The following is a 72,089-nucleotide window of genomic DNA, read 5'->3' on the forward strand; positions in this document are numbered from 1 at the left end:
TGGCCCGTCCTGGCCAGCGGCGCCGCCGCCTCTTCTCTACGTACAGCCGACGCTGGACATCTTCTTTGGTGTGACCGGCGTCTTCTGGCCTCTTCCGCGGCCTCAGGAACACTTCGCCGCTCTTCTGTGTGGCCTTCTGCGCTGCTCCTCTTCCCCGGCGGCGTCCTCTCTTCTCCAGGTCTAAGCGGCGCCTGAAGTCACGGGGGCGGGGCCTGGGACGCGGTGAGCGCTGATTGGCTCGCCGCGGCAGCCCGTGATTGGCCGGCGCTTCTCATTGGCTGCTGAATCGGCGCCAAGTTTGAAGTGCCGCTTCCGTGGCGCTACCCGTCGCTGCTTCTGGTCCGGTGCAGGGAACCAATGCACGGTCCCGTCACCGGACACCCATCGCCACTGCACAGACAGCGCTGGGGACAGACAAGGTGCCCCAGCGCTGTCTATTGCCTGGAACTGCAGGGGACACAGATCCCCTGCATACTGCCGCTCGCCCGACGCTGGGAGAGGCCAGAGCGCCGCAACACAGCTCCACAACAGGGGCAGCCCGGCAGCAGTGATAGACTGCCGCAGCTGCCCCTGAACCTCCTCCCGGCTCCCGCACCACTTCAGCCGCTTCCGTAGTGACAGGGGCAGCCCGGCAGCAATGATAGACTGCCGCAGCTGCCCCTGAACCTCCTCCCGGCTCCCGCACCACTTCAGCCGCTTCCGTAGTGACAGGGGCAGCCCGGCGGCAGTGATAGACTGCCGCAGCTGCCCCTGAACCTCCTCCCTGCTCCCGCACCACTTCAGCCGCTTCCGTAGTGACAGGGGCAGCCCGGCAGCAGTGATAGACTGCCGCAGCTGCCCCTGAACCTCCTCCCGCTCTGCCGCCCTCTAATTCACAAGACCATTCCCCCTAAGCGAGAGAGGTCAGCCATCTTTGGACACCCATATGAAGCCTATCTAAGTACACCCCCTGCTGGCGGCCACTGCGCAGCCGCAACAAATTGAAAAGCCTTATCTTTAAAATGGGGCATATTTTACTAAATTAAAAAAAACTATAACTTTCTGAAAAACCTTAACCCCAAAAGGCACTACACTGGGACAAGATCTATCTGATAAAACAAACCCCAAGTCTTAATTCGTCCTCTATCCTGAGTTATGCCTTCCCAAAAAAAATCTCATTCACTGGGGTATATTTACTAAGGTCCCGATTTTGACCGAGATGCCGTTTTTTCATCAAAGTGTCATCTCGGTAATTTACTAAACTCAAATCACGGCAGTGATGAGGGCATTCGTAATTTTTGGGAAGTCCAAGAAAATAATTACGAATGAATACACCATCGGTCAAAACGCGGCTGTTTAAGTATGAATCTCGGTCATTTACTAAGAAGTGCAAAGCAAAAAAAAATAAAACACTGCCGTGAAAAATTACAACTCGTAAAAAAGTGGTAAAAAAAAACAGACCTGCTTTTTTAATCCGTGATTGTATAGGCATGCAGGGATCCATGAGATCCGTGCATGTATATCAGTGGGAAGGGGTGGGAAAGTGGTTATTTTCTTTAAAAAAATTGCGTGGGGTCCCCCCTCCTAAGCATAACCAGCCTCGGGCTCTTTGAGCCGATCCTGGTTGCAGAAATATGGGGAAAAAATTGACAGGGGTTCCCCCATATTTAAGCAACCAGCATCGGGCTCTGCACCTGGTCCTGGTTCCAAAAATACGGGGGACAAAAAGAGTAGGGGTCCCCCGTATTTTTAAAACCAGCACCGGGCTCCACTAGCTGGACAGATAATGCAACAGCCGGGGGTCACTTTTATATAGTGCCCTGCGGCCGTGGCATCAAATATCCAACTAGTCACCCCTGGCCGGGGTACCCTGGGGGAGTGGGGACCCCTTCAATCAAGGGGTCCCCCCCCCAGCCACCCAAGGGCCAGGGGTGAAGCCCGAGGCTGTCCCCCCCATCCAATTGGCTGCGGATGGGGGGCTGATAGCCTTTTGTGAAAATGAAAAGATATTGTTTTTAGTAGCAGTACTACAAGGCCCAGCAAGCCTCCCCCGCATGCTGGTACTTGGAGAACCACAAGTACCAGCATGCGGCGGAAAAACGGGCCCGCTGGTACCTGTAGTACTACTACTAAAAAAATACCCAAAAAAAGACAAGACACACACACCTTGAAAGTAAAGATTTATTACATACATCCACACAAACATACAAACATACTTACCTATGGCCCCACGCAGGTCGGTCTTCTTCTCCAGTAGAATCCAAGGGGTACCTGTTGAATAAATTATACTCACCAGCTCCAGGGTCCCAGGCTCCTCGTAGCATCCATTTGTAATCCACGTACTTGAATAAAATAAAAAAACGGACACCCGAGCCACGCACTGTGGGGGGACCCATGTTTGCACATGGGTCCCCTTTCCCCGACTGCCAGAAACCCACTCTGACTTCTGTCTAAGTGGGTTTCTTCAGCCAATCAGGGAGCGCCACGTTGTAGCACCCTACTGATCGGCTGTGTGCTCCTGTACTGACTGACAGGCGGCACACGGCAGTGTTACGATGTAGCGCCTATGCGCTCCATTGTAACCAATGGTGGGAACTTTCTGCTCAGCGGTGAGGTCACTTTCGGTCAACCGCAGGGCAGAAAGTTCCCACCATTGGTTACAATGGAGCGCACAGGCGCTACATTGTAACACTGCCGCGTGCTGCCTGTCAGTCAGTACAGGAGCACACAGCCGATCAGGAGGGTGCTACAACGTGGCGCTCCCTGATTGGCTGAAGAAACCCACTTAGACAGAAGTCAGAGTGGGTTTCTGGCAGTCGGGGAAAGGGGACCCATGTGCAAACATGGGTCCCCTTTCAGTGCGTGCCTCGGGTGTCCGTTTTTTTATTTTATTCAAGTACGTGGATTACAAATGGATGCTACGAGGAGCCTGGGACCCTGGAGCTGGTGAGTATAATTTATTCAACAGGTACCCCTTGGATTCTACTGGAGAAGAAGACCGACCTGCGTGGGGCCATAGGTAAGTATGTTTGTATGTTTGTGTGGATGTATGTAATAAATCTTTACTTTCAAGGTGTGTGTGTCTTGTCTTTTTTTGGGTATTTTTTTAGTAGTAGTACTACAGGTACCAGCGGGCCCGTTTTTCCGCCGCATGCTGGTACTTGTGGTTCTCCAAGTACCAGCATGCGGGGGAGGCTTGCTGGGCCTTGTAGTACTGCTACTAAAAACAATATATTTTCATTTTCACAAAAGGCTATCAGCCCCCCATCCGCAGCCAATTGGATGGGGGGGACAGCCTCGGGCTTCACCCCTGGCCCTTGGGTGGCTGGGGGGGGGGACCCCTTGATTGAAGGGGTCCCCACTCCCCCAGGGTACCCCGGCCAGGGGTGACTAGTTGGATTTTTGATGCCACGGCCGCAGGGCACTATATAAAAGTGACCCCCGGCTGTGGCATTATCTGTCCAGCTAGTGGAGCCCGGTGCTGGTTTTAAAAATACGGGGGACCCCTACGCTTTTTGTCCCCCATATTTTTGGAACCAGGACCAGGCGCAGAGCTCGATGCTGGTTGCTTAAATATGGGGGAACCCCTTTCATTTTTTCCCCCATATTTCTGCAACCAGGATCGGCTTAAAGAGCCCGAGGCTGGTTATGCTTAGGAGGGGGGACCCCACGCAATTTTTTTAAAAAGTTTTACAGTGTTTATTTAGGAAAAAATAAAAAAATGAACCCCAGCACGGATCACACAGATCCGGCCGAGATTCATTTTGAAAAAGTCGGCAGTGTTTTGCTAATCACTGCCGTAAAAAACAGAAAAAAAACACGAATGACATCGACATCGGAAAACCCGAAAAGGCAAAATACGGCAGCTTAGTAAATTAGTCGTAATCAATTCAAAAAGTTGCAATTTTACACTGTCGATGTCATTCGTGATTGATCTTTGACCTTTTTCGGAAAAATACGAATTTTAGTAAATATACCCCACTGAATCCGATGGCTGTTGTACGCTTCTATATGCTAGGAACAGCTATGAATATGCGGTGGCTCTATTGCTAATTCAAATACACATGCAACTCATATGTATTCATAGGTTGTACGTGTTTCGTATCCGTTGCTGTGCATATTTAATTAAAAAATTTTTTTTAAAACAATGGGTATTTGTTTTAAATACCCATTGTTTTTACAAGTTGAAAGGGGGATGACTACTTATGTTACACAGTGACTCTCTTTAATGCTAAACTACTTCAGGCTATTATGGGTACAGGTTCATTGTAGCTCTTAAAACTGTCACCACTTTCAGTGACAACTATTAATATTAGAGATGAGCGGGTTCGGTTCCTCGGAATCCGAACCCCCCCGAACTTCAGCCTTTTTACACGGGTCCGAGGCAGACGCGGATCTTCCCGCCTTGCTCGGCTAACCCGAGCGCGCCCGAACGTCATCATCCCGCTGTCGGATTCTCGCGAGGCTTGTATTCTATCGCGAGACTCGGATTCTATATAAGGAGCCGCGCGTCGCCGCCATTTTCACACGTGCATTGAGATTGATAGGGAGGGGACGTGGCTGGCGTCCTCTCCGTTAGAATAGATAGAGACACTTGAGTTGATTACTTAGTAATTTTGGGGAGCATTAGGAGTACTCAGAGTGCAGAGTTTTGCTGATAGTTAGTTACTAGTGACTGACCACCACCAGTTTTATTTATTAGTTAATATAATCCGTTCTCTGCCTGAAAAAAAACGATACACAGTCACATACCATATCTGTGCTCAGCCTCAGTGTGCTGCATGATAATATCATCTATGTATATCTGACTGTGCTGAGTGCTCACTGCTCACACAGCTGAATTGTGGGGGAGACTGGGGTGCAGTTATAGCAGGAGTACAGTGCACACTTTTGCTGCCAGTGTGACTGACCAGTGACAACCAGTATATTGTCTGCCTGAAAAAGTTAAACACTCCTGTGGTGTTTTTTTTTTTTTATTCTATAAACGCATTCTGCTGACAGTGTCCAGCAGGTCCGTCATTCATTATATTATATAAATATTTACCTGCAGTAGTGTTATATTTTTTTTGTTCATCTCTATCATCTTTATCATCTCTATATTAGCAGACGCAGTACGGTAGTCCACGGCTGTGGCTACCTCTGTGTCGTCAGTGCTCGTCCATAATTGTATACCTACCTGTGGTGGGTTTTTTTTTTCTATCTTCTTCATACTAGTAGTTTAGGAGTCTGCTGACAGTGTCCAGCAGGTCCGTCATTATATTATATATACCTGCAGTAGTGATATATATATATATTTTATATCATTATCATCTCTATACTAGCAGACGCAGTACGGTAGTCCACGGCTGTAGCTACCTCTGTGTCGTCAGTGCTCGTCCATAATTGTATACCTACCTGTGGTGGGGTTTTTTTTTCTATCTTCTTCATACTAGTAGTTTAGGAGTCTGCTGACAGTGTCCAGCAGGTCCGTCATTATATTATATATACCTGCAGTAGTGATATATATAAATTTTTTATATCATTATCATCTCTATACTAGCAGACGCAGTACGGTAGTCCACGGCTGTAGCTACCTCTGTGTCGTCAGTGGTCGTCCATAATTGTATACCTACCTGTGGTGGGGTTATTTTTTTCTATCTTCTTCATACTAGTAGTTTAGGAGTCTGCTGACAGTGTCCAGCAGGTCCGTCATTATATTATATATACCTGCAGTAGGTATATATATATATTTTTATATCATTATCATCTCTATACTAGCAGACGCAGTACGGTAGTCCACGGCTGTGGCTACCTCTGTGTCGTCAGTGCTCGTCCATAATTGTATACCTACCTGTGGTGGGTTTTTTTTTCCTATCTTCTTCATACTAGTAGTTTAGGAGTCTGCTGACAGTGTCCAGCAGGTCCGTCATTATATTGTATATACCTGCAGTAGTGATATATATATATTTTTTATATCATTATCATCTCTATACTAGCAGACGCAGTACGGTAGTCCATGGCTGTGGCTACCTCTGTGTGCTTGTCCATAATTGTATACCTACCTGTGGAGGGGTTTTTTTTTCTATCTTCTTCATACTAGTAGTTTAGGAGTCTGCTGACAGTGTCCAGCAGGTCCGTCATTATATTATATATACCTGCAGTAGTGATATATATATATTTTTTATATCATTATCATCTCTATACTAGCAGACGCAGTACGGTAGTCCACGGCTGTAGCTACCTCTGTGTCGTCAGTCACTCGTCATCCATAAGTATACTAGTATCCATCCATCTCCATTTTTTACCTGAGGTGCCTTTTAGTTGTGCCTATTAAAATATGGAGAACAAAAATGTTGAGGTTCCAAAAATAGGGAAAGATCAAGATCCACTTCCACCTCGTGCTGAAACTGCTGCCACTAGTCATGGCCGAGACGATGAAATTCCATCAATGTCGTCTGCCAAGGCCGATGCCCAATGTCATAGTACAGAGCATGTAAAATCCAAAACACAAAATATCAGTAAAAAAAGGACTCAAAAATCTAAAATAAAATCGTCGTCGGAGAAGCGTAAACTTGCCAATATGCCATTTACCACACGGAGTGGCAAGGAACGGCTGAGGCCCTGGCCTATGTTCATGGCTAGTGGTTCAGCTTCACATGAGGATGGAAGCACTCAGCCTCTCGCTAGAAAAATGAAAAGACTTAAGCTGGCAAAAGCACAGCAAAGAACTGTGCGCTCTTCGAAATCACAAATCCACAAGGAGAGTCCAATTGTGTCGGTTGCGATGCCTGACCTTCCCAACACTGGACGTGAAGAGCATGCGCCTTCCACCATTTGCACGCCCCCTGCAAGTGCTGGAAGGAGCACCCGCAGTCCAGTTCCTGATAGTCAGATTGAAGATGTCAGTGTTGAAGTACACCAGGATGAGGAGGATATGGGTGTTGCTGGCGCTGGGGAGGAAATTGACCAGGAGGATTCTGATGGTGAGGTGGTTTGTTTAAGTCAGGCACCCGGGGAGACACCTGTTGTCCGTGGGAGGAATATGGCCATTGACATGCCTGGTGAAAATACCAAAAAAATCAGCTCTTCGGTGTGGAAGTATTTCAACAGAAATGCGGACAACAGGTGTCAAGCCGTGTGTTGCCTTTGTCAAGCTGTAATAAGTAGGGGTAAGGACGTTAACCACCTCAGAACATCCTCCCTTATACATCACCTGCAGCGCATTCATCATAAGTCAGTGACAAGTTCAAAAACTTTGGGCGACAGCGGAAGCAGTCCACTGACCAGTAAATCCCTTCCTCTTGTAACCAAGCTCACGCAAACCACCCCACCAACTCCCTCAGTGTCAATTTCCTCCTTCCCCAGGAATGCCAATAGTCCTGCAGGCCATGTCACTGGCAATTCAGACGAGTCCTCTCCTGCCTGGGATTCCTCCGATGCATCCTTGAGTGTAACGCCTACTGCTGCTGGCGCTGCTGTTGTTGCTGCTGGGAGTCGATGGTCATCCCAGAGGGGAAGTCGTAAGACCACTTTTACTACTTCCACCAAGCAATTGACTGTCCAACAGTCCTTTGCGAGGAAGATGAAATATCACAGCAGTCATCCTGCTGCAAAGCGGATAACTGAGGCCTTGGCATCCTGGGCGGTGAGAAACGTGGTTCCGGTATCCATCATTACTGCAGAGCCAACTATAGACTTGATTGAGGTACTGTGTCCCCGGTACCAAACACCATCTAGGTTCCATTTCTCTAGGCAGGCGATACCGAAAATGTACACAGACCTCAGAAAAAGACTCACCAGTGTCCTAAAAAATGCAGTTGTACCCAATGTCCACTTAACCACGGACATGTGGACAAGTGGAGCAGGGCAGACTCAGGACTATATGACTGTGACAGCCCACTGGGTAGATGTATTGACTCCAGCCGCAAGAACAGCAGCGGCGGCACCAGTAGCAGCATCTCGCAAACGCCAACTCTTTCCTAGGCAGGCTACACTTTGTATCACCGCTTTCCAGAATACGCACACAGCTAAAAACCTCTTACGGCAACTGAGGAAGATCATCGCAGAATGGCTTACCCCAATTGGACTCTCCTGTGGATTTGTGGCATCGGACAACGCCAGCAATATTGTGTGTGCATTAAATATGGGCAAATTCCAGCACGTCCCATGTTTTGCACATACCTTGAATTTGGTGGTGCAGAATTATTTAAAAAACGAGAGGGGCGTGCAAGAGATGCTGTCGGTGGCCAGAAGAATTGCGGGACACTTTCGGCGTACAGGCACCACGTACAGAAGACTGGAGCAACACCAAAAACGCCTGAACCTGCCCTGCCATCATCTGAAGCAAGAAGTGGTAACGAGGTGGAATTCAACCCTCTATATGCTTCAGAGGTTGGAGGAGCAGCAAAAGGCCATTCAAGCCTATACAACTGACCACGATATAGGAGGTGGAATGCACCTGTCTCAAGCGCAGTGGAGAATGATTTCAACGTTGTGCAAGGTTCTGCAACCTTTTGAACTTGCCACACGTGAAGTCAGTTCAGACACTGCCAGCCTGAGTCAGGTCATTCCCCTCATCAGGCTTTTGCAGAAGAAGCTGGAGACATTGAAGGAGGAGCTAACACTGAGCGATTCCGCTAGGCATGTGGGACTTGTGGATGGAGCCCTTAATTCGCTTAACAAGGATTCACGGATGGTCAATCTGTTGAAATCAGAGCACTTTATTTTGGCCACCGTGCTCGATCCTAGATTTAAAACCTACGTTGTATCTCTCTTTCCGGCAGACACAAGTCTGCAGGGGTTCAGAGAACTGCTGGTGAGAAAATTGTCAAGTCAAGCGGAACGCGACTTGTCAACATCTCCTCCTTCACATTCTCCCGCAACTGGGGGTGCGAGGAAAAGGCTCAGAATTCCGAGCCCACCCGCTGGCGGTGATGCAGGGCAGTCTGGAGCGACTGCTGATGCTGACATCTGGTCCGGACTGAAGGACCTGACAACGATTACTGACATGTCGTCTACTGTCACTGCATATGATTCTCTCACCATTGAAAGAATGGTGGAGGATTATATGAGTGACCGCATTCAAGTAGGCACGTCAGACAGTCCGTACGTATACTGGCAGGAAAAAGAGGCAATTTGGAGGCCCTTGCACAAACTGGCTTTATTCTACCTAAGTTGCCCTCCCACAAGTGTGTACTCCGAAAGAGTGTTTAGTGCCGCCGCTCACCTTGTCAGCAATCGGCGTACGAGGTTACTTCCAGAAAATGTGGAGAAGATGATGTTCATTAAAATGAATTATAATCAATTCCTCCATGGAGACATTCACCAGCAGCAATTGCCTCCACAAAGTACACAGGGAGCTGTGATGGTGGATTCCAGTGGGGACGAATAGATAATCTGTGAGGAGGGGGATGTACACGGTGATGAATCGGAGGATGATGATGAGGTGGACATCTTGCCTCTGTAGAGCCAGTTTGTGCAAGGAGAGATTAATTGCTTCTTTTTTGGTGGGGGTCCAAACCAACCCGTCATTTCAGTCACAGTCGTGTGGCAGACCCTGTCACTGAAATGATGGGTTGGTTAAAGTGTGCATGTCCTGTTTATACAGCATAAGGGTGGGTGGGAGGGCCCAAGGACAATTCCATCTTGCACCTCTTTTTTCTTTCATTTTTCTTTGCGTCATGTGCTGTTTGGGGAGTGTTTTTTGGAAGGGCCATCCTGCGTGACACTGCAGTGCCACTCCAAGATGGGCCAGGTGTTTGTGTCGGCCACTAGGGTCGCTTAGCTTACTCACACAGCTACCTCATTGCGCCTCTTTTTTTCTTTGCGTCATGTGCTGTTTGGGGAGTGTTTTTTGGAAGGGCCATCCTGCGTGACACTGCAGTGCCACTCCTAGATGGGCCAGGTGTTTGTGTCGGCCACTAGGGTCGCTGAGCTTAGTAACACAGCTACCTCATTGCGCCTCTTTTTTTCTTTGCATCATGTGCTGTTTGGGGAGTGTTTTTTGGAAGGGCCATCCTGCGTGACACTGCAGTGCCACTCCTAGATGGGCCAGGTGTTTGTGTCGGCCACTTGGGTCGCTGAGCTTAGTCATCCAGCGACCTCTGTGCAAATTTTAGGACTAAAAATAATATTGTGAGGTGTGAGGTGTTCATAATAGACTGAAAATTAGTGGAAATTATGGTTATTGAGGTTAATAATACTTTGGGATCAAAATGACCCCCAAATTCTATGATTTAAGCTGTTTTTTAGGGTTTTTTGAAAAAAACACCCGAATCCAAAACACACCCGAATCCGACAAAAAAAATTCGGTGAGGTTTTGCCAAAACGCGTTCGAACCCAAAACACGGCCACGGAACCGAACCCAAAACCAAAACACAAAACCCGAAAAATTTCCGGTGCACATCTCTAATTAATATTAAGGAGTGTTACACTTATTGTGTTTAAAAACCTACAATGAGGTCTAAAAATAAATACAGTTAGGTTTTTTTGACTGATGTACAAACACTGATGGAAGATTTTTTGGTGTCCGTGTATGCTGAGATGGTAAACCTTAAATACAATTTTCAGTCTTAGTGGGGGATAACCCTTTACAATTATCTCAATCCTGGGTATAGCCACACTTATGAAACTCACAACAATTTTATATGGGAGTTGAATATCTACTAGAGATGAGCGGGTTCGGTTTCTCTGAATCGAACCCGCCAGAACTTCATGTTTTTTTTCACGGGTCCGAGCGACTCGGATCTTCCCGCCTTGCTCGGTTAACCCGAGCGCGCCCGAACGTCATCATGACGCTGTCGGATTCTCGCGAGGCTCGGATTCTATCGCGAGACTCGGATTCTATATAAGGAGCCGCGCGTCGCCGCCATTTTCACACGTGCATTGAGATTGATAGGGAGAGGACGTGGCTGGCGTCCTCTCCATTTGGATTATAAGAGACTGAGAGAGATTTACTGGAGCTGACTAGGAGGAGTACTGTTACTGTAGAAGTGTAGAGACTGAGTGGAGAGAGTTTACTAGTGAGGACAGTGCAGTTTACTTTATAATCCGTTCTCTGCCTGAAAAAAGCGATACACAGCACACAGTGACTCAGTCACATACCATATCTGTGTGCACTGCTCAGGCTCAGGCCAGTGTGCTGCATCATCTATTATCTATATATAATATTATATATATCTGTCTGACTGCTCAGCTCACACAGCTTATAATTGTGGGGGAGACTGGGGAGCACTACTGCAGTGCCAGTTATAGGTTATAGCAGGAGCCAGGAGTACATAATATATTATATAGTGAGTGACCACCAGACACACAGTGCAGTTTATTTAATATATCCGTTCTCTGCCTGAAAAAAGCGATACACACAGTGACTCAGTCAGTCACATACCATATCTGTGTGCACTGCTCAGGCTCAGGCCAGTGTGCTGCATCATCTATATATATTATATATCTGTCTGACTGCTCAGCTCACACAGCTTATAATTGTGGGGGAGACTGGGGAGCACTACTGCAGTGCCAGTTATAGGTTATAGCAGGAGCCAGGAGTACATATTATATTAAAATTAAACAGTGCACACTTTTGCTGCAGGAGTGCCACTGCCAGTGTGACTGACCAGTGACCTGACCACACTGACCACCAGTATAGTTAGTAGTATACTTATATTGTGATTGCCTGAAAAAGTTAAACACTCGTCGTGTGACTTCACTTGTGTGTTTTTTTTTTTTTTTATTCTATAAAAATAAAACTCATTCTGCTGACAGACAGTGTCCAGCAGGTCCGTCATTATATAATATATAATATATACCTGTCCGGCTGCAGTAGTGATATATATATATTTTTTATATCATTTATCATCCAGTCGCAGCAGACACAGTACGGTAGTTCACGGCTGTGGCTACCTCTGTGTCTCTGCACTCGGCAGGCAGTCCGTCCATAATTGTAATACCACCTAACCGTGGATTTTTTTCATTCTTCTTTATACATACATAGTTACATAGACATCTTCTCTTTATCAACCAGTCTATATTAGCTGCAGACACAGTACAGTACGGTAGTTCACGGCTGTGGCTACCTCTGTGTCTGCACTCGGCAGGCAGTCCGTCCATAATTGTATACCACCTAACCGTGGTTTTTTTTCATTCTTCTTTATACATACATAGTTACATAGACATCTTCTCTTTATCAACCAGTCTATATTAGCTGCAGACACAGTACAGTACGGTAGTTCACGGCTGTGGCTACCTCTGTGTCTGCACTCGGCAGGCAGTCCGTCCATAATTGTATACCACCTAACCGTGGATTTTTTTCAGTCTTCTTTATACATACATAGTTACATAGACATCTTCTCTTTATCAACCAGTCTATATTAGCTGCAGACACAGTACAGTACGGTAGTTCACGGCTGTGGCTACCTCTGTGTCTGCAGTCGGCAGGCAGTCCATAATTGTATACTAGTATCCATCTCCATTGTTTACCTGAGGTGCCTTTTAGTTGTGCCTATTAAAATATGGAGAACAAAAATGTTGAGGTTCCAAAATTAGGGAAAGATCAAGATCCACTTCCACCTCGTGCTGAAGCTGCTGCCACTAGTCATGGCCGAGACGATGAAATGCCAGCAACGTCGTCTGCCAAGGCCGATGCCCAATGTCATAGTACAGAGCATGTCAAATCCAAAACACCAAATATCAGAAAAAAAAGGACTCCAAAACCTAAAATAAAATTGTCGGAGGAGAAGCGTAAACTTGCCAATATGCCATTTACCACACGGAGTGGCAAGGAACGGCTGAGGCCCTGGCCTATGTTCATGGCTAGTGGTTCAGCTTCACATGAGGATGGAAGCACTCAGCCTCTCGCTAGAAAAATGAAAAGACTCAAGCTGGCAAAAGCAGCACAGCAAAGAACTGTGCATTCTTCGAAATCCCAAATCCACAAGGAGAGTCCAATTGTGTCGGTTGCGATGCCTGACCTTCCCAACACTGGACGTGAAGAGCATGCGCCTTCCACCATTTGCACGCCCCCTGCAAGTGCTGGAAGGAGCACCCGCAGTCCAGTTCCTGATAGTCAGATTGAAGATGTCAGTGTTGAAGTACACCAGGATGAGGAGGATATGGGTGTTGCTGGCGCTGGGGAGGAAATTGACCAGGAGGATTCTGATGGTGAGGTGGTTTGTTTAAGTCAGGCACCCGGGGAGACACCTGTTGTCCGTGGGAGGAATATGGCCGTTGACATGCCAGGTGAAAATACCAAAAAAATCAGCTCTTCGGTGTGGAGGTATTTCACCAGAAATGCGGACAACAGGTGTCAAGCCGTGTGTTCCCTTTGTCAAGCTGTAATAAGTAGGGGTAAGGACGTTAACCACCTCGGAACATCCTCCCTTATACGTCACCTGCAGCGCATTCATAATAAGTCAGTGACAAGTTCAAAAACTTTGGGTGACAGCGGAAGCAGTCCACTGACCAGTAAATCCCTTCCTCTTGTAACCAAGCTCACGCAAACCACCCCACCAACTCCCTCAGTGTCAATTTCCTCCTTCCCCAGGAATGCCAATAGTCCTGCAGGCCATGTCACTGGCAATTCTGACGAGTCCTCTCCTGCCTGGGATTCCTCCGATGCATCCTTGCGTGTAACGCCTACTGCTGCTGGCGCTGCTGTTGTTGCCGCTGGGAGTAGATGGTCATCCCAGAGGGGAAGTCGTAAGCCCACTTGTACTACTTCCAGTAAGCAATTGACTGTTCAACAGTCCTTTGCGAGGAAGATGAAATATCACAGCAGTCATCCTACTGCAAAGCGGATAACTGAGGCCTTGGCATCCTGGGTGGTGAGAAACGTGGTTCCGGTATCCATCATTACTGCAGAGCCAACTAGAGACTTGTTGGAGGTACTGTGTCCCCGGTACCAAATACCATCTAGGTTCCATTTCTCTAGGCAGGCGATACCGAAAATGTACACAGACCTCAGAAAAAGAGTCACCAGTGTCCTAAAAAATGCAGCTGTACCCAATGTCCACTTAACCACGGACATGTGGACAAGTGGAGCAGGGCAGGGTCAGGACTATATGACTGTGACAGCCCACTGGGTAGATGTATGTACTCCCGCCGCAAGAACAGCAGCGGCGGCACCAGTAGCAGCATCTCGCAAACGCCAACTCTTTCCTAGGCAGGCTACGCTTTGTATCACCGGTTTCCAGAATACGCACACAGCTGAAAACCTCTTACGGCAACTGAGGAAGATCATCGCGGAATGGCTTACCCCAATTGGACTCTCCTGTGGATTTGTGGCATCGGACAACGCCAGCAATATTGTGTGTGCATTAAATATGGGCAAATTCCAGCACGTCCCATGTTTTGCACATACCTTGAATTTGGTGGTGCAGAATTTTTTAAAAAACGACAGGGGCGTGCAAGAGATGCTGTCGGTGGCCAGAAAAATTGCGGGACACTTTCGGCGTACAGGCACCACGTACAGAAGACTGGAGCACCACCAAAAACTACTGAACCTGCCCTGCCATCATCTGAAGCAAGAAGTGGTAACGAGGTGGAATTCAAACCTCTATATGCTTCAGAGGTTGGAGGAGCAGCAAAAGGCCATTCAAGCCTATACAATTGAGCACGATATAGGAGGTGGAATGCACCTGTCTCAAGTGCAGTGGAGAATGATTTCAACGTTGTGCAAGGTTCTGATGCCCTTTGAACTTGCCACACGTGAAGTCAGTTCAGACACTACCAGCCTGAGTCAGGTCATTCCCCTCATCAGGCTTTTGCAGAAGAAGCTGGAGACATTGAAGGAGGAGCTAACACGGAGCGATTCCGCTAGGCATGTGGGACTTGTGGATGCAGCCCTTAATTCGCTTAACAAGGATTCACGGGTGGTCAATCTGTTGAAATCAGAGCACTACATTTTGGCCACCGTGCTCGATCCTAGATTTAAAGCCTACCTTGGATCTCTCTTTCCGGCAGACACAAGTCTGCTGGGGTTGAAAGACCTGCTGGTGACAAAATTGTCAAGTCAAGCGGAACGCGACCTGTCAACATCTCCTCCTTCACATTCTCCCGCAACTGGGGGTGCGAGGAAAAGGCTCAGAATTCCGAGCCCACCCGCTGGCGGTGATGCAGGGCAGTCTGGAGCGACTGCTGATGCTGACATCTGGTCCGGACTGAAGGACCTGACAACGATTACGGACATGTCGTCTACTGTCACTGCATATGATTCTCTCAACATTGATAGAATGGTGGAGGATTATATGAGTGACCGCATCCAAGTAGGCACGTCACACAGTCCGTACTTATACTGGCAGGAAAAAGAGGCAATTTGGAGGCCCTTGCACAAACTGGCTTTATTCTACCTAAGTTGCCCTCCCACAAGTGTGTACTCCGAAAGAGTGTTTAGTGCCGCCGCTCACCTTGTCAGCAATCGGCGTACGAGGTTACATCCAGAAAATGTGGAGAAGATGATGTTCATTAAAATGAATTATAATCAATTCCTCCGCGGAGACATTGACCAGCAGCAATTGCCTCCACAAAGTACACAGGGAGCTGAGATGGTGGATTCCAGTGGGGACGAATTGATAATCTGTGAGGAGGGGGATGTACACGGTGATATATCGGAGGGTGAAGATGAGGTGGACATCTTGCCTCTGTAGAGCCAGTTTGTGCAAGGAGAGATTAATTGCTTCTTTTTTGGGGGGGGTCCAAACCAACCCGTCATATCAGTCACAGTCGTGTGGCAGACCCTGTCACTGAAATGATGGGTTGGTTAAAGTGTGCATGTCCTGTTTTGTTTATACAACATAAGGGTGGGTGGGAGGGCCCAAGGACAATTCCATCTTGCACCTCTTTTTTCTTTTCTTTTTCTTTGCATCATGTGCTGATTGGGGAGGGTTTTTTGGAAGGGACATCCTGCGTGACACTGCAGTGCCACTCCTAGATGGGCCCGGTGTTTGTGTCGGCCACTAGGGTCGCTAATCTTACTCACACAGTCAGCTACCTCATTGCGCCTCTTTTTTTCTTTGCGTCATGTGCTGTTTGGGGAGGGTTTTTTGGAAGGGACATCCTGCGTGACACTGCAGTGCCACTCCTAGATGGGCCCGGTGTTTGTGTCGGCCACTAGGGTCGCTAATCTTACTCACACAGTCAGCTACCTCATTGCGCCTCTTTTTTTCTTTGCGTCATGTGCTGTTTGGGGAGGGTTTTTTGGAAGGGCCATCCTGCGTGACACTGCAGTGCCACTCCTAGATGGGCCCGGTGTTTGTGTCGGCCACTAGGGTCGCTAATCTTACTCACACAGCTACCTCATTGCGCCTCTTTTTTTCTTTGCATCATGTGCTGTTTGGGGAGGGTTTTTTGGAAGGGACATCCTGCGTGACACTGCAGTGCCACTCCTAGATGGGCCCGGTGTTTGTGTCGGCCACTAGGGTCGCTTATCTTACTCACACAGCGACCTCGGTGCAAATTTTAGGACTAAAAATAATATTGTGAGGTGTGAGGTATTCAGAATAGACTGAAAATGAGTGTAAATTATGGTTTTTGAGGTTAATAATACTTTGGGATCAAAATGACCCCCAAATTCTATGATTTAAGCTGTTTTTTAGTGTTTTTTGAAAAAAACACCCGAATCCAAAACACACCCGAATCCGACAAAAAAAATTCGGTGAGGTTTTGCCAAAACGCGTTCGAACCCAAAACACGGCCGCGGAACCGAACCCAAAACCAAAACACAAAACCCGAAAAATTTCAGGCGCTCATCTCTAATATCTACAGAGGGTATTGATTGATTTATTAACAGTGAGGAACCATTTTGGTTATTCAATCAACACATATGAATAGTTGTGTTGCAGTAATTTTATGAAGATCAATGTGAAGTTCTAATATGTTTATGTTTGTTACAATGATATATTTTAATGGATTAATAAAGGTTATATTTTAAGACAACTAGGATAATATTGGCCCTGTTTTGTATTTCAAAGAGTGCCCCCAAAATAGAGTCTTCTTTTTCTCTCTACTTCTATTTGACTTTCTGACTCTGGGGAGCAACACCAACCTTTGCCTGTGACGGATTTCCACAGCAAGTATAGGTATCTGGTTTATAGACCCTTTGTGTATATTTACTTATCCTTCAACAATATTTATGTTAAGGATTTTCTTGTTTCGGATCATCTCAACTGTCTTTTTCTAACATTAGTTAAAACCAATATCTTACATATATTTGGCTCTGTGAATATTTCATTATAAGGACCAACTAGTATACACGCATGGCTGCTTGATATATTGGCAGTGGGCTATGCCTGCCTTTAATTAAATATGCACAGCAACGGATACGAAACACGTACAACCTATGAATACATATGAGTTGCATGTGTATTTGAATTAGCAATAGAGCCACCGCATATTCATAGCTGTTCCTAGCATATAGAAGCGTACAACAGCCATCGGATTCAGTGGCTCGTGTAATCGTTTACAATAGTTTGTCAATTCATGTAGTAATTACCAATAGCGGAGAAGTGTATATGTGAAGATAATCCACCAGTGTCATCAGGTTGAAATTGAGGGATATTACATGGCATATATTTCCAAGATCGAAGTATGATGGTTACTGTCTAAAATATAGAATAGAAGCGGCTAATAAATGGTAATGCGCACACCACTAATAGGAAGCTGTTTAAAATTAACTGAAGTACAGTAACAGTTTTTGGATTACATTTGGACTAATGGCAAGTTTAACAATTCACAACACATCATCTCCTTAAAAGTGTCATATAGTGACAACACACTGTGTCAGCAATCAGGAATTTATCCTAATAAGGAATAATAAATCAAGCATATATACTCAGTGGTTTAGCCTTTTAACATCACTTTATTATTTTTTCACTTCACATATTTTGCTAGCTATTAACGATATCCAATAAAAGTTATATTTTAACATTAGTGGTCATTATCCTAAGGGTTAATGACTTATAGTAAATTCTAATTGTATTAGTCTCTGTTTGCCCTATCAAAGGAATACTTTTCTTCTGTTTGCCCAAATGTTGGCAGTACCTTGTCTGGCATGGAGGGAGCAGAGGGAGCACTAATATGGTCCTCCATGTCTGCCTTTCACTCCTCTTGATCCTCAGAAACTCTTTCGGGGGTAGAAGGAGCTGAATTGATCAGGTCCCTGGTGTCCGGTGGCATCTCGGAATCTCCTCTGCAGCTCTAATGAATACCTTAGCGGGACATGGAGGATATAAGAAACATCTACCATGAGAAGGATGTGCAGAGCGACGGTAGCGGAGCTGCTCCAGACTGTGGCTCACATGCTAGAAGGGAAAGTCCCCCAAGGCATACAATTTGGAATCACCCTTACCCATCTGTTGACTCTGCCAGTATTCCTGCTGTGCATATAGAGATTAGAGATATGCGGTGGGCACTTTTCGTGTTTTGTGTTTTGGTTTTGGTCCCATCCTCGTGTTTTGGATCTGGATTGGTTTTACAAAAACCACTCTTTCGCGTTTTGGTTGTGGTTTTGGATCTGGATGATTTTTGAAAAAAACATAAAACCAGCTAAGATCACAGAATTTGGGGGTAGAAAAAGAGGTGCAATGAGGTAGCTGTATGACTAAGCTAAGCGACACAAGTGTTCGGCACAAACAACATGGGACATGCTGGAATTTGCCCAGATGTAATACATGCACAATATTGGTGGCACAGGAGAGCGTACCCTTAAACTACACACACACATGGCAAATGTAAAATTTATTTGGATAATAATAACCCTTTTATTTGGAGCTATTAATAATATGCAGCACAGGTGAGCGTATCCCTACACCGCACAGGGCAAACCCTGTAAAACTGATTTGGATAATAACACAGTATAACTACTGTACATTAGCCTTTTATTTGGAGTAAATAATATACAGCACAGGACACCACCACTGGACTTATGGCAGCATAATACACCACCACTGGACTGATGCAGCACAAAACAGCACTACTGGACTGGACTTATACGGCAGTACCCCTGGACTTATACGGCAGTACCCCTGGAGTTGTACGGCAGTGTCAGACAGGATGGCACTTTGTCCTTGGGCCCTCCCACCCACCCTTATGTTGTATAAACAGGACATGCACACTTTAACAAACCAATCATTTTGGTTACAGGGTGTGCCACATGACTGTGGCTGAAATGACTGGTTTGTTTGTGGCCCCACCAAAAAAGAAGCAATCAATCTCTACTTGCACAAACTGGCCCTACAGAGGTACGTTGTTGACCTCATCCTCAGTCTCCAATTCCTCACCCCTTTCAGTGTGTACATCCTCCTCCTCCTCACAGAGTATTAATTCATCCCCACTGGAATTCACCATCACAGGTCCATGTGTACTTTCTGTAGGCAATTGGTGGAAAAAGTCTTCCCGGAGGAATTTATAATTAATTTTGATGAACATTTTGTGGAAGTAACCTCCTACGCCGATCGCTGACAAGGTTACCGGCTGCACTAAACACTCTTTCACAGTACACACTGGTGGGGGAGGGGGGGGGGCAACTTAGGTAAAATAAAGCCAGATTGTGCAAGGGCATCCAAATTGCCTCTTTTTCCTGCCAGTATACGTACGGACTGACTGACATGCCTACTTGGAGGCTGTCACTCATATAATCCTCCACCATTCTATCAATGGTGACAGAATCATATGCAGTGACAGTAGACATGCCAGTAATCATTGGCAAGTCCTTCAGTCTGGACCAGATGTCAGCACTCACTCCTGACTGCCCTGCATCACCGCCAGCGGGTGGGCTTAGTAATCTTATTATTTTCCCCGCAGCCCCAGTTGCGGGAGAAAGTGAAGGAGGAGCTGTTGACGGGTCACGTTCCGCTTGAGTTGACAATTTTCTCACCAGCAGGTCTTTGAACCTCTGCAGACTTGTGTCTGCTGGAAAGACAGATACAACGTAGGCTTTAAACCTAGGATCGAGCATGGTGGCCACAATGTAGTGCTCTGATTTCAACAGATTGACCACCCTTAAACTCTGGCAAAGCGAATGAAGGGCTCCATCCACAAGTACCTCATACTTTGAGGAATCGCTTCGGCTTAGCTCCTCCTTCAATTTCTCCAGCTGCTTCTGCAAAAGCCTGATGAGGGGAATGACCTGACTCAAGCTGGCAGTGTCTGAACTGACTTCACATGTGGCAAGTTCAAAGGGTTGGAGAACCTTGCACAAGATGGAAATAATTCTCCACTGCGCTTGAGTCAGGTGCATTCCCCCTCCTTTGCCTATATCATAGGTGCATTTGTAGGCTTGAATGGCCTTTTGCTGCTCCTCCATCCTCTGAAGCATATAGAGTGTTGAATTCCACCTCGTTACCACCTCTTGCTTCTGGTGATGGCAGGGCACGTTCAGGAGTGCTTGCTGGCGCTCCAGTCTTTGGCACGCGGTGGCTGAATGTCGAAAGTGGCCCACAATTTTTTGGGCCACCAACAGCATCTCCTGCATGCCCCTGTCATTTTTCAAAAAATTCTGCACCACCAAATTAATTGTATGTGCAAAACATGGCCCACAGTCGGCGGCACTCACGGCTCCCTCAGCGGGGAATAAAACGAGACCAAGTCACGTAGGAAGTCAACGTTTCAATGTTATAAATAAAACATTTTCATCAGGACATTACCACAATGCTTACAACACATACCTATATACCATCGAGGCCGTCCATGGCGCCCGCCGTCCACCCGCTTCACGTCCATCACCAATGACGTCACAGTGCCGCGCCAGACGCGGCGTCACGGAGAGCCCCGTTACACCTGTAAGTGAGAACAGCATAATGCGCTGTTAAAGTGAAATAAACAAACAAAACATACAATTGGCATTGAAAATCATGTGTCAATGAAGCAACTACTGAAACATAATGTCAATCAATGCGGCAAAGCAATAATATAGATATGTCCAAGGCAGTCATTTTAGATATGTACCCATATTTGTTATCCATCTCCATCCTGCATATCAGAATAAGTAACATCTACAGATAAACCTGATATTGTTCTAAATAAATCAAGGTAAATGTATAATGGTGATCATTAATGGCTATAAATTATAAATAAATGAATACGTAGCTGCAATAATGTAACACCTGTATTATGAGATACGTTAGATGGAAACATTAAGGCTCATTATAGATCTTAAAGAAAACAATGTAACCCAGAGTGTTCATTTAGACCTCTGGGTGAAAGGGTATCCAGCAAAAAAATCCAACGCCCTCTGCCTTCAAAAGTATTAACCCCCTATCACCTCCCCGTTTAAGGGGGGGAATGTGATCAATAATTTGATGTCTTAAAACCGCTAATGAATGATTGACAGTTAAAAAGTGTCGAGCGACCGGCTGGTCGCTTTTGCCAGTGGACTGGGCAGCTCTTATGGAAACCCGGTGGCCTGCCATCCTTTCCTTAAATGTACATTCGGTTTTGCCAATATAATGTAAGCCGCATGGGCAGCTTAACATATATATGACAAATTTCTTGGAACATGTTAGTCTATGGCGAATTTTGTACCGTTTTCAAGTGTATGGGTGGCAAAAACTATTACCTACAATCATATGATTGCAGGTGGTGCAGCCAAGGCATTTAAAGCATCCAACTTTCAGAGGGTTCAAAAAAGAAGACGAGGGATTAGATGTGAATGAGGAATGTGGAGGAAACTGGATATTAGTTTTCACTAAATGATCACACAGGTTACGCCCGCGTTTGTAAGCTGGCATTAAGCGGGTATTCGACAAGGAGCTAAGTTGTTGATCGGATTGAATTATGGGCCAAAAATTCTAACTAGTCCGATTAATTTTATTACTAAGGGTGTTATATTTATTGACCCAGATGAATTTATCCTGATTAGTGTTTTTCTTTCCTGGCTCCAATAATTGTGAACGTGGTATATTCAAAACCCGGGTTTTTAAAGTGTTTAACTCGGAGAGATGATACCCTCGCTCAACGAACTTGGCAATCATAGTGTCAAGGGATGCCTCAACTTTAGAGTCATCACTCACAATTCTCCTCACTCTAAGCATCTGCGAGTATGGGAGACCCCTGAGTAATGCTTTAGGATGGTGGCTGGAGGAGAGTAAGATGTTGTTGCGATCTGTGGGTTTCACAAACATATTGGTAGTAATTTTACCATCACAGATCCTAATCTGTACATCTAAGTAATTAACACTCTCAGAATCAATATTGTAAGTTAGCTTAATAGGAGTAGCAGAATGATTATGTGCATCAATTAAGGCAGAGAGGGACTCTCGAGTGCCCGTCCAGAGGACCAGCAGGTCATCTATAAACCTTAAATATAACAAAACATTTAAGCGAACTGTGTCTTCTGAAAAAAAAAATTGATCCTCCACCTGAAACATAAAACTGTTAGCGACAGAAGGGGAAACATTACTGCCCATGGAACACCCTTGCAATTGAAGGAAATACTGATTATTAAATAAAAAGTAATTGCGCTGTAAGGTGAGTTTTAATAATTCCATGAAGAGATCGATATCCGGACCAGTGTAGGCAGGATTGTTCGTAATCAGAGTTCTAACCGCCATTAACCCTTGTTCATGGGGTATACAAGTATATAGGTTGCTGACATCTATAGTGGCCAGTATGCAGTTCGAAGGAACATCTGTAATCCTACCCAATTGGGTTAATAGATCTGTAGTGTCCTTGAGGCAAGAGGCTCTGGCTTGGATGCACGGTTGTAAATGAAAGTCCAGAAAAATGGAAATGCTTTGATAGAGAGAACCCCGTGCAGAAATGATGGGTCGCGCTTGTGGGTGGCGACATTCTGTGTGGATTTTCGGTAAAGAATAAAGTACTGGTGTTACAGGGAATGGGGTAGTTAATGCTTCACATTCTTCCTTTGTTCGTAAGCCGTCATTCAGTGCTCTTACTAAAATAAGGTCTAATTCTCGCTTGTAGCGGGCAGTTGGATCATGGGTTAGTTTCTGATAGGTTAGAGTGTCCTTTAATTGGCGATCTAATTCGGCCACATAGTCCACGGTGTTCTGGACCACAAGAGCTCCCCCCTTGTCAGCCGGGCGAAATACGACATCATCGTATTTGCTCATTTGTAGTAGCGCCTCCCATTCCTTTTTAGAGAGGTTTGAATGACCTTGTGTTTCATGTTTAATATCCTGCTGTACTTGATGGTCCACAGTTCTACAATAAGTGCGTATAGCTTGATTTTGTGAAGATGGATCAAAACATGGGACGTGCTGGATTTTTGGAGAGGTTTGAATGACCTTGTGTTTTATGTTTAATATCCTGCTGTACTTGATGGTCCACAGTTCTACAATAAGTGCGTATAGCTTGATTTTGTGAAGATGGATCAAAACATGGGACGTGCTGGATTTTTGCCAGATGTAATGCACGCACAATATTGGTGGCGTTGTCTGATATCACAAATCCCCAGGAGAGTCTAATTGGGGTAAGCCATTATGCGATGATGTCCCTCAGTTTCCGTAAGAGGTTGTCAGCGGTGTGCCTCTTTCGGAAAGCGGTGATACATAGCGTAGCCTGCCTAGAAATGAGTTGGCATTTGCGAGATGCTGATACTGGTGCCGCTGCTGTTGTTGCTGGCAAGAGGCAATACATCTACCCAGTGGGCTGTCACAGTCATATAGTCCTTAGTCTGCCCTGTTCCACTTGTCCACATATCTGTGGTTAAGTGGACAGTGGGTACAACTGCATTTAGTAGGACACTGAGGACACTTTTTCTGATGTCTTTGTACATTCTCGGTATCGCCTGTGTAGTGAAGTGGAACCTAGATGGGTTTTGGTACCGGGGACACACTACCTCAAACAGTTCTCTAAGTCCCACTGAACTAATGGTGGATACCGGACGCACATCTAACACCAACATAGCTGTCAAGGCATCTGTTACCCGCTTTGCAACAGGATGACTGCTGTCATATTTCATCTTCCTCACAAAGGACTGTTGGACAGTCAATTGTTTAGTTTAAGTAGTACAAGTGGTCTTACGACTTCCCCTCTGGGATGACGATCGACTCCCAGCAGCAACAACAGCAGTGGCAGCAACAGCAGAAGTAGGCGTACCACTCAAGGATCCTCCGGAGGAATCCCGGTTAGGAGAGGACTCCTCAGTCTTGCCAGTGACATGACCTGCAGGACTACTGACGTTCCTGACTGAGGAGGAAGTTGACATTGAGGGAGTTGGTGGTGTGGCTTGCAGGAGCTTGGGTACAAGAGAGATTTTGGTGTCAGTGGACTAACACTCTTACCCAAAATTTCACAACTTGACACTGACTTCTGATGAATGCGCTGCAGGTGACGTATAAGGAAGGATGTTCCTAGGTGGTTAACATCCTTACCCCTACTTATTACAGATTGACAGAGGCAACACACATCTTGACACCTGTTGTCCGCATTTGTGGAGAAATAATTCCACACCGAAGAGGTGGCTTTTTTGGTATTTTGCCCAGGCATCACAATGGGCTTATTCATCCCGCAGACAACAGGTGTCTCCCGGGTGCCTGATTTAAACAAACCACATCACCATCAGAATCCTCCTCGTCAACTTCCTCCACTGGACATATACGGCAGTATCACTGGATATATATGGCAGTATCATTGGACTGGATTTATATTCCAGTACCGCTGGAATTATACGCCAGTACCACTGGAATTATATACGGCAGTATCACTGGATTTATACGGCAGTACCGCTGGACATATACGGCAGTATCACTGGACTGGATTTATATTCCAGTACCGCTGGAATTATACGCCAGTACCACTGGAATTATACGGCAGTATCACTGGATTTATATGGCAGTACCGCTGGACATATACGGCAGTATCACTGGACATATATGGCAGTATCACTGGACTGGATTTATACACCAGTACCATTGGAATTATACGCCAGTATCATTGGAATAATACGGCAGTATCACTGGATTTATACGGGAGTACTGGTGGACATATATGTCAGTATCACTGGACATATACGGCAGTATCACTGGACATATACACCATTATCACTGGACATATATGGCCGTACCACTGGACATATCCAGCAGCACAGGGACACCACCACTGGACTGATGCAGAATAACACAGCAGCACTGCAATGGACTTAACTTATACAGTAGCACTGCACATATGGCAGCAAAGGACACCACCACTGTGACTGGACTGATGCAGCACAAGACACCACCATTGTACTGATGCAGGACAACACAGGACCACTGCAATGGACTGGACTTATACAGCAGCACTGGACATATGGCAGCAGAGGACACCACCACTGTGACTGGACTGATACAGCACAATACACCACCACTGACCTGATGCAGCACAGCACAGCACCACTGGACTTGACTTATAGAGCAGCAATGGAGATATGGCAGCAGAGGACACCACCACTGTTCCTGGACTGATGCAGCACAAGACACTACCACTGTACTGATGCAGGACAACACAGAACCACTGGACTGGACTTATACAGCAGCACTGGACATGTGGCAGCAGAGGACACAACTACTGTGACTGGACTGATGCAGCACAATGCACCACCAGTGAACTGATGCAGCACAAAACAGCACCACTGGACTGGACTTATACAGCAGCACTGGACATATGGCAGCAGAGGACACAACTACTGTGACTGGACTGATGCAACACAATGCACCACCAGTGAACTGATGCAGCACAACACAGCACCACTGGACTAGACTTATACAGCAGCACTGGACATATGCCAGCAGAGGACACCACCACTGTGACTGGACTGATGCAGCACAAGACACTACCACTGTACTGATGCAGGACAACACAGCACCACTGGACTGGACTTATACAGCTGCACTGGACATATAGCAGAAGAGAACACAACCACTGTGACTGGACTGATGCAGCACAAGACACTACCACTGAACTGATGCAGGACACTGAGGATGGGGACACGTCCTCTCTCTACACTCTCCAATGCCAGAGTGAAAATGGCAGTGACGCGCGGCTCCTTATATGGAATTCAAACCCCGCGAGAATCCGACAGCGGGATGATGACATTTTGCCTCGTTCTGGTTTCCGAGTCAGGCGGGAAAACACGAGCTGGCCTCGGGTAGTGAAGTTCGTTAGGGTTCAGTTCTCTGAGAACCGAACCTGCTCATCTCTAATAGATATTATCTGCTGATCACAGGTTGTCACCATACAATAACTACTAAGGGGCCAAGTCAATTAAAAGAAGAGGTAAGAATGTGATAGGAGATTGGACATCAAAGGAAAGTTTGCACTTTTGCACACAGATCCTCCAAAGATTTTCTCTCTGCACATCAGAGCACACTTTGTAAAAGCAGTTCCCAAGAGAAAGAGGCTCTTCCTGAAACGCACTGGACAGACCATCATCAGGGCACACAGATATAAGACTTAGGCATCTTGCGGTGCCTATCACATGTGCTTTTGAAATTACTTTCTTCAGCAACCCAGCCTATGGTATAAAAAAATGGGAAAATCTAATGACCTGGCCTGCCATTCTGCAATGGGGCTTCTTAAGGAGCAGTTCTGTGATGTAAATGTTTTGGGTCTGTTTTGTTTTTAATTCCCTTTTGATGAAAAGCTGGAATAATAAGAGGGCCCCTTTGGAATCAGGAGCCGAATAAAGAGGTAAATGAGGGAATATATATTAAACTAATTTTGCCTCAGACTGCAAGGGTCCTTGTTGATAAACATCATCACCATGCAAATACAACAGCTACAGTATTCCTTCTGACAGGTCTGCGGCTGTGTCTACCTCTGATTTAATCATGTGGGCATTCCTTCACTATACTCAACCTATGTTTTCCTGCTCCTTCCCACCTTCATTCCAGCTAAAGGGTTAAGCCAATTAGGTGCGAGATGGGAGATGTTTCATGAAACTCGCAGACATTTGCACAAATGTGCGCTCCTAAAAATTAAATCCAATAAAAAATGCCTATTTGTGATACTCGTAGTGGCGGTTTGCGAATTGTCAGCCATATGCAATGTGAAAGAAGTGCATGAAAAAGTGGTGTGTCCTTCCTGATCCCCCCAAAAAATTACAATTGTGTTTGCAGAATCATACGGAAGGCTGTTAGTGGTCATAAGTAGAGATGTGCGCCGGCACAAATCGGGGGTTTGGATCTGTATCTAATTCGTGTTTTGAATCTGTATTAGTTTTGCCAAAACCGTCCTTGCGGGTTTTGGTTTTGAATCTGTATTTTATTTTATTTTAAAATCATAAAAACAGCTAAAATCACAGAATATGGGTGTTTTTTTTTCCTACGGTATTATTAACCTCAATAACATTAATTTCCACTCATTTCCAGTCAATTTTGACCACTTCACAGCTCACAATATTGTCACACTTGTGCAATTGGATGCAAAACTACTGCTGACCGTAGCTGAGGATGTTGATGATGAAAGAGTTGGTGGTGGAGATTGCAGGCCCTTGGATCTAACAGAGAGAAAGGAGCAGCTAGGTGACACTGTACTGGCTGGTATGGGTTTTTTGTAGCCAAAGTTTCTGAATGACAATAACTTTTGATGAATGCGCTGCAAGTGACATAACAGGGAGGATGTTCATAGGTGGTTAAGGTTACAGTTGGCCTGACACTTGTCCGCATTTGGGTAGAAATAATTCCACACGGAAGAGATAGAATTTTTTGGCTTTTGCCCTGGCATGACAATGGACTTTTTTTTATATCATGGGCAACAACTGTTTCCACTGGTGCCTGATTTACACAAACAACAACCTCATCATAGACTTCCTTATTAGCTTCAGCTACATAAATTCCTCACCCTGGTGCACTTCTACAGAATCATCCTCACTTTCTATGTCAGCATGTTGACTTGTGCTGCTCATCCCCACATTTGCACAAATGGTGGAAGAAGCCTCCTATTCAAGTACAGTGTTGGAAAGGTCAAGCTCACACATGGCACCTGCAGTCACACTTAGACACTTCTGAGGGATTTGTGATTTTTCTGAGCACACAGTTGGTTCCTGTGCCTTAACAAGTTTAATTTTTTTTACACTTATACAGATAGAAGGCCTTACAACATCATAGGAGGCAGAACCACCACTCATAAATAAAGGCCAACGCCTTAGCCTTTCCTTGTCACTTTGTGTGGTGAATGGCATATTGCCAATTATATCTTTCTCTGTAGCTAACTATTTTTTATGTTTTTTTATTTGCCACTGTAAAATGATATTACTTCTTTGATATCACATGTCCTGATTTAAGCCGTCTATGCCCTTGGGCATCAGCCTTAGTAGATGACGTTGACGGACTTGTATCGTCGTGACTGGTGACAGCACCTGCAGCACTAGTATGTGCTTTCTGCTCTCTTCTCAATTGTTCGTCCTCCAAATCTATCCACAAACACAAATAAAGTGGGGTACAGCACACACCCCAATTTGTACACATAAATGTACCACCTACAGTGTCACAATACGTGTATGAGCCACCAATAGTGTCGCACAATAAATACTTGTCTGAGGATGAAAATATATTCCTGTGGAACCACCTTCACCCACAGTGTCGCACAATGTGTGTATGAGTCATAAATAGTAATTAAACACTGTAGTTTAATTTCACCAAAAGTGTCGCCAATAAATATGTGTATGAGTACGAAAATATATTACTGTGGTACCATCTTCACCCACAGTGTCGCATAGTACGTGTATGAATCAGAAATAGTAATCAAACACTGGAGATTAAGACAGAGCACTCCTGGACTGATACACCAGTACTATAGCAGCCACCAGCCCCACGCCACACAACCCAGCACTGAGACAGACATGTCCGTTCAGTGCACTCTCCACTGCCAGAGTAAAAATGGCGCCGATCACTGGGACTTTATATAATCCAAAACTCTGCGGACACGCTCATCTCTATTCATAAGGAAAGTACTTGAGATATGTAAATGGTGTTAAATGGCTAATTTTTTAAAAAGTTTTTTTTTTTTAAAAAGTAAAACATTTTATAAAAAGCCATCCTTTTTTGTTTACTTTCAAACAAAAACATAAAAAATTAAAAAAGTAGGTAAAAAGATGCTTTTGGCGTACTTTGAGGTGACTTTAATTAAAGAAAAAAAAAGATAAAAAGCAACTATTTCAAAAAATACTCCAATTTAATTTGGGGTTCATAAAGGAATAAAAAAATTGATTTTGAAGTAATTTTTGGAAATTTTTGTTTAAACACCATAAAATTACATGTAATTATGTAATTATAGGACTAATTAAACTAATTAGAGACGTCCAATTGTCTAATTAGTCATGAAGGGGTGGGGGGTGTCCAAGGGGTTCTGCACGGTCTCCTGACACTTTAACCTTAAAATAAGCAATTTCCTTACCATCTTTCACCCTCAGTGAGGTGTGAACAGACAAATGTGAGTTTACGCTATTTGGATTACAAAATGCGAATTTGCAGAGAAAACAGCAACTCGCACCTCGCATCTTGCACCTAACTGGATTGACCCCCTAAGTGTAAGGAGTTGCCAACTGTAAGATTGGGACAAATCTGCATATACATATTTGGTGCGCACATGCAGTACAAAAAAATTGTATTTGATGCTTATTAAAGAAACATATTTCCAACTCTGCATGAGTCTTGCAGCATTTAAGCAGCTAGTAAGAGAAAAACGACCTGCCTTAGAATATTATGTTGTCCCTGACTATCCTAGTGTGTATATTAAATATTTATGATGGTGGAAACAGATAATTCAGTGAATTGTTTCACAAACTTATTTTCAATGTTTGTGGTTTCCTACTATACTTATCAGCTCATCATTTTCACACTTGGAAATGATCATACTTAATATGGGCCCCTTTCACATCATTTATTGGAAAACAAAAAATATCTTCAACCTGGGAGACTTTTAAAAACCCATAAGCTTATTTATGTACTTAACCCAATGAAATGTAATTTTGATATATTTTTAACTCTCTGGTTCATTTAGTTTGGCTTTTGTTACTTTACTGTGGCACTCTGCTTCTTTCACTCAAGCTACAGTATTTCTAATGAACTCTTTTAGTTCATTTAGTTTATAATGTGCACGTTTTGCATTAGTGTTTTGTACCAATCACTCAGCACACATCACGATGCACTCTTACCCCCCAATCTCAGGAGATACACTGATTTAAAAATCTTTAAAGGTGCACTGTACGCTTTCAAACTACCAATGTAGTACCAGCAAACCAGGTTGCACTGTGCGCTTTCAAACTACCAAACTACCAGCAAACCAGGTTGGGTTGAAGTACTGTAGGACTCAAACTGTGCAAGTTCCCCATGCCACCTCTGCTGAGGTGAGTGAGGTTACAGAAGATGGTGATGTTTACTTAGGATAAAATGAAGTGTTGGGTGAAATAGCTTTCTCCTTGCAAAGTAATTAAATGAGGTAACGGTACATTTGTGGGAGATTTCCCTGCTTTGTGTAGTAGCTCACAGCCATATGACCTCTGTGAAAGGACTTGAGTGTTGCACCATCAAAGAGCTGGTGGTCTTTCGGTCTTGTCCTATACTATAAATGAAATCTATGAATGGAACCTGATTTGTACCTCTATGTTGCCTTTCAAAAGCAAAGCATTGTTTTCAGGCACCATACTAGCAATATAAAAATATAGAAATATTCTTGCCAAAAAAACACCTTTTAATTCATTAGTTCTACAAAAGCAATGAAATTTCCACATCACACAAATGTAGGTAGGGGTTCAGGCCAAGGCAACATGACCAATGATACACACAGCAGAATGCAACATAAATAAAGCAAGACTATTTAAATCTACCATAAGACATAGAGATGCTAGTAACTACCAGCCACTAAGAAAGAGAGCAACAACAAAGTGGAGATCAAGAGCAAAATACAGACTATGTACAAAGATAGTAAAAGGTGAGGGGTGGGACAAAGTACCCTGCCCTGCTGGGGAAGTTCAACCACACCCCAACATGGCATCGTTATGCCTTATGTGCACAGTACAGCATGTTAATGGTATTCACAAAGATGCATTGTCATCCCCACACATGATTGGCCACATCCCCACAGTGGCCCAATTTTTGGTGGCCCTATGTAGATCGACACTGAAACATAATACTTTCACCCATGGAAAAATTAGTACAATAATAATTTCTAGACTCTTTTCTAGAGAATACTCGCTCTCATCTTTTATCCCATTATTACTAAAAGCTAATTTTCACTTAAATGTCATCACTTATAGAATGGTCCTCCAAACCCAAAAACCCAATGCTACAACCTTACTGCAATGTAAACCAACAAACAAATGTAAAATGTGAGTCAGGATAAATGGGGCAGATCACTACGTACAACTTACCATAATTCCAATGTCTGTACCAGGTGCTGCATCCTCAGTAATACTCAGAGAGTATATTATTGTAGGTACAACAATGCTAGAAGATGCTGCTACACTTTAACTCTTAATTCCCCTCTTTGCTAGATAGAATTATATAATAATAATAATAATAATAATAATAATAATAATTTTATTTATATAGCGCTCTTTCTCCAACAGGACTCAAGGCGCTTTACAGACATCAAAAACAATACACATGATACAGAGGATTTAAGTAATACAACAATAGATAAGCCACACAGACATAAAAGAAAACCTTAAGCACACAGAAAGCATAATGCAGGATTGGTGTAGGCATTTTGGGTAATAACTTCCAAGGGTTGTGTATTCCACCCTCACAGGTACCAAGTGCGGCAGCCATCTTGGGCGTTCAGCGTAGGATTACCCAGGGTGGAATAGTCCACCCCTAGAAGAGATGACACAAAATGGGGGTGATTTCAGAGTCCTACAGTTTAGAGTAGGGTTCCAACAAAACCACAAGGTCCATGTATTTTTCATCCCATCCACAAGTGTACCATATGGGGCAGCCATGTTGGGCGCACTTTCAAGGTTACACTGTGGGAGGTGAGCCATACAAGGGCCAAGTTCATATATGGGAAAACTGACGCTTATGTAGTAGTATGATGTACCCTGCATGTAGGGCACAATGGAAAGGTGTGCAATCAGTGGAGGTACACATTACAGGAAAAACACATGGTGGGGTGGAAGCGAGCTATTGAAGGAAAAAAAAAAACCACACACAATAGCAGGTAACTAGTGGCAGAAGTAAAATTGGGATAACATTATTTTGGTAAGATCATAGTATGGGGGGGCATACTCAGAAGCAATGGGGATGTCTCTGCTGATCCTGGTCCTGGTGCTCTTCCCCCACAGTTCCCTGTTCATCTTCATGGTTAGGGCCAGGGGCAGACTTGATGTTCTCAGCCAGAGAGGTGGTAAGCCTGGTCTTGGTGTTCTCATGTTTGAGGCGAGGAGAGGCCACATAAAGTTCCAGAGTTTTTAGGTTGTAATGCAGTCCGTTTGTTATCTTATTAGTTTGTTTACCTTCTGTTTTCCTTCGGTTTAACACAGGTATAACACTACTATTGATATTAGCTGCCACTTAATAACTAGCCACTTCATACACTAGAATTGTTCTTAGTATACAACCACTGTAATGGTAAGTGTATGCACTGTACATAGCAATGCATCTACATCACTAAAACTTCGGCATAAACCTGGTGCTGGCGTTGCTCAGCCATGCACTGGAAATAGTTTTCCTACACTTTAAGATTAGCCTCTATGGGCAGCTTGTAGGAACAGTTATGGTAGATTTAGTGTTCAGTAAATTGCATACTTAAGTGCAACAATTCTCGTACAGTATGTTGATAATGGATGTGCACTACTGACACAGTGAGGTTGGTATAATATTAATGATGCAAATATCAGTGTATAGATTAGTAATAGCCCCCCAATTAATGGGACTTGTGTCAGGGCACCATGGATTTATATGCACCAAATCCGGTTCTCTGTATTGTGAATGCTCTGATGGTCAGCGTTACCAGTGGCAGGCAGTATCTCTGACATTTGTGTACCCTTGCACAGTTTCATTAGTTTGATCTGATAAGGAGATTTATGGTAAGAACTTCCCATTGTTAAATCTCTTTCTGCAAGGTACACTGGATTCCACAGGGAATAACATCGGGGTGTAGAGTAGGATCTTGAGCCGAGGCACCAACAGGCTAAAAACTTTGACTGTTCCCAAGATGCACAGCGCCACCTCCTCTATAACCCCACCTCCATGCACAGGAGCTCAATTTAGTAGTTGGTGCTGCAGTAAGCAGGCACTTAACAGAGGGGCTGCTCCAGGCAGCCCTAAGTTTTGTTACCCAGTCCAATGCAATAGCAGGTAAAAGAGACATCAACAGTTAGTAGCCACAGCCACCACATTCTCACGACAGAAGAAGGTATGAGCGGCTAATGCCATAGCAACCCAAAGAAGCTAAGTGCATCAGGGTGGGCGCCCTGTGGAATCCAGTATACCTCGCAGAAAGAGATTTAACAAGGGTAAGTTCTTACCATAAATCTCCTTTTCTGCAGCGGTGTACACTGGTATTCCACAGGGAATAACATCGGGGATGTCCTAAATCAGTTCCTTATGGGAGGGGACGCACTGTAGCGGGCACAAGAACCCGGCATCCAAAGGAAGCATCCTGGGAGGCGGGAGTATCGAAGGCATAGAACCTTATGAACGTGCCAATCATATGCCCTGGAACAAAAGCATCCAAAAAAGCCAATTCATATGGATTAGAAGAAACTGTTCTGATCTCAGCTCCTTCGAAATTCAAGCAAAAAAGATGTTTGATTCTTTCAGTACGAGGGGTTATCCCGAATCGCTTATTAATAATGCATTGGAAGAAGTTAGAAAGTTAGAAAGAAGCCAATTATTGAGTTCTAACAAAAGAGAAGAGAACATCAATTCTAATCGAGAAGATGAAGTGGCCTTCATCTCGACCTTCAATAATTGTCATTTTGAGATTCAAAACATTATTTCTAAGAATTACACTATTCTTAGGCAAGATATCCACCTTTCTCCCTTGTTACCACAAGACCCACGGTTTATTTTTAAAAAGAATAGATCTTTGAAAAATCTTCTAGCACCTAGTTTTCTTAGACCAGCTGGGGACTCTGATACTATGGGTTCGGAGAACTGCAGCTGGTTGAGAAAACCTAAGGGTTGCTATAAGTGTGGGAAAAATAGATGTATAACGTGTGATTTAATTCAAAACAAGACTCATAAAATTCTGTTAGATGATTTCGGTAGGACATACAAAATTAAGAACTTTATAAACTGTGAAACTTCCTATGTGATCTACAGTATCTACTGACATGTGGATGTAATAAGAAATATATAGGACGTACCACTCGTACTCTAAAAATACGTTTCTTAGAACACCATAGAAACAAAGTTCAAACCCATAGTGTATAAAAACATTTCAGTGAATACCATCAAGGAAATCCTGCTTGTTTAAAATTGACAGGTGTAGAGTTTGTCCCTAAGACTTTGTGGGGAGGGGATAGATTTAAAAAGTTATGTAAACAAGAGGTTCTATGGATGTTTAGGATGAATAGCATATTTCCTGAAGGACTCAATGAGTCGGTAAAACTAAATACGGTAATCTAGACACCCAGAACCTTTCTTTAGACCTAGGTTACTAGGTTCTGTGAATTGGGTCTGAAGATCTACATATTCCTTATATTCTCTATGTTAAAGCTCATTCTTCTGCCTCTATTTAGTAGTGTTTATATACACAATTTATTATATAGGACATATTTACATTTATATTAAAAAAAAGGGGTCTCTATTGTCTATGATGGATTCTAAAAGATATTATTGGTAGTATCACTATTGTAAAGAACAACAATGAAACCTACACTTAAGTATCTTTGGGGTTTTCTATGATATTAATATACAGCTTAACACTTTTAAATATGTGTGGAATCCTTCACTATACTTACCTTGATGATTGTACATTGAGAGATTACACTAATTCATATGTCTAATTATGCTTTAGAATATTGTTTTTGTCTTCAGTTCATGCATAATGAGAGGGTTAAAAGTATTATTAATTGCCAAAATAAGGGGAAACACAAGACAATCGATCATGTGACTTTTCAAACCCATTTATATTCCGAGTGTTAATAACGCTACTATGCGCTTCAAATACCCAGAAATGGAACAGTGTTGCAGGTCACAGTGAGAAAGTCACGTGACCACACCATGTGACCTAGTGATACGTATCCTCCGTCGCTTGGGTATACACCAGAGATCCCCAGGTGCGGAAGTGATGCGAGTCACGTGGTCGTAACCTTGTTGCTTAGCAACTTCCACTCCAGACAGCTTCAGTGCTATTAAGTTCACGATTACCCGCTAATCAGTTAAGAGATATATGTGATTACACCTGAAGGAACTGGTGTATTGCATCCTTTATTGGGGTTTATATCAGGGTTGCCCCTAATGTTACAAGTGATGCAGGCTAAGTGTTGGCATCATGTTGCCAGGCAACGATAAACTTTCAGCTCTGCTTAACCCAGAAGTGGGTATCTAACTTCCTGTAGGTGAAGTCACATGACCGCTGAGTCACACAATAATCCAGAAGTAATTCAGATTAGTTTGAGTTTATAATGCGGTTTTTTAATAAAAATAACATTCAAAACACACATTATGGGTAATGAGTCTCTGCTGTATTCCATTTAGGGTATTACGTATTTATGATTATCTGTTTTGATGAACTAATTGGCTAGTTGAGATGGTTGGATTGAACAGGTGTGGGCTAATCAGTAGCCATTAAGGGTATAAATACCCAGCATGTACACTTGTTAGATCACCTTTGAAAAAGCTGCAGGGCCTGCAGCGAAATGTGTTAGGTGTTATCTCAGATCACCTAATTTCCATTGGAAGCTGCCCATTGTGTGCCCTGACCTTTACTGGACTCCAACACGACCGTGCAGAATTAATTGGTGAACGGATTTGCCATTGGCGCCCATTTGCATTCATCTCCACTGAGGACACCGCAATCTAGTGAGGATTGAGGACCCCAGCATCATCACCAAATTTAAGGGACTTCACTCAGGGGACTTTCACCTCCAGCGGCGGCACTGTGGTAATGTTACATCAGGACTGTGCCATCAGCCCTTATCATTTAATCCCCACATCTATCTGCAGTCCATGTTAAATAAGGAACTAACACCATTGTTTAAGCAGCGCTATTGGTGATTCTGAAATGTTATTACTCTACATTTATGTGTAGTTCAATGCACATATTTTATTGGTTTTATTAAACTTGGTGGTTATATTTGACCTTTCAATCCTTCCATCTCCATGTGCCATTTTTATTTAAATTAGATATTCATTTTCATTGGATTTTATGCTAAGCGTTGCTTTATTGTAGTCTTTTTGTGTTGTTTCCATACAGGTTTGACTAATCCTGTTTTTATAGCAGCAGATAAATTAGAACAACAGCCCACTTTGCGCCTAAACCTTAACCTTGTTTAATTTTTTTTCAACCTTATGAATGTGTTCACTGAGAACCACGTAGCTGCCTTGCACAATTGTTCAAGGGTCGCACCATGGCGGGCCGCCCAAGAAGGTCCAACAGACCGAGTAGAATGGGCTTTGATGGTAGCAGGAGCTGGAAGGCCAGCCTGTGCATGTGCAATCACCATTCTAATCCATCTGGCCAAGGTCTGCTTGTTAGCAGGCCAGTCATGTTGTGAAAACCAAACAGTACAAAGAAAGAATCAGACTTCTTGTCGGAGGCTGTCCTCTTCACATAGATATGGTGAGCCCGTACCACATCCAAAAACCTCTCTTTGGAGGATAAATTCAGAGAGACAAAGGCTGGAACCACAATCTCCTGGTTAAGGTGGAAAGAAGACACCACCTTAGGTAGATAACCAGGGCGCGTCTGAAGAACCGCCTGGTCACGGTGAAAAATCAGATATGAACCTTGAGGGAGGTCAGCCGAAGGCCCAAGTCCAGGCCCTGTTGTAGGATGGCCAAAAGTTTGGCCGTACTAAACTTGTAAACGTCATGAGTGTTAGATACGCACCAAGCAAAGTAAGCATACCAGACCCTATGGTAAATCTGAGCAGAAGCCGGCATACGAGCCTTCAACATAGTGCGAATGACCGCTTCAGAAAATCCTTTGGCCCTCAGTACGGAAGCTTCAAGAGCCAGCTGGGCCAAATCCTGGTAAACACAAGGGCCCTGAACGAGGAGGTCTGGTCGTTGCGGAAGCAGAAGAGGACGCTCTAGCGAGAGACCCTGTAGGTCTTAGAACAAATGCCATCTGGGCCACGCTGGAGCTATTAGAAGAAGGATTCCTCCTTCCTGTTTGAACTTCCTCACTACTCTGGGCAGGAGTGATACCGGAGGGAACACGTATGGCAGCCGAAAGTTCCATGGAAATTGGCAGTGCGCCCACGAACGCCGCTTGGGGATCCCTTGTTCTTGCTCCAAAGACCGGAACCTTGTTATTGTATCGAGACACCATCAGGTCTACATCTGGTAGGCCCCACTTGACCACTAGGGGTTGAAATACTTCTGGATGAAGGCTCCACTCTCCAGTGTGTCCTGACGACTGAGGAAGTCCGCTTCCCAGTTGAGGACCCCCGGAATGAACACTGCCGATATAGCTGGCAGATGGCGTTCTGCTCATTGAAGAATCTTTGACACTTCCATCATTGCCATGCAGCTTTGAGTGCTGCCTTGATGATTTATGTACAACCACCATGGTGGCGTTGTCTGACTGTACCTGAACATGCCTGTTCAGTACCAGATGCTGGGCCATTTTTAGAGCATTGAACACAGCCTGTAATTCCAGAATGTTTATCGGGAGGAGAGACTCCTCCCTGGTCCACCGACCCTGAAGAGAGTGTTGCTCCAACATCGCGCCCCAACCTCTCAGACTGGCATCCGTCATCAGAAGAACACAGTTGTAGATCCAGAAGGGATGACCCCTGCTCAATCGTTGGTCCTGCAGCCACCAGGTCAGTGACAGACGGACCTCCGGAGACAAGGAGATCACTTGAGACCTGATACGGTGAGGCAGGCCGCCTCACTTGGTAAGAATACATTTCTGCAGAGGGTGGGAATGAAATTGAGCATACTCCACCATGTCGAAAGCCAACACCATGAGGCCTAGTACTTGCATCGCTGAGTGTATCGACACACAAGGACGAGAGAGGAAGCAACGTATCTTGTCCTGAAGCTTCAGGACTTTCTCCTGTGACAAAAACAACCTCTGCTTGTGTGTGTCCAACAACGCTCCCAGATGCACCATGCTCTGGGCAGGGACCAGGGATAATTTCTTCCAGTTGATGAGCCACCCATGGGCTTGCAGAAACTGGACCGTCAGATCCAAATGACGGAGGAGAACTTCTGGGGAATTGGCCAGGATCAGCAGGTCATCCAGATACGGCAGGATCCTGATGCCCCGACAGCGGAGTGAAGCTGTCATAACTGCCATGACCTTGGTAAAAATTGGTGGAGCCGTGGTCAGAACAAACGGTAAGGCCCGGAATTGGTAATGGAGATTGCCAATAGCAAACCGCAGGTATTGCTAATGTGACATGGCAATAGGGATATGCAGGTAAGCATCCTGTATATCCAGGGATACCATATAGTCCCCTGGTTCCAAAGCCAGGACAATAGAGCGAAGGGTCTCCATACGAAACCTGGAGACCCTCACAAACTTGTTCAAAGATTTGAGGTTGAGAATGGGCCGAGAGGAACCATTTGGTTTGAGGACTAGGAACAGCATTGAATAGTACCCCCTGACCACCACTACGGTGTCCAAGAGGGATTGTACCACTAAACGGAGAGTTGTTGCCTTCACCTGATCCGAAGGTATGTCCGTCAGGCAACAGCGAGGAGGGGGACGTGTCTTGGAGGATTTAGCAAATCCATGAGTGATGACTTCCCATACCCAAGCGTCTGAAGTGGTCTTCAACCATACTTGGGTGAACTGTAGAAGTCGGCCTCCCACTCTGGGATACCCCAGGGGAGGCCTGCCCAGTCATGCCGCAGGATTGTCAGATTTGGAAGCCGGCTGGCCGGCAGCTCATGCATGCTTAGGCTTGGGCTTGGTGGTTTTGGAAGTGTGAGACTGTTTCGGGTACGCCTGACTCTTTGCTTTACCTGGAGGGCGAAAGGAACGAAAGGAAGTACTCTTAGCCTTCGGGACCGAAGGAGTAGAACTAGGTAGATATGCAATCTTAGCAGATGCCAAGTCAGCGACAATCTTGTTGAGATCCTCACCAAAGAGGATGTTTCCTTTAAACAGAAGCACCTCCAGGGTTTTCTTAGAGTCCAAGTCCACCGACCAGGACTGCAACGAGAGAATACGGCGAGCCAAAATGGATGTTATAGCAGCCTTGGCCGCTAGAACATCTGCATCTGAAGCTGCTTCTTTAATGTAATGAGATGCCGTGACAATATAAGAGAGACATTGTCTGGCATTTTCAGAATAATTGGACAGAAATTCAGCCTCTATTTCCTGAGCCCACGCCTCAATAGCTTCTGCGGCTCAAGTAGCCGCAAAGGTGGGCCTATGCGCAGCCTCTGCAAGGGTATAGATAGCTTTTAAGCAGCCCTCCATGCGCTTATCCATCGGCTCCTTGAGAGAAGTGACGGTAGTGACAGGCAAAGCAGATGACACCACCAGCCGAGCGATTTGCGAATCCACCGGCGGTGGGGTTTCCCAATTTTTACTCAATTCTGCCGCAAGGGGATAGCGGCTAGCATCTTTTTGTGTGGGGTGAAATTCTTTCCTGGGTACTCCCAGGATTCCTGATGTATGTCAACCAAGTGGTCAGAATGAGGTAAAACCAATTTAGTAACCTTCTGACGTATAAACCTGTCCGGTTTCCTAGATGTAGTAGCAGGCTCAGGATCATCATCAATCTGAAGAATGAGCCTGATAGCCTCTAATAGATCAGGAACATACACCTGTGAAACAGATTCCCCATCAGAAACATCATGATCAGAGTCTGTGGGGTCAGTATACATGCCATCATCATCGGAAGAGGTATCCGGAACATGCGTGGATTGAGAGGAAATAACAGCCCGCTTAGAGAACTTCTTAGGTTTAGTCTCAGGCGGGCGAGGGTCATGAATACGTTTATCCAAAGTGTCACAGCTGAGGGCTGATGACGGTGACTGGAAGCCTCAGTTGTAGGGGTTGACTGGTACCGGAATTTAGGAGGAGAGAGTGGACTCCTAGACATGCGCAAAGTAGTAGTATGAGAAGCCCGAAGGCGTGACCACGACAACTGAAATAACTTTGAAGGGTTTTATTAAATAAAAAGTCAAATAAGGTGCACTGAAATAATACTGTCACAGGGGATAAAGAAACATACTGCTGGTTGAGACCAGTAACCTGGAATAAATAAAAGTTCTGTATAAAGCTTGGGGACCCAGGTGAGGAATAACGTGATGATGAGGATGATACATGAAACTGTAAATAATATGAGTGTTCGTGGGTAAACAAAAGATGAAGCTGGGGTTCGCTGGTAAATAAGAAATGAAGCTGGGGTTCGCTGATAAATAAGAAATGAAGCTGGGGTTCGCTGGTAAATAAGAAATGTAAATGGAGAGTGGCTGCTGGGTAGCCAGAGTATACACACCACTTAGCACTAGATGCGGGAACACAGAGAAGCAGGCTGCACCACAGGCTGGATACTGGAGAGCTGGAATGCACCGCAGGAGGAAACCACTGGAGAGTCAGGCTGAGCTGCAGAGAGAGTCCACAAGAGAACTGCACACTGGAGTAGCTGAATGAAACAGAAGCACTGACAATCTTCTGGGTGTGGATACAGGATATTTATACCCACAGATTAGCAGGGATTGGTGGGCAATTAGGCTCCAGCACTGTCAGTACTGCGGATAGGAGGAACAATGTCATGTGATTGAAGTCCAACATGGCTGCGCCCATGAACACACACAGAAGGGGAATAAAGTACTTTAGACATGTAGCAATGGCGGCGGAGGCCATAACAGCAGAGACACATGGAGGACGTGCATCCAGGAGAGGACCTCGGGTGCGGCGGTGACGGCCGCGGCGAGGCTGAGGGCGCCGCACTTCCGTGAGTACACATACCAAGGTGGACGCTAAAACCAGCGCTGCAGGCCACAACCAAGGTTAAAGCCTGGCCCTGGCCTGCAGAGCCAACCTCAGGAGGCACCTAACCGGTAGAAAATGGCGTCTCAGTACCCGGATCGTGACACAAAGAATTATTCAAGTGCTGTAACTGAGTGGACAGAGCATCTGTCCATGGCGGATTAACCGCAGGGACCATATAATGCTGATAAGGCACAGTAGGTCCCATGGGGGCCAAGTCTAGTTACCAGCGTAGTCAGTAAATTAGAAAAGGCAGACCAAGGCGGGCCCTGATGTGCCCCCGTTGTTACAAACTGACTGGGGGGTACAGAACCTAAACCCTCCACAGCCATGTTATCTTCAAATGCATCTGGGACATCATAACTGCGCATGGCGGAATCAGCCCCAGACCAATCGCCCGCTGTAGCTGACATGATATGAAAGCGTAAACCACGGGTGAAACAGTACAATATCAGCAGATATAATACCTAACACAAGCCCCCTGTGCAGTGTGCAGGGCCGTCTTTTCATATGGGCTCAATGGGCTCTTGCCCAAGGGCCCCAGGAGTATAAGGGCCTTAGGTTGATAGCTGAGGGTCCCCTCTTTCCATGGATACCAGATTTTTGAAAATCGGCCCTGGGGAACCGGAGATATCCGACTTGAAAGCAGTGATCCCCATCCAAGCCTGTTAATTGCTCTTCCCAGCCAGATATCTCGGGTTCTGTCTGACTCTGAATTTTTCTGAGGGTATAATCCAAAAGATGTGACTCTCCCCTTTTGGTGGACACTGGCAGCTTGTCTCTACTATGCCCAGAACCAGAGATATCAGCCTTCAAGCAGCTGGTTTGTTCTCCAGCTCCACACACCTAATATGCAGTTTTAGACTTTCGTTGGTGAATTGCTCTGGCTCCTGAACTCTGATCCCCAAGTCTCCAGAACCTTCTGAAAGGTGGGACTCTATAGTTTTTTGATCCCATTCAAAGCTAAGAAATATATTTCAGGAACGTGAGATATCTGCAGTCAAGCAAGCTGCCTTCCCACCGGAAAATGATAAATATTAAGCCCACTCCACTATCCACCCCTCCCCTACGTATTCAACACCCCCTACCACCCTGGAAGTCTTGTACCAGGGCTTCTTGATTCAGCCTTATGCCTCCTTCTACAGTTTAGCCCCATCTGTGCAGTAAAAGAGTAATTAGTAGAAATTAGTGCTCCAGGTCCCACATGCTGAGCGGAAGATAGAACACCCCCTACCACCCGCGGGACATCAAAGCTGAGAGCACCCCCCACCCCTACCGCTGGAGGATTGGTAGGGGGCCCAGTGCATTGCTGTGCCCAGGGGCCTACACTGCTGTTAAGACAGCCCTGGCAGTGTGACAGCACAAACAGAGGATTTCTGATATAAACAAAAAATGGAGTAGAACACAAGCGCTACAACATAAACGAATCCAGGCCTTCGAAGGATTATCTTAACATTCAGGTATCTATCCCTTCCACCAGGCTCGCACCTGCAGACTGACCTCCTCTCATTGGGGGAAAAACACAAAAAGGTTTCTTTTAACTCCACCACGGTCTTATTCGGTTCCAGGTATTCTCCTTTCCCTATGTATAGGTGCTCACCTTACTATAGGTCCCTATGTGCTTTGAAAGGTATCTTTTCTTTCCTCCTCACCAACTTCATATACTCTCTCGTATTCACCACATTTGGGGGTCACCCTCCAGTAAAACGCTCACCTTGAGAATGGGCCCTATATTCCTTGAAAGGTTTCTTTCACTGTATCCTTCCACCAATTCTCGTACGGTGCCGTATGGACTCTTTCTCCGAATGTTTTGTTTTCCCTCAAATATGAGATCCAGTCATGAAGATATATTAAAAAATGTTTTATTCCACATAAAATTCCAACCGATAGGAATACGACAACAATAAAATAATCAGACAAAGCTGATCAAAAATTCCCCTAAAAAAAGACGGACTGGGTTTTTCCTTAAGATACCCCCCTTAGAAGCCAATCGGAGAAATTTCTCCCAAAAAGATATTAATTAATCTCCCCGGTTTTAAGTCCTCCATATAGGGTAAGTAAGGCCTGGATTCGTTTATGTTGTAGCGCTTGTGTTCTACTCCATTTTTTGTTTATATTGGTTATGTATTGAAGAGTGGTGATCTTTGGGGGTCTAGGACAAAGCAGCTACAAGGCGCAAGTTGCATCTCTCTTTTCTACTTTTGTAAGAGGATTTCTGAGGTAAAATGTGACATTACCTGTGAAATACCTATATTATCTAATAACCCTGACGTACGGAGCCCCCTCAGGTTACAGAATATAGTGATAGCAGTAGGAGTGAGATACACAGAGTAGAAATCACCCAGCAACTATACACACACACACACACACACACACACACACACACACACACAGAATCACATGTACAATGCAGGAATTATGACAAACCATACTACTGCAGTGGACTAGCAATACTATTACTGAGTAAAGCTATGTACAGTATATAAATAGATATATCAATGCACAGTAAAAACTGGATGAATATCACATGGTACTTGTACTAAATAACCCTGAAGTATGCACTTGTTATTAACTAACACTGTCTAAACAACATGTATAATACTTAAGTGTCCTGTAAATGAACAGCGCTGATGATGCAGGTGACTTTACAGAGGAGGCATAACGCAGCAGTCCCAGAATCAGCGCAGCTGTGTGTAATGGCGCCCAAACGCTGAAAGGGAGTGAGGGAGACAGAGATATGCAGCTCCAGGGTGGGAACATTTACTCTAAATGGTGCCCAGGGGCTGGGGGAGGGGCTACAGGCCAGAGCCTTATCCCCTTGCTGGACTTCACCACCGGGCACTGCGGGCCTTAATAAAATGGATTATAGCCTAATCTGACCTGAGCCCTTGCCCTGGTTGTCTAGTGGGGTCCCTGTACTGCCACAGTGTCCACGCCAGCGCACGCGGCCCGCCTCCTAATGGCCGCGGCGGATCACGATTTCCAGCGGGTCCCGCCTGGAGGACCCTCTTACCTCCTCCCTGAGTGCAGCCACGTGATTCGGAGAACTTCGGTTAGTGTGTGTGTTCCCTGGTTGAAGAACCGGAGCTTCCGCTGTAAGTTCCCGGCAACCAGGGACGTGGAAGTATACAGAGCCGCTGTTGCTCATTGTGAGAGCTTGCATTCTAAAGTGATAAGCTTGGCTTTTTAAGTGAATTGTGAGTTGGAAACAGCAGCAGGTGAGTTAGAATACAGAAAAAGGTGAGTTTCATAATACGCAAGCAGGAACACAAATATTTGCAATACCATTAAGTCTCTGGTGAGGCTGCAAGGGGCTGACCTTGTGAGTGAGGGAGAGGGTCTCTAACTTGGAGTAGCAGAGGGGCTGAGATTTCATGTGTGTGTGAGGGGCAGATATATTGAGGGTATAGGGCTGCCTTTGTTTCTGTCTTTGTTTTTGTTCTATTTTGTGTGTGAGCATACTAGGTACTGCCCAGGGACGCTGCCGTGGGGAAAGAGCCTACTGCTGCTGCCAGCAGGTACTACCAGAGACCCACAATTGGCCTGTGGGGTCTGAATCCACTGCTGATCTGCACAAGGGGGCAAGGAAGACTGCTGCTGCAGACATCAGAGGAGAGGATGGAAGGGGATGGAGACTGCTGAATACAAGCGAAGGAACCGGTGACTACTGCTGCATAAAAGCACAGGATTAGGGGACGCAAAGGATAGATAAGTATAAGCCCAACTTCATTATTGCATAGTGAGTGTTTTGCCTAGATTGTTTTGCTTCTCTATTTCTTCTTGGGTAACAGGGAGTTAGACCTTACAAAAATAGGGGTGGGGCTGGGATTGGAGATTTCACTTAGTGCATGTCGTGCAAGATGTATGCGCACCTGGAGCAACTGTCCCAGTGTGATTACATCTGCACAAGGTGTGTGCGAATGGTTGCCCTGGAAGCACAGGTAACTGATCTAGAGCAAACTGTTACGCGACTGAGGGATATTCACAATCTCGAGCAAAGTTTAGATAGAACGGTGGAGGAGTTGAGGGAGGGGTCACTGGTAGATGAGGATGACCAGGCAGTTAGCTGGGTCACAGTTAGAAGGAAGAAAAAGAGGGGGAGGCTCGACATCTCTGAACTATCAAACCCGAATAAATTTGCACGACTGGACGAGGAATTGGAGGATGATAGTGAGGAAATGACGGTGCCGGAAGAGACTGTTCCATCTAGCAACCAGAGTAGCGGTCCCTCTGGCGCAGATGGGATAAAAGTTAGTAAGGTACCTTCCATTATTAGGAAGACAGATAGGGCAATCTGCTACCGGGACCGTGATCGCCGTACGGTCTGTTGTCTCCCGGGGGCTCGGGTGCAGCACATCGCAGACCGGGTAGATAGATTGTTGGGAGGGGCTGGGAATGATCCAGCAGGCTTGGTGCACGTTGGCACCAACGACAAAGTTAGTGGAAGGTGGGATGTCCTTAAGAAAGACTATAGGGAATTAGGCAAAAAACTTTAGGCAAGGACATCTAAGTTAATATTCTCCGAATTATTACCCGTGCCACGCGCTAGCCCAGGGAGATAGAGGGAGATTAGGGAGGTAAATGTGTGGCTTAGGGATTGGTGCAGGAAAGAAGGGTTTGTGTTCCTAGAACACTGGGTGGACTTCTCAGTCAGGCGCCATCTTTATTGTCATGATGGATTGCACCTGAATGAGGAGGGGGCAGCGGTGCTTGGGGGAAGGATGGTTAGAAGGTTGGAGGAGATTTTAAACTAGGTGCCTGGGGGGGAGGGTTTAGCAAGAAATTATGGGTCATTTAGTAAGAATAGCAGGGGTTGCGTTAGTGAACAAAATGGGGGGGAGGAGAAGGGGGGAGGAATAGAACGGCAAGGGTAGTAATATGGGAACTAAAAAGGGTTTTAGAATAACAGTAACCAATGATGATTACGGGTCATCTTTGCTGCATACGAATTATGATGTCCCTATTATAAGGGGAAATACATATCTTAAATGTATTTATGTAAATTCTATAAGCCTTATAGGTAAAAAGGAGGAACTAGAAATACTCATAGCAAGCAATGAATATGATATTATAGGCATTACTGAAACGTGGTGAGACAAATCTCACGATTGGACAGACAGTCTAGAGGGTTACACGCTGTACAGGAGAGACAGACTAAATAAACGGGGTGGAGGGGTATGTCTTTACGTTAAGCCATTTCTAAAACCTGTTAAACGGGATATACAAGAAGGGACTGTAAATACTATTGAGAAGTTATGGGTAGAAATTGCATGCGGGGGTTAAGGAATAAAGAAGTTATTATTGGGATTATGCTACAGGCCGCCTGGTATTAATGTGTCTGACAAGAAATTGTTACTGAATCAAATTGAAAGAGCAGCAGGAGTAGGAGACATGGTAGTGATGGGAGACTTTAACTATCCCGAGATAAACTGGAAAATCAATTCATGTGATACTGCTAGGGGCAATATGTTTTTAAACATGCTAAATGATAATTACTTAGTTCAATTAATTGAGGAACCAACCAGGTACAATGCAATCTTAGACCTGGTATTAACTAACAACGGGGAATTGGTATCAAATATTGAAGTAGGAGAGCCCATAGGTAACAGCGACCACAATATGGTCACATTCAATATCAGTTTTCATAAGCAGTCTTACACTGGCTCAACTAGGACTCTAAACTTTAGCAAAGCCAACTTTGACATGATGAAGGAAGCGTTAAGGGACATTGAATGGGAAATTCTGTTTCAAGGAAAAAATACTACAGAGAAATGGGATATACTGTATTAAAATCACTGCTAATTAATAATACTCGTAAATTTATTCCCACCAGTAGCAAAAAAAGGAATAAAAATCCAAAACCAATGTAGTTTAACAAAAATATAATGGAATTAATGGACAAAAAAAGATGAGCATTTAAAAAATACAAATCTGAGGGGTATACGGAGTAATTTCAGCACTATAAGGACTGTAACAAGATATGCAAAAAAGGAATAAGAGCAGCTAAAGTAGAAACTAAAAAACTAGTAGCAAAGGAAAGGAATCCCAAATTCTTTTTTAAGTACATCAACAGCAAGATACTAAAGAAGGAGAGTATAGGCCCTTTAAAGGACAAGAGGGGAGTCTTAATCAAAAATGATAATGACACAGCAAACAAACTAAACAAGTTTTTTTCAACGGCATTTACCAGAGAGGACCAAATGCTGGATCTAACACAAAATCTCAACAAAGATAATGTCCCACTGCTAAATGATAATTTATGTGAGGAGGTAGTCTGTAACCGATTAAAAAAGTTAAAGATTAATAAGTCACCTTGTCCCGATGGAATTCACCCGAGGGTTCTTATGGAGCTGCACGCTGAACTAGCAAGACCTCTATTTTTGATCTTCATGGATTCGGTTAAATCGGGTATGGTTCCCAAAGACTGGCGTACAGCGGAGGTAGTGCCGATATTCAAAAAGGGGAGCAAAGCTGAACCAGGTGATTATAGACCAGTTAGTCTTACATCTATGGCCCTCATTCGGAGTTGATCGCTCGCTGCCGATTTTCGCAGCAGAGCAATCAGGTAAAAAAACTGCAAAACTGCGCATGCGTACGGGCAGGGCACAAGCGCGACATACTCTCACACAAAACTATGCAGTTTTACACAAGGTCTAGCGACTCTTTTTCGTCGCTCTGTCGATCGGTGAGTGATTGACAGGAAGTGGGTGTTTCTGGGTGGTAACTGACCGTTTTCAGGGAGTGTGCTAAAAAACGCAGGCGTGTCAGGGGAAAACGCAGGCGTGCCTGGGGAATTGGGGAAGTGGCTGGCCGAAGCACGGTGTGTTTGTGACGTCAAAGCAGGTACTAAACAGACTGAAGTGATCGCAAGGAAGGAGTAAGTTTCGAGCTGCTCAAAAAATGCACAATCTTTTTTTGTAGTAGTTCTGCTATCCTTTAGTTCGCACTTCTGCTAAGCTAAGATATACTCCCAGAGGGTGGCGGCCTAGCATTTGCACTGCTGCTAAAAGCAGCTAGCGAGCGATCAACTCGGAATGAGGGCCTATAGTGGGGAAAGTATTGGAAGGTATTCTAAGGGACAGTATTCAAAAGTTCCTTGAAGCAAATAAGGTCATTAAAAGGAACCAACATGGATTTGTGAAGGACATTTGTAAAGTCAGACCAACTTACTTGGCTTTTATGAAGTGCAAACCTTGATCAGGGTCAGGGGGTGGATGTAATCTTTTTAGACTTTGCCAAAGCTTTCGACACTGTACCACACATGCGTCTTATCTATAAGCTACAAGAAATAGGGCTAGGGAGCACAATATGCACTTGGGTCAGGAATTGGCTAGATAATAGGGAGCAGCGCGTTGTGGTCAATGGATCATTTTTAAATTGGACTAAAGTACTAAGTGATGTGCCACAAGGGTCTGTACTTGGACCACTTTTGTTCAACATATACATCAACGATCTAACAGTAGGTCTAGAGAGCATGGTGTCAATTTTCGCAGACGATACCAAATTGTGTAAAGTTATAAATACGGAGGGGGATGCTGAGTCTCTTCAGAATGACTTAACTAAACTGGAAGCATGGGCAGCAAAATGGAGAATAAGATTCAACACAGACAAGTGTTAGGTAATGCATTGTGGGGGCAAGACCAAAAATAACACCTACATACTAAATGGGGTAATATTAGGGGATTCTGTACTGGAAAAAGACTTAGGGGTTCACATAGATAACAAATTAAGCAGCAGTACCCAAAGTAGGAGTGCAGCAAAGAAGGCTAATAAGATTTAGCATGCATAAAATGGGGAATTGATGCAAGGGACGAGAGTATTATACTCCCATTATATAAATCACTAGTGAGGCCACATCTTGAATACTGTGTGTAATTTTGGGCCCCATATTACAAAAAGGATATCCTGGAGCTAGAAAAGGTTCAGAGGCGGGCGACCAAACTAATCAAGGGCATGGAGACGCTGGAATACGAGGAAAGGCTTGCAAGGCTAGGTATGTTTACATTGGAAAAGAGGAGATTAAGAGGGGACATGATCAACATCTACAAATATATAAGGGGTCAATACACAGAGCTTGGGAGGGACCTGTTTTCTATAAGATCTGCACAGAGGACACGTGGTCACTCGCTTAGGTTAGAGGAGAGGAGTTTCCGCACATTGAGGCGAAAAGTTTTTTTTCACAGTAAGGACAATACGTGTTTGGAATTCCCTGCCTAAGAGAGAAGTAATGGCGGACTCAGTTAACACCTTTAAGAATGGGTTAGATAAATTCCTATTGGACAAAGATATTAAGGGTTATGGAGTGTAGGCACGCATTATAGTTAATATAACTAGTCCTAACATAAAAATAACTAGTCCCATAATAAGACTGCATAGGAGACCACAAATAGGTTGAACTCGATGGCCAATTGTCTTTTTTCAACCTTAGTTACTATGTTACTATGTAGCTAAGGCAGGACTGGTTCTAGACCTTGTGGCGCCCAGGGCGAAAGTTTCCTGTGGCGACCAACACCCCTCCCCCCCCCCCCCGCCGCCTCAGGTAAAATAGAGTTGGAGCAACCAAAAATAGAGGCATGGCTTCGTCATAGGGAAGAAGCATGGCTACAGTTATCTCCTTGTACTTGTGCCCCCTGTAGCTGTGCCCCTGTAGCAGTGCCCCAATTGTTGTGAGCACAGTAGCTGTGCCCCCAGTAGTTGTGACCCCTGTAGCTGTGACCCCAGTAGCTGTGCCCCCTGTAGCTGTGCCCCCAGTAGCTTTGCCCCCTGTAGCAGTGCCCCTAGTAGATATGCCCCCAGTAGCTGTGCCCCCAGTAGATTTGCCCCCAGGAGATGTGCCCCTTGTAGCTGTACCCCCAGTAGCTGTGCCCCCAGTAGTTGTGCCCCCAGTAGTTGTGCCCCCTGTAGCTGTGCCCCCTGTAGCTGTGCCCTTTATAGCTGTGCCCCCTGTAGTTGTGCCCCCAGCAGTTGTGCCCCCTGTAGCTGAGCCAGTGCCCCCAGTAGTTGTGACCCCCCTTAGCTGTGCCCCCTAGCGGTTCCCCTTGTAACTGTGCCAGTGCCCACAGTAGTTGTGCCCCCTGTAGCTGTGCCAGTGCCCCCAGTAGTTGTGCCCCAGTAGCGCCGCACACACGCACATGAAAAAAAACACACACACAATACAGCACATTGTAGCGTGATCATCTATAAGTCTAAGGGGAGAATCCCACATCCGCAGGGTTTTGGTATTTAGTTGCAGGACAGAGAATGAGAAGCAGTGATGCGTCTTTTTTCTTGCACTTTTAAAGCAAGGCTAATTTTTTCTAAAATCGTTAATTTTAGGAAAAATCACACGGACTAGTTCTGGGAACCCGTAAGCACCCCTGCCTGGGGACTAGTTAAGCAATTGGAAGTGTCCAGTTAGCTTAATTAGTCAGTTATTACTCATCTTTCCAAAGCGGGGTCTTCTGTATCCAGCGTGGGGAGTCCGCCTCGTGTCGCAGGGTGAGTATGTTAAGTGTGTGGAGTTGAGTGTGTGTGTGGGTATGTGGGTGCATGTGTGTGTGTGTGACCCCGGCAGGGTCGGACTGGGACATGTAGGGCCCACCAGGAGAATGCAGTAGTAGGGGCCCATGTTTAGGGGTGTGGCCATTCTGCAGAGGGGGTGTGACCTGCCACATCATTAGTTTGACTAACTATTAGCGAGTGCAATGTCTGGGACCCTTCATAAATACACACAGTAAATTCAGCTGCTGCATGCATGATAATGTACCAGATTAATAACAGCAATGCACTGTAGAAAATACACCATAGTCCAGTATAAGGTAACATATGTATAATGTATAATTCAAGTGCAAAGTCTGGAACCTGATCCTTATAGCAGGACCCCAGTCCAAGCCTGGACCCTGGTGTATGTGACCCCCCCTTTGTGTGTGCGACCCCTCCAGAACCAGCAGCCGGGAGATCTACATCTCCCAGCAGCACTGGTACCTCCCTGCAGGCCCAGAGCCTCCCAGCAGCCCCCAGGACTCCCAAAAGCCCCCTTTCCTGTTGGAAGATGGTGGGGAGACCAGCGGGAGCTGCAAAGACTTCTGAACAGGTGAATATCTTTTTTTTACACGCCGTGGGGTTTTCAGTGCTGAAAACCCTGCAACCACTTTTTAAAAAATGTTATACTGTGGGTATCCAGAGTGCACATACCCACGGTCATCCCAAATTGGGTGCAAGGTAAGCAAGGTTTTTTACCTCACTAAGCCTCGCTCCCAACTGAAGTCTTCTGACTTCTAGAATCTATTATGTTTAATAATTCTAATGTTAATGTCACTCTACTGTACACAACAAACAGGATGCGGTTAATTTACGGGCTGTCTGGATCCCGGTGTTTAGGTTACCGGTAGCTGGGAAATACTGGTGGTTGGAATCCCAACAGAAGCCCGGTAATCCTACTTGGGTGGTGGTCTACGCCACCACCTGAGGGGGAATATAATAGTTTAGAGACTGTGGTGAGTACAGCGACCCCGCAAGGGGACTCACTGTGCTCGCTGACGGTATTCCGGCTGTCGGGATTCTGGTGTAGGTCTGCTGACCGCCGGGATCCCGACCACCGGAAAATCATACCAAACCCCAATAAACATGTGAGGCTTCCCAGAAGCATCTATATGCAGGGACAGTTACTGATTATTAGGGTCTACTTTATATAATCTATTTATATAAAAGGCAAAAAAGGAGATTGACTCACTGATTGACTCATGACAAAATCTCTTAAACCACAAGGCCTACAATCTTGAAACTTGGCAGGTAGCTACTCCTTAGGTCCCAGGTGCTTGCTAAGAAATGGTTTTACAAATGTCACTGCCCATCCATGAAAAAAAAACAAAAAATGTATGTGTGTATGTATGTATGTATGTATGTATGTATGTATGTATGTATGTATGTATATATGTATGTTCCAGCATAACTCCGGAATGCCTGCAGCAATTTACATCAAACTTAGTACACATATGACTTACAATCTGGAACAAACACTATGGGGGTAAGACACCCCTGGGGGTGTGACAGCAGCACAGAGTATATCAGGAGACAGCATAACTCCGGAATGCCTGGATCAATTGACACCACACTTGGTACACATATGACTTACAATCTGGGAACAAACACTGTGGGAGTAAGACACCCCTAGGGATGTGGCAGCAGCACAGAGTATTTCTGTAGACAGCATAACTCTGGAATGGCTGGAGCAATTTACACCAAACTTGGTACACATGACTTACAATCTGGGACCAAACACCGTGGGGGTAAGACACTCCTAGCACCCCTAGGGGTTGGACAACAGTACAGAGTATTTCAGGAAACAGTATAACTCCGGAATGCCGGGATCAATTTACAATAAACTTGCAACACATATGACTTAGAATTGGGGAACAAACACTGTGGGGGTAAGACAACCCTAGCATCCCTAGGGGTGATGCACCAGCATAGAGTATTTCAGCAGACAGCATAACTCTGGAATACCTGGAGCAATTTACACCAAACTTGGTACACATATGACTTACACTCTGGGAACAAACACTGTGGGGGTAACACACCCCTAGCACCCCTAGGGGTGGGCCAATAGCACAGACTATATCAGGACATGCATGATATGTCAGTGATGACAGGGCCTCATGTGACAGTGGCAGTGACATGATGTGAGGAGGGGAATGGAGGTAGCAGGAAGCCACACACTGAGAGTCATATAGTGGGAGGACCAGGGTCCTCAGCAGCACAGAGTATATTAGGAGATGCATGATATGTCAGGCAGGACAGGGCTGCATGTGATAGGGCAGTGATATGTCAGGAGGGGAATGCAGGTAGCACGAACCCACACACTGAGAGTTATAGAGTGGAATTAGCAGGGTCCCCCAGCAGCATAGAGTATATCAGGAGATGTATAATGTGCTGCGTTATATAAGAAACTGTAAATAAATCGATCATTTCACAGGGGCACTGACATGATGTGAGGAGGGGAATGGAGGCAGCAAGAAGCCACAGACTGAGAGTTGTATAGTGGGAAGAGCAGGGTCCCTTGGGGGACCAAAAAGGGGTCTTGCCACCAGAGCCGTACCTAGGTGTGTGCCAGCGGTGCGTTGCCCACAGCGCATCTGCACTGAGGGCGCATACGCTGGCACACACACAGAGCCGCACCAGTACCATATTTACCAAAAAGTTATGTCAGCACACGCTCAGGACCCTGTTTACTGAGCTCGTGCTGCACGCCGCTCTCTCTTTTCTCCACTTTTCACAGTGTGCTGCGTGTGATGTGTCAGGGAGAGGAGCCGCTGCCCACATGAAGAGATCCGGTTGTGCTCCGAGTAGATTGTGCCCACCCCCTCCCCGGGCCATCGGCTTCTGTAAACACCTACTACCCTGGACCGTTAGCCTCGCCCTCAACTACCACACTCCCACCGGAGCAACAAGCATAGTACTTTCCCTTCAGGGAGAGGCGCTGACAAGAAGGTGGTGTGCCAGCGGCCAGCCAGATTTATGAATGGAAGGTGAGATGTGCACAGGATGGAAACGGATGAGGTGCTCACTGCATTAGACGGTCGCCGGGGATACAGGTGTGAGTTTGGGGCAGCAGCGGCTGATGGTTCCAGGAAAGTAGGGGGGAATGAGGTGTGAGGGAAGGGGGGGATGTTTACTAGCGGTAGCCAATGATTGTGGGTAGGGATGGGTTGGGGCAGGCAGTAATGTGTGTGGTAGTTGTGGCCAATGGTCAGTCCTGGGTAGGGGGTGCTTGCGGTGCGGGGGCGGTGGAGGGGGGTGTAGTATATTTCTCTATATTATAAAATCATTCCGCATGTCAGTGTCAGTCACATCCTGTAGCACTACATTTCTAGGCAAGTGTCAGTAGTTTTTTATTTTCACTTTACATGTAAAATTACATAATAAATGGCCACTACACAAAATGGGTCAGGAAAGCAAAATATGCTGATATACTAGATCTCCAACCAATGTCAATTAACAAACAACTATAATTCTAATTTACCATCCTCATCCCGTAGCAAAACTCGGGTATTCAGCTAGTGTAAGATAAATGTTGAAACCTGGGCCACATGCTTATTGATAAACATTTAATCCAGGCATTTCATTGCCTAGATTTCTTACAATCCCAGGAATCCTAGTGTGTTTTTGTATGTAACATAGTAACATAGTTAGTGAGGTTGAAAAAAGACAAGTTGTCCATCGAGTTCAACCTGAGTTATTCAGTATTATATTCCCTGTTCTATTCCAGTTAAAAGCAGTATCGTCGGATATCTTTTTCCATTAAAATTGATCAAACTCATTTTTAAAAATGTATAGACTCAGTCCGCCATTACACCCTTCTCTGGCAGAGAATTCCACATCCGTATAGCCCTGACTGGAAAGAACCATTTCCTGCCCTGAGTACGAAATTTCAACTCCTCAAGCCTTTGTGGATGTCCACGAGTTTTATGTAGAGATCTCTTAATAAACAAATCGACTGATCGCTCAGTGTATTGTCCCTTTATAGATCTGTAAATATTAATCATATGTCCTCTTAGTCATCTCATTTCTAGTGTAAACATATCTAACCTAGAAAGCCTCTCCTCATAGTCCACTGTTTCCAACCCCTTAATCAATTTTGTAGCTCATCTCTGAACATTTACAAGTTCCAATATGTCTCTGTGGTGCTCAGAACTGTACACAATACTCAAGATGAGGCCGTACCAATTATTTATACAGTGGGAGGATTAGACTATTATCTCGGCATCCCCATTTTATGCATGCTAATACCTTCTTTGCCTTTGTTGCTTTGACACTGGGTTCTGCTGCTAAGTCTTTGACACTGGGTTATGCTGCTAAGTGTTCTTTCAATGAACACCCGCAAATCTTTTTCCAATAGCGTTTTCCCTACATGTCCCCCATTTAACTTGTAGGTTGCATGTTTATTCTTAGTCCCAAAGTGTATGGCACACGTATGGCAGCCGAAAGTTCCATGGAAATTGGCAGTGCGCCCACGAACGCCGCTTGGGGATCCCTTGTTCTTGCTCCAAAGACCGGAACCTTGTTATTGTATCGAGACACCATCAGGTCTACATCTGGTAGGCCCCACTTGACCACTAGGGGTTGAAATACTTCTGGATGAAGGCTCCACTCTCCAGTGTGTCCTGACGACTGAGGAAGTCCGCTTCCCAGTTGAGGACCCCCGGAATGAACACTGCCGATATAGTTGGCAGATGGCGTTCTGCTCATTGAAGAATCTTTGACACTTCCATCATTGCCATGCAGCTTTGAGTGCTGCCTTGATGATTTATGTACAACCACCATGGTGGCGTTGTCTGACTGTACCTGAACATGCCTGTTCAGTACCAGATGCTGGGCCATTTTTAGAGCATTGAACACAGCCTGTAATTCCAGAATGTTTATCGGGAGGAGAGACTCCTCCCTGGTCCACCGACCCTGAAGAGAGTGTTGCTCCAACATCGCGCCCCAACCTCTCAGACTGGCATCCGTCATCAGAAGAACACAGTTGTAGATCCAGAAGGGATGACCCCTGCTCAATCGTTGGTCCTGCAGCCACCAGGTCAGTGACAGACGGACCTCCGGAGACAAGGAGATCACTTGAGACCTGATACGGTGAGGCAGGCCGCCTCACTTGGTAAGAATACATTTCTGCAGAGGGTGGGAATGAAATTGAGCATACTCCACCATGTCGAAAGCCAACACCATGAGGCCTAGTACTTGCATCGCTGAGTGTATCGACACACACGGACGAGAGAGGAAGCAACGTATCTTGTCCTGAAGCTTCAGGACTTTCTCCTGTGACAAAAACAACCTCTGCTTGTGTGTGTCCAACAACGCTCCCAGATGCACCATGCTCTGGGCAGGGACCAGGGATAATTTCTTCCAGTTGATGAGCCACCCATGGGCTTGCAGAAACTGGACCGTCAGATCCAAATGACGGAGGAGAACTTCTGGGGAATTGGCCAGGATCAGCAGGTCATCCAGATACGGCAGGATCCTGATGCCCCGACAGCGGAGTGAAGCTGTCATAACTGCCATGACCTTGGTAAAAATTGGTGGAGCCGTGGTCAGAACAAACGGTAAGGCCCGGAATTGGTAATGGAGATTGCCAATAGCAAACCGCAGGTATTGCTAATGTGACATGGCAATAGGGATATGCAGGTAAGCATCCTGTATATCCAGGGATACCATATAGTCCCCTGGTTCCAAAGCCAGGACAATAGAGCGAAGGGTCTCCATACGAAACCTGGAGACCCTCACAAACTTGTTCAAAGATTTGAGGTTGAGAATGGGCCGAGAGGAACCATTTGGTTTGAGGACTAGGAACAGCATTGAATAGTACCCCCTGACCACCACTCCGGTGTCCAAGAGGGATTGTACCACTAAACGGAGAGTTGTTGCCTTCACCTGATCCGAAGGTATGTCCGTCAGGCAACAGCGAGGAGGGGGACGTGTCTTGGAGGATTTAGCAAATCCATGAGTGATGACTTCCCATACCCAAGCGTCTGAAGTGGTCTTCAACCATACTTGGGTGAACTGTAGAAGTCGGCCTCCCACTCTGGGATACCCCAGGGGAGGCCTGCCCAGTCATGCCGCAGGATTGTCAGATTTGGAAGCCGGCTGGCCGGCAGCTCATGCATGCTCAGGCTTGGGCTTGGTGGTTTTGGAAGTGTGAGATTGTTTCGGGTACGCCTGACTCTTTGCTTTACCTGGAGGGCGAAAGGAACGAAAGGAAGTACTCTTAGCCTTCGGGACCGAAGGAGTAGAACTAGGTAGATATGCAATCTTAGCAGATGCCAAGTCAGCGACAATCTTGTTGAGATCCTCACCAAAGAGGATGTTTCCTTTAAACAGAAGCACCTCCAGGGTTTTCTTAGAGTCCAAGTCCACCGACCAGGACTGCAACGAGAGAATACAGCGAGCCAAAATGGATGTTATAGCAGCCTTGGCCGCTAGAACATCTGCATCTGAAGCTGCTTCTTTAATGTAATGAGATGCCGTGACAATATAAGAGAGACATTGTCTGGCATTTTCAGAAAAATTGGACAGAAATTCAGCCTCTATTTCCTGAGCCCACGCCTCAATAGCTTCTGCGGCTCAAGTAGCCGCAAAGGTGGGCCTATGCGCAGCCTCTGCAAGGGTATAGATAGCTTTTAAGCAGCCCTCCATGCGCTTATCCATCGGCTCCTTGAGAGAAGTGACGGTAGTGACAGGCAAAGCAGATGACACCCCCAGCCGAGCGATTTGCGAATCCACCGGCGGTGGGGTTTCCCAATTTTTACTCAATTCTGCCGCAAGGGGATAGCGGCTAGCATCTTTTTGTGTGGGGTGAAATTCTTTCCTGGGTACTCCCAGGATTCCTGATGTATGTCAACCAAGTGGTCAGAATGAGGTAAAACCAATTTAGTAACCTTCTGACGTATAAACCTGTCCGGTTTCCTAGATGTAGTAGCAGGCTCAGGATCATCATCAATCTGAAGAATGAGCCTGATAGCCTCTAATAGATCAGGAACATACACCTGTGAAACAGATTCCCCATCAGAAACATCATGATCAGAGTCTGTGGGGTCAGTATACATGCCATCATCATCGGAAGAGGTATCCGGAACATGCGTGGATTGAGAGGAAATAACAGCCCGCTTAGAGAACTTCTTAGGTTTAGTCTCAGGCGGGCGAGGGTCATGAATACGTTTATCCAAAGTGTCACAGCTGAGGGCTGATGACGGTGACTGGAAGCCTCAGTTGTAGGGGTTGACTGGTACCGGAATTTAGGAGGAGAGAGTGGACTCCTAGACATGCGCAAAGTAGTAGTATGAGAAGCCCGAAGGCGTGACCACGACAACTGAAATAACTTTGAAGGGTTTTATTAAATAAAAAGTCAAATAAGGTGCACTGAAATAATACTGTCACAGGGGATAAAGAAACATACTGCTGGTTGAGACCAGTAATCCGGAATAAATAAAAGTTCTGTATAAAGCTTGGGGACCCAGGTGAGGAATAACGTGATGATGAGGATGATACATGAAACTGTAAATAATATGAGTGTTCGTGGGTAAACAAAAGATGAAGCTGGGGTTTGCAGGTAAATGAGAAATGAAGCTGGGGTTCGCTGGTAAATAAGAAATGAAGCTGGGGTTCGCTGATAAATAAGAAATGAAGCTGGGGTTCGCTGGTAAATAAGAAATGTAAATGGAGAGTGGCTGCTGGGTAGCCAGAGTATACACACCACTTAGCACTAGATGCGGGAACACAGAGAAGCAGGCTGCACCACAGGCTGGATACTGGAGAGCTGGAATGCACCGCAGGAGGAAACCACTGGAGAGTCAGGCTGAGCTGCAGAGAGAGTCCACAAGAGAACTGCACACTGGAGTAGCTGAATGAAACAGAAGCACTGACAATCTTCTGGGTGTGGATACAGGATATTTATACCCACAGATTAGCAGGGATTGGTGGGCAATTAGGCTCCAGCACTGTCAGTACTGCGGATAGGAGGAACAATGTCATGTGATTGAAGTCCAACATGGCTGCGCCCATGAACACACACAGAAGGGGAATAAAGTACTTTAGACATGTAGCAATGGCGGCGGAGGCCATAACAGCAGAGACACATGGAGGACGTGCATCCAGGAGAGGACCTCGGGTGCGGCGGTGACGGCCGCGGCGGGGCTGAGGGCGCCGCACTTCCGTGAGTACACATACCAAGGTGGACGCTAAAACCAGCGCTGCAGGCCACAACCAAGGTTAAAGCCTGGCCCTGGCCTGCAGAGCCAACCTCAGGAGGCACCTAACCGGTAGAAAATGGCGTCTCAGTACCCGGATCGTGACACAAAGAATTATTCAAGTGCTGTAACTGAGTGGACAGAGCATCTGTCCATGGCGGATTAACCGCAGGGACCATATAATGCTGATAAGGCACAGTAGGTCCCATGGGGGCCAAGTCTAGTTACCAGCGTAGTCAGTAAATTAGAAAAGGCAGACCAAGGCGGGCCCTGATGTGCCCCCGTTGTTACAAACTGACTGGGGGGTACAGAACCTAAACCCTCCACAGCCATGTTATCTTCAAATGCATCTGGGACATCATAACTGCGCATGGCGGAATCAGCCCCAGACCAATCGCCCGCTGTAGCTGACATGATATGAAAGCGTAAACCACGGGTGAAACAGTACAATATCAGCAGATATAATACCTAACACAAGCCCCCTGTGCAGTGTGCAGGGCCGTCTTTTCATATGGGCTCAATGGGCTCTTGCCCAAGGGCCCCAGGAGTATAAGGGCCTTAGGTTGATAGCTGAGGGTCCCCTCTTTCCATGGATACCAGATTTTTGAAAATCGGCCCTGGGGAACCGGAGATATCCGACTTGAAAGCAGTGATCCCCATCCAAGCCTGTTAATTGCTCTTCCCAGCCAGATATCTCGGGTTCTGTCTGACTCTGAATTTTTCTGAGGGTATAATCCAAAAGATGTGACTCTCCCCTTTTGGTGGACACTGGCAGCTTGTCTCTACTATGCCCAGAACCAGAGATATCAGCCTTCAAGCAGCTGGTTTGTTCTCCAGCTCCACACACCTAATATGCAGTTTTAGACTTTCGTTGGTGAATTGCTCTGGCTCCTGAACTCTGATCCCCAAGTCTCCAGAACCTTCTGAAAGGTGGGACTCTCTAGTTTTTTGATCCCATTCAAAGCTAAGAAATATATTTTCAGGAACGTGAGATATCTGCAGTCAAGCAAGCTGCCTTCCCACCGGAAAATGATAAATATTAAGCCCACTCCACTATCCACCCCTCCCCTACGTATTCAACACCCCCTACCACCCTGGAAGTCTTGTACCAGGGCTTCTTGATTCAGCCTTATGCCTCCTTCTACAGTTTAGCCCCATCTGTGCAGTAAAAGAGTAATTAGTAGAAATTAGTGCTCCAGGTCCCACATGCTGAGCGGAAGATAGAACACCCCCTACCACCCGCGGGACATCAAAGCTGAGAGCACCCCCCACCCCTACCGCTGGAGGATTGGTAGGGGGCCCAGTGCATTGCTGTGCCCAGGGGCCTACACTGCTGTTAAGACAGCCCTGGCAGTGTGACAGCACAAACAGAGGATTTCTGAGGTAAAATGTGACATTACCTGTGAAATACCTATATTATCTAATAACCCTGACGTACGGAGCCCCCTCAGGTTACAGAATATAGTGATAGCAGTAGGAGTGAGATACACAGAGTAGAAATCACCCAGCAACTATACACACACACACACACACACACACACACACACACACACACACAGAATCACATGTACAATGCAGGAATTATGACAAACCATACTACTGCAGTGGACTAGCAATACTATTACTGAGTAAAGCTATGTACAGTATATAAATAGATATATCAATGCACAGTAAAAACTGGATGAATATCACATGGTACTTGTACTAAATAACCCTGAAGTATGCACTTGTTATTAACTAACACTGTCTAAACAACATGTATAATACTTAAGTGTCCTGTAAATGAACAGCGCTGATGATGCAGGTGACTTTACAGAGGAGGCATAACGCAGCAGTCCCAGAATCAGCTCAGCTGTGTGTAATGGCGCCCAAACGCTGAAAGGGAGTGAGGGAGACAGAGATATGCAGCTCCAGGGTGGGAACATTTACTCTAAATGGTGCCCAGGGGCTGGGGGAGGGGCTACAGGCCAGAGCCTTATCCCCTTGCTGAACTTCACCACCGGGCACTGCGGGCCTTAATAAAATGGATTATAGCCTAATCTGACCTGAGCCCTTGCCCTGGTTGTCTAGTGGGGTCCCTGTACTGCCACAGTGTCCACGCCAGCGCACGCGGCCCGCCTCCTAATGGCCGCGGCGGATCACGATTTCCAGCGGGTCCCGCCTGGAGGACCCTCTTACCTCCTCCCTGAGTGCAGCCACGTGATTCGGAGAACTTCGGTTAGTGTGTGTGTTCCCTGGTTGAAGAACCGGAGCTTCCGCTGTAAGTGCCCGGCAACCAGGGACGTGGAAGTATACAGAGCCGCTGTTGCTCATTGTGAGAGCTTGCATTCTAAAGTGATAAGCTTGGCTTTTTAAGTGAATTGTGAGTTGGAAACAGCAGCAGGTGAGTTAGAATACAGAAAAAGGTGAGTTTCATAATACGCAAGCAGGAACACAAATATTTGCAATACCATTAAGTCTCTGGTGAGGCTGCAAGGGGCTGACCTTGTGAGTGAGGGAGAGGGTCTCTAACTTGGAGTAGCAGAGGGGCTGAGATTTCATGTGTGTGTGAGGGGCAGATATATTGAGGGTATAGGGCTGCCTTTGTTTCTGTCTTTGTTTTTGTTCTATTTTGTGTGTGAGCATACTAGGTACTGCCCAGGGACGCTGCCGTGGGGAAAGAGCCTACTGCTGCTGCCAGCAGGTACTACCAGAGACCCACAATTGGCCTGTGGGGTCTGAATCCACTGCTGATCTGCACAAGGGGGCAAGGAAGACTGCTGCTGCAGACATCAGAGGAGAGGATGGAAGGGGATGGAGACTGCTGAATACAAGCGAAGGAACCGGTGACTACTGCTGCATAAAAGCACAGGATTAGGGGACGCAAAGGATAGATAAGTATAAGCCCAACTTCATTATTGCATAGTGAGTGTTTTGCCTAGATTGTTTTGCTTCTCTATTTCTTCTTGGGTAACAGGGAGTTAGACCTTACAAAAATAGGGGTGGGGCTGGGATTGGAGATTTCACTTAGTGCATGTCGTGCAAGATGTATGCGCACCTGGAGCAACTGTCCCAGTGTGATTACATCTGCACAAGGTGTGTGCGAATGGTTGCCCTGGAAGCACAGGTAACTGATCTAGAGCAAACTGTTACGCGACTGAGGGATATTCACAATCTCGAGCAAAGTTTAGATAGAACGGTGGAGGAGTTGAGGGAGGGGTCACTGGTAGATGAGGATGACCAGGCAGTTAGCTGGGTCACAGTTAGAAGGAAGAAAAAGAGGGGGAGGCTCGACATCTCTGAACTATCAAACCCGAATAAATTTGCACGACTGGACGAGGAATTGGAGGATGATAGTGAGGAAATGACGGTGCCGGAAGAGACTGTTCCATCTAGCAACCAGAGTAGCGGTCCCTCTGGCGCAGATGGGATAAAAGTTAGTAAGGTACCTTCCATTATTAGGAAGACAGATAGGGCAATCTGCTACCGGGACCGTGATCGCCGTACGGTCTGTTGTCTCCCGGGGGCTCGGGTGCAGCACATCGCAGACCGGGTAGATAGATTGTTGGGAGGGGCTGGGAATGATCCAGCAGGCTTGGTGCACGTTGGCACCAACGACAAAGTTAGTGGAAGGTGGGATGTCCTTAAGAAAGACTATAGGGAATTAGGCAAAAAACTTTAGGCAAGGACATCTAAGATAATATTCTCCGAATTATTACCCGTGCCACGCGCTAGCCCAGGGAGACAGAGGGAGATTAGGGAGGTAAATGTGTGGCTTAGGGATTGGTGCAGGAAAGAAGGGTTTGTGTTCCTAGAACACTGGGTGGACTTCTCAGTCAGGCGCCATCTTTATTGTCATGATGGATTGCACCTGAATGAGGAGGGGGCAGCGGTGCTTGGGGGAAGGATGGTTAGAAGGTTGGAGGAGATTTTAAACTAGGTGCCTGGGGGGGAGGGTTTAGCAAGAAATTATGGGTCATTTAGTAAGAATAGCAGGGGTTGCGTTAGTGAACAAAATGGGGGGGAGGAGAAGGGGGGAGGAATAGAACGGCAAGGGTAGTAATATGGGAACTAAAAAGGGTTTTAGAATAACAGTAACCAATGATGATTACGGGTCATCTTTGCTGCATAAGAATTATGATGTCCCTATTATAAGGGGAAATACATATCTTAAATGTATTTATGTAAATTCTATAAGCCTTATAGGTAAAAAGGAGGAACTAGAAATACTCGTAGCAAGCAATGAATATGATATTATAGGCATTACTGAAACGTGGTGAGACAAATCTCACGATTGGACAGTCAGTCTAGAGGGTTACACGCTGTACAGGAGAGACAGACTAAATAAACGGGGTGGAGGGGTATGTCTTTACGTTAAGCCATTTCTAAAACCTGTTAAACGGGATATACAAGAAGGGACTGTAAATACCATTGAGAAGTTATGGGTAGAAATTGCATGCGGGGGTTAAGGAATAAAGAAGTTATTATTGGGATTATGCTACAGGCCGCCTGGTATTAATGTGTCTGACAAGAAATTGTTACTGAATCAAATTGAAAGAGCAGCAGGAGTAGGAGACATGGTAGTGATGGGAGACTTTAACTATCCCGAGATAAACTGGAAAATCAATTCATGTGATACTGCTAGGGGCAATATGTTTTTAAACATGCTAAATGATAATTACTTAGTTCAATTAATTGAGGAACCAACTAGGTACAATGCAATCTTAGACCTGGTATTAACTAACAACGGGGAATTGGTATCAAATATTGAAGTAGGAGAGCCCATAGGTAACAGCGACCACAATATGGTCACATTCAATATCAGTTTTCATAAGCAGTCTTACACTGGCTCAACTAGGACTCTAAACTTTAGCAAAGCCAACTTTGACATGATGAAGGAAGCGTTAAGGGACATTAAATGGGAAATTCTGTTTCAAGGAAAAAATACTACAGAGAAATGGGATATACTGTATTAAAATCACTGCTAATTAATAATACTCGTAAATTTATTCCCACCAGTAGCAAAAAAAGGAATAAAAATCCAAAACCAATGTAGTTTAACAAAAATATAATGGAATTAATGGACAAAAAAAGATGAGCATTTAAAAAATACAAATCTGAGGGGTATACGGAGTAATTTCAGCACTATAAGGACTGTAACAAGATATGCAAAAAAGGAATAAGAGCAGCTAAAGTAGAAACTAAAAAACTAGTAGCAAAGGAAAGGAATCCCAAATTCTTTTTTAAGTACATCAACAGCAAGATACTAAAGAAGGAGAGTATAGGCCCTTTAAAGGACAAGAGGGGAGTCTTAATCAAAAATGATAATGACATAGCAAACAAACTAAACAAGTTTTTTTTCAACGGCATTTACCAGAGAGGACCAAATGCTGGATCTAACACAAAATCTCAACAAAGATAATGTCCCACTGCTAAATGATAATTTATGTGAGGAGGTAGTCTGTAACCGATTAAAAAAGTTAAAGATTAATAAGTCACCTTGTCCCGATGGAATTCACCCGAGGGTTCTTATGGAGCTGCACGCTGAACTAGCAAGACCTCTATTTTTGATCTTCATGGATTCGGTTAAATCGGGTATGGTTCCCAAAGACTGGCGTACAGCGGAGGTAGTGCCGATATTCAAAAAGGGGAGCAAAGCTGAACCAGGTGATTATAGACCAGTTAGTCTTACATCTATGGCCCTCATTCGGAGTTGATCGCTCGCTGCCGATTTTCGCAGCAGAGCAATCAGGTAAAAAAACTGCAAAACTGCGCATGCGTACGGGCAGGGCACAAGCGCGACATACTCTCACACAAAACTATGCAGTTTTACACAAGGTCTAGCGACTCTTTTTCGTCGCTCTGTCGATCGGTGAGTGATTGACAGGAAGTGGGTGTTTCTGGGTGGTAACTGACCGTTTTCAGGGAGTGTGCTAAAAAACGCAGGCGTGTCAGGGGAAAACGCAGGCGTGCCTGGGGAAATGGGGAAGTGGCTGGCCGAAGCTGGGTGTGTTTGTGACGTCAAAGCAGGAACTAAACAGACTGAAGTGATCGCAAGGAAGGAGTAAGTTTCGAGCTGCTCAAAAAATGCACAATCTTTTTTTGTAGTAGTTCTGCTATCCTTTCGTTCGCACTTCTGCTAAGCTAAGATATACTCCCAGAGGGTGGCGGCCAAGCATTTGCACTGCTGCTAAAAGCAGCTAGCGAGCGATCAACTCGGAATGAGGGCCTATAGTGGGGAAAGTATTGGAAGGTATTCTAAGGGACAGTATTCAAAAGTTCCTTGAAGCAAATAAGGTCATTAAAAGGAACCAACATGGATTTGTGAAGGACATTTGTAAAGTCAGACCAACTTACTTGGCTTTTATGAAGTGCAAACCTTGATCAGGGTCAGGGGGTGGATGTAATCTTTTTAGACTTTGCCAAAGCTTTCGACACTGTACCACACATGCGTCTTATCTATAAGCTACAAGAAATAGGGCTAGGGAGCACAATATGCACTTGGGTCAGGAATTGGCTAGATAATAGGGAGCAGCGCGTTGTGGTCAATGGATCATTTTTAAATTGGACTAAAGTACTAAGTGATGTGCCACAAGGGTCTGTACTTGGACCACTTTTGTTCAACATATACATCAACGATCTAACAGTAGGTCTAGAGAGCATGGTGTCAATTTTCGCAGACGATACCAAATTGTGTAAGGTTATAAATACGGAGGGGGATGCTGAGTCTCTTCAGAATGACTTAACTAAACTGGAAGCATGGGCAGCAAAATGGAGAATAAGATTCAACACAGACAAGTGTAAGGTAATGCATTGTGGGGGCAAGACCAAAAATAACACCTACATACTAAATGGGGTAATATTAGGGGATTCTGTACTGGAAAAAGACTTAGGGGTTCACATAGATAACAAATTAAGCAGCAGTACCCAAAGTAGGAGTGCAGCAAAGAAGGCTAATAAGATTTAGCATGCATAAAAATAAGAATTTACTTACCGATAATTCTATTTCTCGGAGTCCGTAGTGGATGCTGGGGTTCCTGAAAGGACCATGGGGAATAGCGGCTCCGCAGGAGACAGGGCACAAAAAAGTAAAGCTTTTACCAGATCAGGTGGTGTGCACTGGCTCCTCCCCCTATGACCCTCCTCCAGACTCCAGTTAGGTACTGTGCCCGGACGAGCGTACACAATAAGGGAGGCAATTTGAATCCCGGGTAAGACTCATACCAGCCACACCAATCACACCGTACAACTTGTGATCTAAACCCAGTTAACAGTATGATAACAGAAAGAGCCTCTTAAAGATGGCTCCTTAACAATATAACCCGAATTTGTTAACAATAACTATGTACAGTATTGCAGATAATCCGCACTTGGGATGGGCGCCCAGCATCCACTACGGACTCCGAGAAATAGAATTATCGGTAAGTAAATTCTTATTTTCTCTATCGTCCTAAGTGGATGCTGGGGTTCCTGAAAGGACCATGGGGATTATACCAAAGCTCCCAAACGGGCGGGAGAGTGCGGATGACTCTGCAGCACCGAATGAGAGAATTCCAAGTCCTCTTTTGCCAGGGTATCAAATTTGTAGAATTTTACAAACGTGTTTTCCCCCGACCACGTAGCTGCTCGGCAGAATTGTAATGCCGAGACCCCTCGGGCAGCCGCCCAAGATGAGCCCACCTTCCTTGTGGAATGGGCCTTAACAGATTTAGGCTGTGGCAGGCCTGCCACAGAATGAGCAAGTTGAATTGTGTTACAAATCCAACGAGCAATCGTCTGCTTAGAAGCAGGGGCACCCAACTTGTTGGGTGCATATAGTATCAACAGCGAGTCAGATTTTCTGACTTCAGCCGTCCTTGAAATGTATATTTTTAAGGCTCTGACAACGTCCAACAACTTGGAGTCCTCCAAGTCGCCAGTGGCCGCAGGCACCACAATAGGTTGGTTCAGGTGAAACGCTGATACCACCTTAGGGAGAAAATGCGGACGAGTCCTCAGTTCTGCCCTATCCGAATAGAAGATTAGATAAGGGCTTTTATAAGATAAAGCCGCCAATTCAGATACTCTCCTGGCGGAAGCCAGGGCCAGTAACATAGTCACTTTCCATGTGAGATATTTAAAATCCACCTTTTTCAATGGTTCAAACCAATGGGATTTGAGGAAATCTAAAACTACATTTAGATCCCACGGTGCCACCGGAGGCACCACAGGAGGCTGTATATGCAGTACTCCTTTAACAAAAGTCTGTACCTCAGGAACTGAGGCCAATTCTTTTTGGAAGAATATTGACAGGGCCGAAATTTGAACCTTAATAGATCTCAATTTGAGACCCATAGACAATCCTGATTGTAGGAAATGTAGGAAACGACCCAGTTGAAATTCCTCCGTCGGAACACTCCGATCCTCGCACCACGCGACATATTTTCGCCAAATGCGGTGATAATGTTTCGCGGTGACTTCCTTCCTTGCCTTAATCAAGGTAGGAATGACTTCTTCTGGAATGCCTTTCCCTTTTAGGATCTGGCGTTCAACCGCCATGCCGTCAAACGCAGCCGCGGTAAGTCTTGAAAGAGACAGGGACCCTGTTGTAGCAGGTCCCTTCTCAGAAGTAGAGGGCACGGGTCGTCCGTGACCAACTCTTGAAGTTCCGGGTACCAAGTCCTTCTTGGCCAATCCGGAGCCACTAGTATTGTTCTTACTCCTCCTCACCGTATAATCTTCAATACCTTTGGTATGAGAGGCAGAGGAGGAAACACATATACTGATTTGTACACCCAAGGTGTTACCAGTGCGTCCACAGCTATTGCCTGTGGATCTCTTGACCTGGCGCAATACTTGTCCAGTTTCTTGTTGAGGCGAGACGCCATCATGTCTACCATTGGTCTTTCCCAACAGTTTATTAGCATGTGGAAGACTTCTGGATGAAGACCCCCCTCTCCCGGGTGAATATCGTGTCTGCTGAGGAAGTCTGCTTCCCAGTTGTCCACGCCCGGGAAGAACACTGCTGACAGTGCTATTACGTGATTCTCCGCCCAGCGAAGAATGTTGGCAGCTTCTGCCATTGCACTCCTGCTTCTTGTGCCGCCCTGTCTGTTTACATGGGCGACCGCCGTGATATTGTCCGACTGAATCAACACCGGTTTTCCTTGCAGGAGTGGTTCCGCCTGGCTTAGAGCATTTTAGATTGCTCTTAGTACCAGAATGTTTATGTGAAGAGACTTTTCCAGGTTCGTCCATACCCCCTGGAAGTTTCTTCCTTGTGTGACTGCTCCCCAACCTCTCAGGCTGGCGTCCGTGGTCACCAGGATCAAATCCTGTATGCCGAATCTGCGGCCCTCCAATAGATGAGCCTTTTGCAACCACCACAGAAGATATACCCTTGTCCTTGGCGACAGGGTTATTCGCAGGTGCATCTGAGGATGCGACCCTGACCATTTGTCCAACAGATCCCTTTGGAAAATTCTTGCATGGAATCTGCCGAATGGAATTGCTTCGTAAAAAGCCACCATTTTTCCCAGGACTCTTGTGCATTGATGTACAGACACCTTTCCTGGTTTTAGGAGGTTCCTGACAGGTCGGATAACTCCTTGGCTTTTTCCTCGGGAAGAAAAACCTTTTTCTGAACCGTGTCCAGAATCATCCCTAGGAACAGCAGACGTATCGTCGGAAAACAGCTGCGATTCTTGGAATATTTAGAATCCAGTCGTGCCGTCGAAGAACTACTTTAGATAGTGCTCTTCCGACCTCCAACTGTTCTCTGGAACTTGCCCTTTTTAGGTCGTGCAAGTAAGGGATAATTTAGATGCCTTTTTTCTTTGAAGAAACATCTTTTCGGCCATTACCTTGGTAAAAAGGCCCGGGGTGCCGTGGATAATTCAAACGGCATCGTCTGAAACTGATATTGACAGTTCTGTACCACGAACCAGAGGTACCCTTGATGAGAAGGACAAAATTTGGACATGGAGGTAATCCTTGATGTCCAGGGACACCATATAGTCCCCTTTTTTCCGGTTCGCTATCACTGCTCTGAGTGACTTTATCTCGATTTGAACCTTTTATGTAAGTGTTCAAAACATTTTAGATTTAGACTATGTGTCACCAAGCCGTCTGGCTTCAGTACCACAATATAGTGTGGAAAAATAATACCCTTTTCCTTGTCGTAGGAGGGGTACTTTGATTATCACCTGCTGGATATACAGCTTGTGAATTGTTTCCAATGCTGCCTCCCTGTCGGAGGGAGCCGTTGGTAAAGCAGACTTCAGGAACCTGCGAGGAGAAGATGTCTCGACTCTCCAATCTTTACCCCTGGGATAATACTCGTACGATCTAGGGGTCAACTTGCGAGTGATCCCACTGCGCCCTGAGACTCTTGAGACTACCCCCCCACCTTGAGTCCGCTTGCACGGCCCCAGCGTCATGCTGAGGACTTGGCAGACGCGGTGGAGGGCTTCTTTTCCTGGGAAAGGGCTGCCTGCTGCAGTCTACTTCCCTTACCTCTATGTCTGGGCAGATATGACTGGCCTTTTGCCTGCATGCCCTCATGGGAAAGGAAAGATTGAGGCTGAAAAGACGGTGTCTTTTTTAGCTGAGATGTAACTTGGGGTAAAAAAGGTTGGATTTCCCAGCTGTTGCTGTGGTCCCCAGGTCCGATGGACCGACCCCCAAATAACTCCTTCCCTTTATACAGCAATACTTCCATCTGCCGTATGGGATCTGTATCACCTGACCACTGTCGTGTCCCTGACATCTTCTGGGAGATATGGACAACGCACTTATCTTGATGCCAGAGAGCAAATATCCCTCTGTGCATCTCACATACATATATATAGAATGCATCCTATTAAATGCTCTACATGAATAAAATATTTTCAGTCAGGGAATCCGACCAAGCCAACCCAGCACTGCATCTCCAGGCTGATGGCGATCGCTGGTCGCAGTATAACCACCGTATGTGTGTATATACTTTTTAGGATATTTTTCCAGCTTCCTATCAGCTGGCTCCTTGAGGGCGGCCGTATCTGGAGACGGTAACGCCACTTGATAAGCGTGTGAGCGCCTTATCACCCTAAGGGGTGTTTCCCAACGTACCCTAATTTCTGGCGGGAAAGGGTATAACGCCAATATTTGCTATCGGGGTAACCCTACGCATCATCACACACTTCATTTTATTTTATCTGATTCAGGAAAAACTACAGGTAGTTTTTTCACTCCCACATAATACCCTTTCTTGTGGTACTTGTAGTATCAGAAACACGTAACACCTCCTTCATTGCCCTTAACGTGTGGCCCTAATGAGAAATACGTTTGTTTATTCACCGTCGACACTGTATTCAGTGTCCGTGTCTGTGTCTGTGTCGACCGACTGAGGTAAATGGGCGTTTTTAAAACCCCTGACGGTGTTTCTGAGACGCCTGCACCGGTCCTAATAGATTGTCGGCCGTCTCATGTCGTCAACCGACCTTGCAGCGTGTTGACATTCTCACGTAATTCTCTAAATAAGCCATCCATTCCGGTGTCGACTCCCTAGAGAGTGACATCACCATTACAGGCAATTTCTCCGCCTCCTCACCAACATCGTCCTCATACATGTCGACACACACGTACCGACACACAGCACACACACCGGGAATGCTCTGACAGAGGACAGGACCCACTAGCCCTTTGGGGAGACAGAGGGAGAGTCTGCCAGCACACACCAAAAACGCTATAATTATATAGGGACAACCTTATATAAGTGTTTCTCCCTTATAGCATCTTTTATATATATACAATATCGCCAAAATCAGTGCCCCCCCTCTCTGTTTTAACCCTGTTTCTGTAGTGCAGTGCAGGGGAGAGCCTGGGAGCCTTCTCTCCAGCTTTTCTGTGAGAGAAAATGGCGCTGTGTGCTGAGGAGATAGGCCCCGCCCCTTTTTCGGCGGGCTCGTCTCCCGCTATTTTTGAAGTTAGGCAGGGGTTAAATATCTCCATATAGCCTCTGTGGGCTATATGTGAGGTATTTTTTGCCTCTAATAAGGTTTTTATTTGCCTCTCAGAGCGCCCCCCCCAGCGCTCTGCACCCTCAGTGACTGTTGTGTGAAGTGTGCTGAGAGGAAAATGGCGCACAGCTGCAGTGCTGTGCGCTACCTTTATGAAGACTCAGGAGTCTTCAGCCGCCGATTTTGGACCTCTTCTCTCTTCAGCGTCTGCAAGGGGGCCGGCGGCGCGGCTCCGGTGACCATCCAGGCTGTACCTGTGATCGTCCCTCTGGAGCTAGTGTCCAGTAGCCAAGCAGCAAATCCACTCTGCACGCAGGTGAGTTCACTACTTCTCCCCTAAGTCCCTCGTTGCAGTGATCCTGTTGCCAGCAGGACTCACTGTAAAGTAAAAAACCTAAGCTAAACTTTCTCTAAGCAGCTCTTTAGGAGAGCCACCTAGATTGCACCCTTCTCGTTCGGGCACAAAATCTAACTGGAGTCTGGAGGAGGGTCATAGGGGGAGGAGCCAGTGCACACCACCTGATCTGGTAAAAGCTTTACTTTTTTGTGCCCTGTCTCCTGCGGAGCCGCTATTCCCCATGGTCCTTTCAGGAACCCCAGCATCCACTTAGGACGATAGAGAAATGGGGAATTGATGCAAGGGACGAGAGTATTATACTCCCATTATATAAATCACTAGTGAGGCCACATCTTGAATACTATGTGCAATTTTGGGCCCCATATTACAAAAAGGATATCCTGGAGCTAGAAAAGGTTCAGAGGCGGGCGACCAAACTAATCAAGGGCATGGAGACGCTGGAATACGAGGAAAGGCTTGCAAGGCTAGGTATGTTTACATTGGAAAAGAGGAGATTAAGAGGGGACATGATCAACATCTACAAATATATAAGGGGTCAATACACAGAGCTTGGGAGGGACCTGTTTTCTATAAGATCTGCACAGAGGACACGTGGTCACTCGCTTAGGTTAGAGGAGAGGAGTTTCCGCACATTGAGGCGAAAAGTTTTTTTTCACAGTAAGGACAATACGTGTTTGGAATTCCCTGCCTAAGAGAGAAGTAATGGCGGACTCAGTTAATACCTTTAAGAATGGGTTAGATAAATTCCTATTGGACAAAGATATTAAGGGTTATGGAGTGTAGGCACGCATTATAGTTAATATAACTAGTCCTAACATAAAAATAACTAGTCCCATAATAAGACTGCATAGGAGACCACAAATAGGTTGAACTCGATGGCCAATTGTCTTTTTTCAACCTTAGTTACTATGTTACTATGTAGCTAAGGCAGGACTGGTTCTAGACCTTGTGGCGCCCAGGGCGAAAGTTTCCTGTGGCGACCAACACCCCTCCCCCCCCCCCGCCGCCTCAGGTAAAATAGAGTTGGAGCAACCAAAAATAGAGGCATGGCTTCTTCATAGGGAAGAAGCATGGCCACAGTTATCTTCTTGTACTTGT

Source organism: Pseudophryne corroboree, chromosome 11, assembly GCF_028390025.1.
Source record: "Pseudophryne corroboree isolate aPseCor3 chromosome 11, aPseCor3.hap2, whole genome shotgun sequence".
In the NCBI taxonomy this organism is placed as follows: Eukaryota; Metazoa; Chordata; class Amphibia; order Anura; family Myobatrachidae; genus Pseudophryne; species Pseudophryne corroboree.